The sequence below is a fragment of the Ammospiza nelsoni genome, chromosome Z (genome assembly GCF_027579445.1).
Source record: "Ammospiza nelsoni isolate bAmmNel1 chromosome Z, bAmmNel1.pri, whole genome shotgun sequence".
In the NCBI taxonomy this organism is placed as follows: domain Eukaryota; kingdom Metazoa; phylum Chordata; class Aves; order Passeriformes; family Passerellidae; genus Ammospiza; species Ammospiza nelsoni.
Genome location: NC_080669.1, coordinates 72,004,797 through 72,065,744, shown reverse-complemented (window position 1 = coordinate 72,065,744; position 60,948 = coordinate 72,004,797). Strand labels below are relative to the sequence as shown.

The following is a 60,948-nucleotide window of genomic DNA, read 5'->3' as shown; positions in this document are numbered from 1 at the left end:
AAGTGCCATGTGTTATAACAATCACATCAGTGAGCTTTTGAGAAGGAACTGCATTTCAGATTATTCATGTTCTGTTCTGAGCAGCGAGTTCCTGTTCTGTGTCAATTGCAAAATAGGAGCCACTCAAAAATTATAACCCTTGTCATAAACCAGCCCTTTGGAAAAAATAGGCCATCAGTTTCCTGTTTTCTCCTCAAATACTGTCATTTGATTTTAGGTAAGCAAAGGGGGGGAAAAAAAGACAGGAAAAAATACCTATCAAACTGTATTGTGTGCTGAAGGCAAGACAACGTTCTCAGTGCAAGCTTGCCATTCTTTTTACACATAAGGCTACTCAGGGAAGTTCTTTTCTGCTGACTCTTTAATTTTCCTTCAAGTTCTCTTGCTACCAATCTTATATTTCTCTCTTCCTTTTTGGTTCCACTCCCTTAGCCTATTTCCTTTTTTTTTTTTTGGCAGTAGGAGCATCTTTACTTAGCCAGGCAGTTGTACATGTGGGATTGATATCAACATTTTGTAGTTAAGTCTTACCTCTGCAAAATTCCATGTAGCAAGCTGCATGGAAAAGAGAGAACAGGAAAAAAATAAAGGAAAATACTACAGATAGAAACGTTCTTCATGATTGTACAACAAACTATGACAGGTGAAACTTCAAGCTGAGCACAGTGAAGGTACAATATCTCTCCAAGTAATTTTCTCCATTCTGAATTAGACAGCACAGACTTTTTAGCGATTAAAGGCTTAACTGAAGTCAGCTCCTGGGAAAAAAACAATGCCAGATTTGGGAGAGGGTGTCTACAAGAAAAAAAAATCACAACCAAGCCTCTAGAGACTCAAAGGTAATGACTGCACAGAAAAGGTCTTGCTGGCTTTATGTATGGTAGAGGCTGTCTAAAAGACTTATTTGGACAATATTCTTCATAAAGCCTGGTGTTTCCCACCATATGTTTACACTTTTTACAAGCATAAGGAATCGCCAGTGGTGCCAAGTTATGTGGTGATTAGACCTTTTCATGGGTTCAAACTAAAATTCATATGAGGCCAAAATAATGCAGCAGCTTTCATCAGCCCCTGCTGCAGGGGTGAGATTCATGCAGGCTTTGGACTGAACCTCCCCTTACATGGACCAGATTCATGCTGGACAGGCTGATCAGAGCAACAGCTGTATGAGACTGGGAAAATTTTTGTCCTCTCCTTGAAGCACTCAGCAGTTGGACATAAACTCTTAGATGTTTACATTCTGGCTAAGCAAAAAGACAAAGAGCGGGATACAGTAATTTCCCAAATTTATGGACATCTTAAGTCAAATGCCTTGCTATGCAGAAAGGGCTATTATATGGTTATGGATTGTTATTTTACTTCATTTGTTATGTAATTAACAATTTTTACATTACTGTTTTAAATCATACACCCTTCAGGAGATAAAAATCAAATCATAAATGTAAATTATTGCACTGGGAAGGAGTAAGGATACCTGAGAGAAAAAGACCTGCAGAGGGAGGGGCAGGAGGTGCTCCAGGTGCTGGAGCAGAGATTCCCCTGCAGCCCCTGGTGTACCCCATGGAGAGGCAGCTGTGCCCCTGCAGCCATGGAGATCCACAGGAGGGCAGAGATCCACCTGTAGCTTCACCTGTGGCTCCTGAAGCCCCAGTCTGGAACAGGGTGATGCCTGAAGGATGCTGTGATCTTGTGGGAAGCCTGCATTGGAACAGACTTCTGTCAGTCAAGGAGTGATAGAGTGGCTGGGTGGACACTGGTCATCCAGCCAAGGTCAAGCCACCAGAATTGGATATTAACTTAATCTTTGTGGTGTGTCATTTTAACAGAAAGACTTTAAAAGAGGCTTCTGTCTGTTTATTTTGCTTTTTTTGATAACAGCTTACCTTTGGTCAGCTTCATAAGTTTCTCACATGAAACCAGGGAAAGAAGACACTTTTTTGGAATCAGAGAAATGTGACAATAAATCATAAATTTCCTGAAGGCCAGAGTGTACAGAAATCACATTAATTTTTAAAACTTATTCCACTTTTCAAAGTGTTGACTTCATGTGCAGATAATGAATTAAAATCAGACATAAATAGACACAAAAATCTTTACATGCTGTTATTTAGGACCTCTTCTCATAGAATTTCTTTTGAATTTGAAGCAGTATTACCTGATCCATCTATCTTGGGTAGCAAGTACTCATGAATATGTTGCTATATACATATCTAAAGGATTATTCAGTAGTAATGACTCTACTTTTTATAAGTACATGGCTTTATTTGGTCTTCAGAGTTTAAACTTTGATTTACTATTTATCTCTCATATCCCCAAAACAGAATCCTATTTTATCTGATGTATTTATGATCCAGTGTCCTAGTTTCTTGCAAGATACTATAAAAATATATTCAAAGAATCTTAATATCTCTCTTGGAATGCCTGCAGCGGTACAATTAAGTTTCAAAATATGCATATCAACTTAATAACGGATTGCTGACTGGTATAACGAAAGACATGAGATGTGAATGGCTCCTGCATGTCTCATGGATGTTAATCCTGAAACTGAGTAACCACATTTTAAAGGGAAATATTAGTAAAAATTTTATTACTAATTGGAAAAAGAAATGTTAGTGTGGCTAATAACTCCTCACAACTATTGGTTAATGCTATATTCCAATTCAAACTTGGAGTGGAACACATACTTCATTGCTAACTGGAATTGCTTGCCAGTCAAATGGAATTTCTTCCTCCCTTTTAAGGAATTTAATTTTTATCCTGGCATACATGCTGTCCTTTTCACTAGCCATATTTTCAAATGTTCCCCCAAAGAGGACAGCAGACAGTTACAACCTTCTCTTTCTTTTTTTGTGAATAAAATGCTGACTTTTTCATATGCAGTTGACAACACCCGAAATTTGACAGGAGGCTTGTTCTTTTCTTTGGACTAGTCTTGAGCTAGAACTCAAGTTAGAGAAGTATTTAAGATCTGAATAGATCTGTTAGGTGAATGCAGCTTTCTTGGATAAGAGCATGGCTAGGGAATAAGATTGCACTGAAAAAGATGATTCCTAGACTTTCCACAGTAACTAGAAGAAACAGAACTTTTAGAACAAAGTCGTCTGTGGTTTAAGGATCTTCTCAACACTAGCAATGACAAAGCTTCATCTTACTATGGACTGGGTAAATCTAAAGAAGCAGACTGCTACATTTGATATCTGGCCGACACAAACATTTTTAATCTTTCTTTTTAATCTCCCCTGAAATACAAATGAGTTAAACTGAGATAGAAGCCAAAGCTGTGATCTCCCATGTTATATACACCAAGGTACCCACTGGTTACAACCTCATGCACCTGTCCTTGACATCCTCAAGACCCAGCCTGCAGAATCTCAAATTGGTTCTGCAAGGAGCAGCACCATAAATCAATGGGGAAACTCAAGCTTATCTGGTGTTGTCAGCTCTCATGACCCTTTCATTATCTTGAAGTTTAATAACATCTGCCTCATAGTCTCTATACCCTCTTATTCTCTTTAGAATGCTATGGTTACATCAGAAACTAAGCTTTCTTTTAAAAATGAAGTACTTTAGATTCTGTTTTGAAGTTGGAGCTTGGAAATATAACTTTTGTGTCCATTGACAGTTCAAAACACAGGAGGTCAATTAAAAAGACCAGTCTTGGGTTAGTTTGTATTATGGAAGAAGGATAAACTCAAGACTTTTTGTGTCCCAACATATGTTTTCAATATATTAATTAGTATATTAAAGAGTTTACTGTTTCTTCCTCTTTGAAAATACTCATAAAAATGCTCTGTAAAACAGATGTCATACAAAACTTTATAGAATGCATTCTATTTACAACTAAATCTAAAAACCAGCTCTGTAGGGCTCTTTTTCTTTCCAAAGTTTATCTGATTGATAATGATCTAGGTCACAATGCAGTAGAGTCTTCCTACTACTCTGCCAGTATTGTCTCACAAAGAGTACAGTCATTAAATACTACTTAAAGGATAGCAGAGGCCCAACAGGATACAGACCTTTTATGTTTGAGACAACTTCAACCAGCACTCCAGCAGATTAAACGAATGATGGATTTGTGTTTATGAAGTGAGTTGAAAACAAAGTACAGAGGAATTGCCTGATACCACCATGGGGAAGCATACTAAAGACAACCAATCTTCTCAGTCCAAGTCAATGCAAACCGTTGTCTGTTTTGTAACCATTACTGACTTTTCCAATATTCTCAGCAGAAAGGTCAGGCATAGGGAGATTAAACACCCCTTTTTGGGATCTCTCCATTCGGGTCCTTAAGCCATTGACATGACCAGTCGATAGCACTGATGGACTCTTACAAGGAAACAAATAAAGTCAGAAACCTTTGTAGTAAACTCCTCAAGTTTAGCCAGGGCCCCTTAGAGAATAGAATGCTGACACAGTGGCAAAGAAGTTTCCTGTCTCCAGAGACATCCGCCTTGTACCCTATCCCTATACCATGTAAAGCAATATTGTGTTCACCCTACTATTAGTCACTTATGGTCACTCTAACACCTTTACCATTAGTCAAGATTAGATCCTTGCCAAGGGTATAAAAGTAGCATATTGTACCCCTACTAACTCGGAAGAAGAAGAGCTGAGACGCTTCACAGACCCTCCAATAAAGCCATACACGTGGAACAGCCAGTGTCTTCTGCTTCTCCTCTCTCTACCCTCTGCTGGAGCCTTAAGCCAAGAGAAAAAGCTACCTAACAAAGAGCTTGAAATCATAAGAGCTGCCTAATCACTAAGAGCTGAATATTCCCTGCTTGCTAAAGCTGTCCTGCAGCCTTAATCTGAGAGTGAGCTGGCTTCTAGCACCCAGTCCCCTTGAAGACTGAGCTCTAGAACTGTAATAGCTTGCATAAAATAAGACCAAGCAAAGCTCATTTAAACCTCCCCCCCAATGCCAGAATCCAATTACATATTTGAAATACAAGTGTGAATTTGACTAAAGGGGTTAATATAATTTGCCAGGTTTTGTGCTGGCATAAGTTCCTACATTTCTAGAGCATTTAAACCCAGCCTTTTGACTGAACTGCAGACTGCATTAGATAATCTGCTGGCAACAAAGACTTATTAGGCTAGGATGTTAAACATAATGTTTGGTAATTCAAGTCTATGTCAGCATAGGGCACAAAGAAGGTCAGAAAGCATTTAAATATAAACTAGCCTGAAAATATCTATAAACGATTCATAGTTTTATCATAGTTTCGTTTCACTATTGGTATTTGCCTTTTGTTACTGCTTCAAATTGCTGCTTCTAGACATAAGTAAAAGAATTATACAAACATTAAGTATAAATGTTGTTAAACAAATATAAAGAAATATTCTTTAAATACAAGCCTATGCTTATATTTTTACAGCTCTTACCTTCCCAAAACCTTTGTTATATGAATTTCCACAGGAAAGCACATGAGAAAACAGCAAAGTGAAAGTTTTTTGGGGCTTACCCTTTGCAAGAAAGTCCAGTATAATTTATTATTGAAGTTTTGAATGTCACACTACTTTCAAATGTGTTCTGTCAGACACATTTGAAAACTAAGAGTCAACATATATAAATCAATTATGCTTGAATGAGTGGGTCTGATCTTATCTTGCAACTCAAAGCATGATTGCAGGTCTAATTCAAAGGATGTCCACAACTCAATTTGCTGATCCTACTTTGAGAAGAAACTTAGGAAAATATAAAAAACTAAATTGAATTCTTAATGTCTTTATCAAATAGCTGTAGGTCTACTTTGGCTGTAACTGGACTAGAATCTTCTAAAGTCATGGCCATTGCTTTCAGTAAGTTGTGCTTTTATTTTTGGAAACCATGATTTTTTTTCTTGTAGCTGGTAAATGTAAGAGAATACAACATAGAAAATTCGGGTACCATTAGGCTGAATGACTATTTTTGTCAATGATTTTGACTGGTCCTAACCAGCTATTTCTAAATCCATTTCTGTGCAGTACTGTAAAACACTTATGAAGAGCTGAGGCAGCTCAGCATCATGTGATAAGGAGGCCACCTCCTCATCTTCCTCACCAAGGCCATCAGAAATGTAAGCAATAGCTTGGAGAGAGCTCATCACAAGGCTTTAGACATTGCATTAGTGTCTAGTCTAGTGCTCTCGAAATTATGTGTGTGGCAGGGAAATGTACAACCCAGGATGTATGCCAGACAATACACTGCAGTGAAGAAATAATGGGTTCTAGCATTAAAAACTAAAAAAAAAAAATTTAAAAAAGCAAATCTTCAAAATACTGTTTGTTTTTTTCATCTTTATCTCACATTATCTTAGTTCCTATTTTGGTAAATGTTTTTAAATGTACATAATACATTAATGGAATAGATCATGTGTACAATTTATAAATAAATATATATGCCTTGATTATGGGTGCATGCTTAAAAAGGTCTTACTAATAGAGGTGCATGATCAAAAACTTTTGGAGGTCACTGGTCTGGCCCTAGCACAGTAACAGTATCAGTGCGTAAACACATAGGAGATGCCATTGTTAGACATAAATTCTTTTATCACAATAAACTAATTTCCCAAGGACATATGACAAAACAAAGGAATTGGAAAATAGAAGTAATGTAGGGTGTTCCCCCTCCCCTTTTCCACTTCCTTTCATTTTTACATTTCCCGTCTTCCTCTCTTTTTTTCATTGTATTTGGCATTTCTCCATCTACTAATTGCTCCACTCCCATTTGGATTAGTTACATTTTTCTTTCAAAAAGGTTTTATTTTGAAAAGACTAAAGCCTTAAGCTCCTTTTGCATTTTTCTTTTCATTTTTTCCTTTTCCTCATTTTGCCTAGTTCTGCCAAAATCTCTTGCTTCTCCCAGCATCTCCCTTTTTCTGTCTCATTCTGCTGGTTCTGCTTTCCACTACCTAACCACAAACTCCTTGCATCTGATCTGCAGATACTTCTTTAGGCCTTCACCAGGCCAAACATTTACCTTAACCCTTTTTCTTTTTCCCCAGTGGAACGTCCTATTTTCCACATCCTTCCTTTCCTGTTATTTTCTTTTCCCACAATAAGATGGAAGAGAAGTATTTAGGAGCAGATAAGTGGGTTTGTTTCCTCCGGCCCTCAGGCTACTTGGAAACCAAGGTCTTTATGAAAGCAGGAATAGCTGAACATTTGTTGCAGCAAGTCCCTTCCTGTCTGTGCTTCTCTGTGCCACTGAAATGCAGAATGGATTTGTAGAGTCCTTGGAGCCTCATCCGCTTCTGGCTGCTGCTTGGAAGCTTTCTGAGACGGGCTTGGGCCGCACTGAGATTAAGACAGGGGCAGCGAGACAAGAGGTGCAAGGGACAACAAAGAGCCTGCAGGAAGAAATGGAACTTTGTGTGAAGCTGAGGGACAATCTAAACTCAAGGGAAGACTGGCTACATCAGCAGGTGGCAGTTGCTGTGATTTGAGTATTGTCACAGCAGAAAATGTCACAATAAACAATCCCCGTGACTTAATGATCGAGAGCCTTTGAAGTCTGACATTATTAATTTAGCTGCTTCTCTGCTGCTGCACTTTTCAAAAAATCATTAACCTAAGTGTTTCAAGATGCACAATGGCATAAGAAATTATCAGTCACAGTGAAGTACAATCCAAAAAAAGCACTGTAGATACTTATGACAATTAATGGGTTTTTTCCTCTCTAGAAATTTACTAGAATTAAAATAAAGGATTAGTACAGGAATTATCAATGTATATGCACTGGTTTTTTGTCAAAAATATCACATCAAAGTATTATCGTACATATCAGAAAACTTTATTAACATGTTACAGATGCCACTTAAATTATTTCTCAAAGTATTTTCTAGTTCCTAGTTTCACTGCTTTAACTATGCTAAAAAAACTAAGCTTGGAGATATGGTTTCTTCTAATAATATATTTTTTAAAATATTCTATGACAGAAATAGTATCTGCACCTACATCCTATAGATAAGATATCCTATTCCATGCTAATGCTCTCAAAACATCAATAGAAATATCCATAGAAATACTGCTCCATAAAATACAGCAATGGCTAGATTATACACTGTATTTTTCTATAGATAATACATATTATATCTCTTTTTATAAGATTATTTGAAAGCATGAGCATATATTGTCAATAATACAGTTTCTTAGTGCACCCTAAGTGTGTATTATATTTCAAACAAGCACAACTAAATGACTAATGAGAAGAAGCACTTCCTTTACCTTCACAAGAAAAATTGTGATATCTACTAGAGAATAGTTGGGTAAGGTGGCAGCAGAACTGTTCACCAAACCCTGAAAAAACAAAAGGGAGGACATTCATTATGAGTGAAAATTTAATGAGATGGATTTGAAAACAGAGAAAAGGAAGTACATCTTTCAGAGTGATGAAATTGTTGGATTTGTAGCCATGAAATAACAGTATCAAGAAGTTCAAAAAGGCAATAAATACAATCTTACACTAAAGATTTTAAAGGGCATAGGTTTGGATATAGTCTTTTAACATTTCTAGTTCTCTAATTAAGGATGTCAGCAGAGCATGAGAAGATCTGACAACAGAAAATACACAGTCGAAAAGCTCTTTCTAAATCACACCTCTGACTAGCAATGTTGCTTACAGAGCAGTGGGACAGATGGACAACTTGACATATTACAGCACTTTTCAAGTGAATTTGCAACAAGAACAGCATTTTCTGTGCATTAGTTGCTAATCTGTTTGCAGGTTCTAAGCCATGTGAAAATGTGATACAATTAAAGGAAAGCATAAGTAATCATGCATTTATAGTGAGTCACATGGTTAGTGCAGAAAAATTGGCATATAAGAAATTCATAAGTTTACCTAAATAAAAACTTTATTGCAGACCCTATCCATGTTCCACATGCACTCTACACAGTGCAGAAATCTGCAACAGTGTAAAACTTAGATGTGGAAACAGATGTCCCCATGCTTCCTAAGCTCAATGCAGTGGATCAGCTCCCACCAACATTACCAAATTGGTTCTTTAATTCCTTTGTAACAGGAAAAAACTCATATGAACCATGAAGGGGAAGCATGGAAAAGCACTGCAGCCAGCTGAATGATTCACTAATAAAAAGAATCCAATTTTTGGCAATAATAAATGATCACATGATTGACTACAATGAAACTATACAATTATTCAATAGCTGTATGTGTATCAGTCATGAGACATGGAAATGTGAATATTTCAAAACATTATTTCTTAAACACACCTTAATGATTCCTTGTTACTTATAAAATCCAATTGTCTACTGAAGTCATACAGTACTAATTACAATTCAGAACAAGAGATAGAATAAATAAATAAAAAGACAAATTACCATTAAACTCACACATTCTTATGGCTATGTCCTCACATATCACAGAGACAATTTGACTCAGAACAGCTGCTGAACACTGACAAAGTAATAATCAGAAGTAATAATGTTTTGGTCACATATGAACGCTATTGTTCACATATGATTATTTTTGTAAAATAGTTACTCCCCAAAGAATTAACCAAATTGTTAAAGATGCAAAAGACTTTCAAGGTCAACAAGTCCAATCACTAATGCAACACCACTAGGTTTCCTGCTAACCCACGTCCCAAGTGCTGTGCGTCTACTTGTCTTTTAAATACCCACAGGAAGGTGACTCAACCACTTTCCTGAGCAGCCTCTTCCAATCCCTGTCACTCTCTTTGGTGACAATATTTTTGCTAATATCCAATCCATACCAACCCTGGTGCAATATGAGGCCATTTTCACTTTTCCTATCATCACTTGCAGCCTGGAAGGAGAGACTGAACCATGTAAAAAAACCTGTTGTGCCAACTTCTGTGGAGAGCAAGCATAAATGTCACAAATCAGACACATATGGGAAAACACAATGTGATTTTACAATGCATGAACAGTGCCTTGCATAAAATCCATTTCCTTACATTAGAAAGACAAAATATGGCAGGACAATAATGCATTGTATGAGTAGTCTGAAAAATTTAAATTTAATGTTTACCTTATCTCTATTAAAGTTAATGGTTACCTTATCTGCATTATTCTGGAGTTGCCTCCAGGACTGCATATTCAGATTTGCCAGTCCTTGTGGTTTTATCATGCCTTGTGATGTAATATGCCTCTGAAGAACTCTAGTTACTGATGAGTGAATCTCTCCTTGAAACAGAACCCTCAAGATTTTGTGACTACCAAGAAACACATACAATACAACCTACATCCTAACTTCTAGATTACTCAAGTTGTCATCTGTAACGCAAAATGTTGTCGTATTCCAGACCTATTTGTTCCTGTCTCTTTCTGACCTGCAGCCGGGAAGCTGCGGTGTGAGGTGCTATCGGGCGCTTTTTAAGTCGGCTGTCACAAGCAGCTCATCCCCTCTTGCCCGTGTGAGTTTTGGCTCGCTGACTTCCTGGTCTTTGCCCAGGCAGAGCCGTTTCCTTTTGGGATTTGTGTTCGGTTTTTTTTCTCTCGTGTTGGAGAATTTGCAGTTGGCTCCATGGAAGAGAATTCCACACATGTCGCCTGTACTGCCGCATCGAGTAGGGTGGCTGCTCTCCAGCAATCTGGTCCAGCTCCATCGGTCCCTGCTCCAGGAGAGAAGACTACGGAGTCACCCCAGCGTGGACACCTTGCCTTTACTGCTCCTGCCGAGAGAAAGGGGAACTCCTCCCGCAAGTTTCCAGCCCTTGATCCGTGGAGCACCAGCCGGAGCTCCAGATGGAGATGAGCAGAGCACAGGGGGATGGTGGGGGAAGACTGGCACCACCTCTCCCTTTGTCCCTCGAACCGCGCACTCGGCTGTGGAGCGTCATCCTGGGGGCTGTCCCCGGCATTTGGGTCTCTCTGTTTTGTGGAGTCTGCAAGGTTAAGCAGTTTTCTATCTGATGGGTATTTGCTGTTATTTCCTGACTGTTGCTGCACCCGTTGCTGCACCCTTTTCACTTCTACTTGTATTCATCACTTATTGGTGGAAAGGGATTGGTTGAACCTATAAAGGGAGGCAGCTCATTCCAGAGTATGTTCCTTCAAGTTGTTTTAAACCAAGACACAAATTCTTTTTGTTTGTTTTGAGACCCTAAGTAACATAATGACAGGTTATCTATTACACACCTGCTATGATGGGCAAACTGAGACAGTGCTGGGCTCTACAAATACAGCAGAACAGGAACTCATACATTTTTTCAAGTCAGAATTTTTTGTCTGTCTTCCTGTTCTGGCTCCAAGCATGGGGTTTGTGTTCCAGCACATCAGAGGACACAAAATCTCTGACAGGAAGAAACTTACATAAAATCTTGTTGCCAACTAGAAATGATACTACAACACAAAAAGAATTCTGATAGATACAACACAAACAGAATTCTGATAAGTAAGGCATACATCCCTTTGCTTTTCTCTATGCAGCGCACTATGATACACTTGGCCAAATACATGAAAACGAAGTAAAGTATATATTTAACTAGTAACTTCTTGAGAAGCAGAGATGTCTGAAAACTGAAATGCCTCATCAGCACTTAGATTTTACCACCCAAATCTTTTGTGAACATTTTTCTAATGGATTAAAGTGTTGCCATGAACGTAACAAAACATCCTGGGAGGTTGTTTTAAACCAGAGATCAGATATTTCTGTTCCTGTTTTGAAAAGTGTGCAGCATCTACCAAATGGACCTAGCAAACTTTTTTTAGGAAATATCTGGGGCAAAATCAGAATGCATCATATGTGTCTCCAAATCAGTAATGCTCTTGCAAAGCTGCTGCTGATTTTTATACACACATTCCTTGCTCTCCTTAGAATGACTTACATAAATATACATTCATGTTGAAAGTGTATTATACTTATACCTTTAAAAACATGAGTTGGCCAATCAAGCACCTTTGCAATACTTCAGGTGCTGGATAAAGAGTTGCAGTGCCATTATGTGCCCTTGAGCTACTAGATGAGTTACTGATTAAATGATTTAAAATGCTGTTCTAGTTTACAATTTATTCAGATCTTTGGTACAGTTCAGTTTTAGAATTTTAGCCAGCACAGTTCAGTTTTAGAATTTTAGTCAATCTACCATTTACCTGACTCCAGAAAAACACATCTGGCAAAAAATTTTGTGGCTTTGGAAAATTAAAAATGTCCCAGTATGACAGCCTGATTACATCCATATTACATTCACCCAAAGCTCTAGGAGACAAGGCACAGTTACCTACTTGAGGTGCACACAGCTTCTAGCCTAATATGAAGCTATATGGACTGTCTCATCAATGTCACTCCCATGTCTTCTCTGCAGTGCTCAATGAAAGTTAGAAAGCTATTTGCCCACTTTAAGCCAAAAAATTTGAAAATTAAACATTAAAATGACAAACATTTGTATGATGGCCTCCTTGACCAACCACAAAACCTCTTCTAAGCAACAAGACCATTTCAAGGTTTCCTCATAATTTAGAAAGATGTTATTAGACTAAGACAACCTACTAATGCCCCTGGGAAAAAGTTAATGCTGACATAATTTTTTATGGCTGGCCCTTCCCCACTGGAAGAGTAATCTGTTGTTAAGATCATGCGTTTTACAAAGTTGTCTTTCTTGAAACATTTTCCTTGGCATTCTACCAGAAGTCTGCAAAGATTTTACTCCCTTTCACAGAAAGAAGACCCCTTAATAGAGAAATAAATAAAAAAGGGAAGCAGATACAGTACAGAAATTATCATACAATAGAATTTATTGGCAAATCATTGTTTCTTTTTATGGCTATTTTACAATAATTATGAAGTTCAATATGTCAAGAGCTCTAAGGTAATGTCATGATGACATTTCAATCTGGTGGTACTCAAGCTGAATGGGTTTTCACACTAACTTGTAACAATCAGAGTTATCTGTACTGTATCAGTGATGGTGAGCAAGTCTGACAGTTACTAGCTCATGACAAGCTTGCCCACAAACAATTTTTCATTTCATTAATCAGGTGAAGTAAAACCAACTTTATTACCCAATTTTATCGAAACAACTGAAAACAACTGTATCTCATAACTTAATAGTAGCTGTGAATGCAACATTTCCATCTTTGACAATGTTTAATATATCTTTCAAGCACTTTTTTCAGGATAGCATACTTATACTTCTAGCTTTTCAACCATTTGTAGTACACTGTAGCAATCTGTGATCTTTGATGACACTGTCTATGGTATAAAAGTTGGCTTTAGTCTGACTCAGCAGCAGTGTGTCAAACAATGATGGTCTCAGGACCAAGAGAAAAAGGGCTTTCTCCTGCTTTAAAATAAAGCATCAAAAGTAGGGAACACCAAATGAAGACAATTCTTTTAAATAAACACTCTCCACTTCTGAGCTGGTGTACACACAATGACAGATGCTGAAAGGAACCACTTGGGAACATCTACTTGTGTGCTCAGAGCAGGCTCAGCTACAGCAGGTTACCTAAAGCTGTGTTCAGCTGAATTCTGACTATGTGAAAAGATAAGAACTACACAGTCAGTCCCAGTGTTTGATCTGCCTGACAAAAAAAAAAACTAAAAAAACAAAAAAAACAAACCCAACAAAAAACCCCACAAACAAGCAAACAAAAAAACCAACCAAACCAAACCAAACAAACAAAAAAACACCTCAAAAAACCCTGTTCGCTTTCTAATTTCAGATTACAGTTTCTGCTTTTTAGTGTGTCATCATAGGCTCTTGCCCTCTCAGAGGGCAGTACAGGGAAATGTTCAGCTCTCTTCACTCCCTCCCTCAGATATTCACACATAATAGTTAATATCCTGCCAAACTTCAAAGTTTTTCTTCCCCAGGATGAACAGCCCCAGCTCTCTCAGCATCTCTTCCTATGCTGGATGCTCCAGTCATTCAGTTGTAGATGTGCCCCTCCACTGGACTTCCTTCTGTACATCCCTACCTTCCTCATGCAAAAGCCCAGAGTTAGATTCAGCATTTCACACACATCTGCACTCAGAGCAGAGAGGAGAGGTAGGATCACTTCCCATCATCTGCTGGCAAACCTCTACCTATCAGGCCTGGAATGGTCTCGTTTGCCTTTGGCGTAAGGGTACAATGCTGGTTCATGTGCAGCCTGTTGCAGCAGGGTCCCCAACTCCTTTTCTGCAAAGTTTTCAACCAATCAGCCTCCTACTTACATACTATTTTCCTTATTTGTGACTTTAAGATATTAACAATGCCTACAGAGTAGTGAGAAAAATTAGGACCTGTAGGACCTGGCATATTCCAAATGAGCAGTACCTTGTTGTCCAATGCCATCCAGTTAAAGGAGCCCAAAAATAAACATGCAATATTTTTCCCCAGTAAAAAAAACACTTGAAAAGGAAAGTAAGTTTAGAATCAATCAATAAGAGTACCTAACTGAACATACACTAGAATTCTTTGGTGCCAGAAGTGGACAGTTAAGAGAGGGGGGTTATGGAGTTGTGAATGTAAAAGCAAAACATGTCCTAAATAGACCCCACCTTTAGAAGGTAATCACATATTTTACATATACGAAGTTGTTTTGAAAGCTGATTTGCCAAGGTTTGCAGAACTGAAAACGACAGCTTACTGTCAAATACATCTCTTTAAAAAAAACCAAACCAGGAATGACACCATGAAGCTTACAAAACGCTCTTTTCTTTTTCCCTAAAATACAGGCATTGTCTTTTCAATGAATGCTGAATCAACTTTGTTTATCAGGAGACAATTGCATCTGTAACATTAAACAACAGCTCATTGTCAATTTGACCAAAATGATGGTATAAGGATAAGACAATCAGGATGTCAAATGTTTTCCTCATCGTTGCAATAGCTCAGAGTTGCTTTCTGTCACTAACAAGTTTGCTGCCATAACACGATCTGCACCACAGGCTAAGCTATTTAAATTCTTTCACATATACAACTCCTCTGAAAAAATATTAGTATAAAACATAAATCAGCACAAAATGGCAATAATTAACCATGCATAAACGATGCAAGAGACCAGAATCTCTACTCACCAGCGCAATCCAGCACAGCTGCACATACTGAAGTCAAAACACTATTAGTCAGGTCTTTTGTTCTGCTTCAACAAAATACAGAAACAAAAGCAGCAAAACTACTATGACACCTTTTCTGCCTTTTTCAATTACAGGGTGCCACAATATCCCCTGGCACAATCAGATAGTTCTTGTGGTGACAGTTGATCATTTGACTGCAAGGGGCAGGCAACCAAACTGCAGCCAATATATATCACTTAATATTGCACTTCTACACTCTTTATTTCTGAATTCCTGAAGGTGAATCTCAAAACAAGCTCCATTCATTACAAAGAAAGCACTTAAAATTTAATGGCACAGACTTCCTTTGGAGACAGTGGCTAGTGGCTACCTCCTTACTAAGGTAGTAAGAAAAGGAAATCAAACTATGTATTAAATATGATGTTAATAAAGCTGAGTAACGCACCTGTATCCAAAAGCCTTGAACTAGGATGAACATCCTTAAGTCTAATGCTGCTGTTTCTGAATATACTCTGAATTTCAGAACTCACTGAAACATCCTTGATCAAAAAAATCACACAGAAATCTAGTTCCTTGTGAACAAATTTCTTTCTACTCAATTAACTCAAAGTGCACAAGACAATAATTCATTTTAATTTCAAAGAAGGAGATACTAGAATTTGTTACAGAAAAAAAAGTTTACAAGCAGCTTTGCAGCAGAAAGCCTATGTCCTGAATGGCAAATTGTAGTAAGGTGAGGCATGAGGATAGAAGGGTGATCCAGAACAGTAGCTGCTGATAAAGAAATGTGCTGGCAGTTCCAAACAATAAGTTATTGCTTTTGATGTCAGATTTCCTTGAATAAATGAGGAGCTGCTAAGTATTTTGATACTGCAAGCAACTGCTGCTATTACTTTGAATAAAAAGAAAAAACTGCAAGTTTGTGGAATATTGTTTACTGTTAATCAACACATCTTAACCAAAGTGTTCACAATACTCAAAACTACATTTAAGTACACAATAGACTCAATCACAAAAAACAAGCACAACAATTAAATTACGTAAGGCCTGAAAAGCACAGTGTGTATTGTAGGAATATTATTTTGTTCACAATTAGGCCACATATAATTAAGTTTATTTTTCATAGTTTTATTCATGTAAAATGCATTCAAGGGAAAGGCAACTTAAGTTTATTTTATAATGAGTTAATAGAAAAATGTCAATACTCTCTTCTTGTCACTCCTCCCACCCCACAGAGGCCCAATTAGTAAAATTTCCATACAATACTCAAAAACAATAAGCTTTTACACTAAACATCCAAAATTAGCCTGATCAGAAAACTGCTATGTTGCAAACTCTTTATTACAATGTTGGATAAACTTCAAGGTTCTTCTTAATGCCACGTTGTGGCTCTAGAAAATCAGTGTTTAAAACTACATGGTTCAAGAAGTCTTCTAGGTTTTAAGTCTGGTTTCAAAGAGGTATTTTGTGGCCTCAGTAGCAATCATGTGAATGATACCTGCATTACAACAATGATAATTTGTAGAATTACTCTGGCAAGATTAGGACTCCTGAGAACATGAGTGGATACATTTTATTATCCTGAAAGCTAATAGACAATACGAGTACAAAATAACTAAAGGAAAACAAAGCACAAAAGAAATAAAAAATATGGGAAAAGATATCTATTTTTCCCCTCTCTCCCTGTAACAGGGCATGAGTAATTTCCAGTGACTGTTTATTCTCATTACATACATTAGTATTTGCTCAAATTTCATGGCTATTACATTTTTACAGAACAACAGTTTAGAAGTCAGTTTTTTAATTACACCTGTGCAACAGAGTAAGTCACAGTACACTTTGAGATGTTTAAAAAATATTTATAAACTTGGTTTTGATATGCTAAAGCACTTGGCAACACTTTTACAGCATTTGGTTTTATATAATTAAATTTTCTTACAGTACTCCTTGTGATTTTTTTCTTTACATCTAAGAAGAAAAAACCTCACACAAAGAAATACAAACTGCCAGTCTGACTGCATGATCATGTTATTCCAGTTTATAATGCTGACATTAAAACCTTCATTAATTATGTTGACAAATCATTACCTGTAGATTTAATGAAGGCAACCAAGATGATTTGAAAACACAACATTCAGGTTTTAAGTTATATATTTATCAAAGTGTGCAGTTCTGCAGTGAAATGAAAAAAAACATGTAAATACACAATGTAAGTTACAAGTTCACCAGCTCCTGTGACACAAAATGTTTTAATCTTTCAAGGTACTGTCCATAGAGTTCCACATCATTATGGCCTGCTCCTTCTACCCACAGTGGTTCTACAGGTCTCTGGCAACGCTCAAATAATGCCAGGCCATGTGAAAAGTCAATTACTTCATCTTCAGTTCCATGGATTATTAAGACAGGAGATGTTATTTTAGAAATTTTGTCAATGCTGTAAAGAAAAAGATTATATCTATGAAAACAACGGCATAGTTCTGAAATACAACAAAAATTTTCTTCAGTTAAGATTTACTTAGTTTTTTAGTCTTATAGAAACATATTGCAAATGACTTTGCTCACAGTTACCCAGACTAACAATTTACTGGACGGAACTACTTGTTAAAACTAGGGATTTACATGTTATATACAGGAAAATGAATTACTTTACAGATATCCACTAAAATGACTAGAGATGCAAAGCGCCTAGAAGGTTTACAAAGTTTTGAAAACTTCTTCAAATCAAATGCTCCTCTTCAATGTTATTCACTGATTTTTCTCCAATTCTTTTACTAAACTTTTGAAAAGAATTTCAGATAATATGCCAGACTACTTGTTTCTCTAGTTGAGAACTTCTGTTATAGAGAAAATACATGCTGAAAAAAAAATATCCTACAACTTACTTTGGGAATGCATCAAAGCAGTAAGTCTTCTTTGTATCAGGAAAAGCTACTCGCATTCCTGAGGTCAGTGGAGAATGAAGAATTACAGCAGCACTTTCATATCTAGCAGCAAGATCCACAGATGGTACCGTTCCTATACTCTGGCCATATATAATCACATTTTCAGGGCGAATTCCATACCTAGAAAATTAGAAATGTTTAAAAAGTGGCATATGAAGTGAAACAGACGCAACCTACAGAGCAAGGCAACAAAAGCATTTCTGAAGATGAAAATTTTCACAATGCTATCAACTATGAAACAGGAGCTGCTAGAAGAACAAGCAACTTTGTTTATGACATTCCTGACTAAAACACACAATTATTTATTTACTCTCTATTTGCAGTAATTTTTTTCCCTATGCTTGAATGGTATTGGAATAATGATTTAAATTTTTAAATACAGATTTGTGAATGCAGTGTGGCTTGTTAAAGTCTTTACTTTTAACTCCAGTGGACTTACAACAGAAAACTGATTAGAGCCTTAATAGATCTTCGGTTATCATCACATAAAGCATAATCCAGCCTGCAAAAATTTGGTCAGCTTTACTCTTCTGCTATCTGATAAAACCTGCAAGCTGGTACATTGCTTATAAATTTAGAGAGACTTAAAGCTTGCCCATACTGACAATGAGCAGTATAATGATATTGATCATTCCACATAATAGCCAAGAAGCTTGTTCTTATCAAACTAATCCACAAGCAAGACAGCCCAGCAGGGAATACAGAATTGAAATCAAAGCCTTCCTCCTAGTAAGATGCAATTAACAGGGGCAAACAAAAGAAACATCTAGTTAACACTCATACAAATAATTTTAATATATTTTTCAGCATTAGTGTGAACGCAAAAAGCAATTGCTGCCCAAGTTACACGGGAAAAGTCTCTGAAGAGAACGATAATGTGGCCAAGAACAGTGCCTGCAAAAAAAGTAAGCTGATCCACTGCCCTGTACCCCTAACCAGGGACTCTTAGCACAGGTCAGACTGCAGCAGTCTGGGAAAGGAAGTACCTTGAATAGGAAGGGATACCACATTGCACTCAAGAAAACGCCATACACAAAAAACCCCAAAACCAACAACTACCCTTCCCAAAACCCCACAAAATACACCAAAAAATCAAACTCCTCCCAATCATCTCTAAAAAAAGTCCAAAGCCCCCAAATTAAACCAAAAAACCCAAACCCAAATCATTGTTCTCATGCATTATTAAAAACTTGTTCAACTTTTTAAGTAAGAGCAGCCTAGCCTAACGTCACTGTGGAACAGCAGGAGGTAGGTTTGACACTTGCCACTTTAAAAGGAATGAAAATCAAGTATAGGAAATAGCACCTGCTACCTTGTCTACAATAAAGGCATGCATATTTTCTGTCAACATTATATAACAACACACATAGCCACAAAGAAGTTATCAAATTTCTATATTTTGCATATCTCCAGTAAAATCAGGGGAGCAGAAGATTGGAAGAAATTCACAAGTATCTTATAAACACGGGTAAATAACTGTATGGGTAACCAAACACTAAAATCAGTAAAGTCTAAGAGACTAAAGATCAGAAACATTAGGAAAAAAAGTGTTTCATGTGTATCAAGACATTCAAATTACCAACCAACAAAACAGTTCCCTCCAAATCCACAAGTACTTCTTAATATGCCATAAAAAATGTTTTCTAAGTTGCATTCATATATAATAAACAATTAATAAAAAAATGCATTCATATATAATAAACAATTAATAAAAAAATGCATCTAGGGAGATTTCAAGATTGTAGTATTACCTACATGTTATCAGCAGCAGAACTCATTAGGCATGCCATTAACTTGCTAAATTTGGTATAAAACCCACTATTCACATCTAAAATTATCAATTTAATATTTGTCTGTTTATTTAATTTGAGTTCTGATAAAGTGAAATGTAAAAGGTTTCCAAGTATTAGCACAGAGGCAGACTCCGCCTGACAGAGGAATCTTGCTACATCATGACTACTAAATCACTATCAGTGTTTCCTAGAAAGAGTTTTTAGTCATAATCAGATCATGATCAAATTAACACTTCTAAAACTCTAAGTCTTCATCATCAGCCTGGAACTATTAACAGCCCCTTCACAACAGTTCTCAAAGAAAAAGCAATTTCAAGCGTTAACAGGATTTTCTGAAAATTCCAACACACATAAATAAAATAAATTAAAGCTTTGAAACAAAAGACAAATCTAAGGTCATCATTATTTCTGCATCTCTTCTGAAACACCCGAGAACATAGGTGCTATCCTTTTACAATTCATCTCTCAATTCACATCACATTTGTCCCTTATGAAAGTACAGGACAGCCTTCCCTCCTTCCAACATAATCTGAACAAAACTTGCATTAATATGTTGCATCACCAGTATGGCATGTAGTTTGCACAGCACATTATGATAAAACAGTATTCAAATAATAAACCTTGCCAATTACCACACTTGGGTTTCCTTGAATGTTGAGTTTTACAAGATACAGGCCATTACACAGGAATTCAAAGCACAACTTAAAAACTCTATTTCAGAACATATATTCTCCTCTTTCTCATTATTCTTTCCCCTATTTTTTGATCAAATTCCTTCAGCCTCAAGATAGATAAATGACAGCTACAACAAATAAGCCAAGAACAGCATTTACACTATCTGGATTAAAGTAATCCTTACTCCATCACAGTCAAATAGTTTGCGTCACAGTGCCCACCAGAAAATACATGCTTTGCAATCAGTAAACTAAAGAAGTCAGTAACCCAAAGTGGTAGTTCAAAGTACACTTCTGAGTATTATGGCTTGAGTAGGATGGAAACCTAAATAATCAAACCCTCCCTCTCAAATAAAAAACTCCAAGCAGCTTGGAAAACAGATTACATCTGCTCATTCCAGTCTTCCCTTTCCTCTTGAAAAGGTTTAGCGGGCTGATCCTGGCTAGGTGCCAGGCACCCACCAAAGCAGCTCTTTCTCTCATTCCGCTTCACAGCTGGACAGGGAGAGAAAATTTAATGACGAGATCATGGGCTGAGGTAAGGACTGGGAGAGATGGTTCATCAAATGTCATCTCTAGATGTAGAGATATTAATTGAACTTATTACTAACAAAATCATAGCAGGATAATGAGAAGTAAAACAGACTTTAAAAATACCTTCCCCTCATGCCTCCCTCCTTCCCAGCTCTCCCTCTCCCCCAGCAGCACAGGGACACAGGGAATGGGAGTTAGGCTCAGTTCATCCCATGTTGTTTCTCTCACTGTTCAGGGTGAGGAGTCCTTCCCCAGTTCACCACAGCATCCCCCTCATAGGTTCTCCACAAACTTCTCTGTTGTCTGATGTCTGTCCCACAGGCAACAGTCCCCCTCAAACTGCTGCAGGGTGGGTCCCTCTTCCATGGGGTCACAACCTCCCTTCACCCATGCACCCCTGGGGTGCAGTCCCTCAGGGACAGGCTGCTCCAGCGTGTGCTCCTCTCTCCACACGTCTCCCATGGGGTCACAGCCTCCCTTCAGGTATCCCCTGCTCTGGTGTGGGGCTCCTCTGGTGCCTGGAGCACCTCCTGCCCGTCCTTCCCACTGACCCTGGTGTCTGCAGTGCTGTTCCCATCACATGTTCTCCTTTCGCTCTTCTCTGGCTGTGATTACAACTGTGCAAGGATTTCTTTTTCCCCTCTTCTTCTTAAATATGCTATCCCAGAGGCACTACCATAACTTCTAATCGGCCCAGCCTTGGCCAGCGGCACAGCCATCTTTGGAGCCAACAGAGCTTGGCTCTGCCGGAAATGGAGGAAGCCTCTGGCAGCTTCTCAGAGAAGGCATCCCTGTAGGCCCCTGCTACCAAAGCTTGACCATGCAAACCCAATGTAATAGGCTTCTGAAATATTTAGAAAAAACAAAGAGATGAACTGTCCCTCTGTTGCTATTTCTCAAAAGTATCACTTTACAATCTACAACAGAAAAAATATTGAAAAGGTAAATGTTTCTAAGTTTCCTACTCATAAAATTTACTTTTGACAGACTCATAGTCTGTTAAACTCCAAGAAGTTTTGTGTCAAATAATCAGATGACCATACCTGGTCTCCCAAAAGAGGAGTGTCAGATCAAGAGAAAAAGTCGCAGTAACACTGTTCTCTTAATCAGTGCCTTGTAAGTACAGGCCATCCTGAGGAAGGTGAACATGACATTTACAGAGCCATATGCTTCAACTGGTTCCTCTGGTTACAAGAGGTCAAAGACATGCTGTAAAGACTGTTGCTGTCTTTGAAAGCTCATTATGTTGATAATAGGACTAATGTAAACACTGTTGTTGACTCAAGTAATCTTAGATAACCTGTGTCAGCATAGACAGACCTTCAGTGTGGGGGTGAAGGTAATGAAGGGTGTTTTTAGGCTTTTTTAAAGCCATAATCACCAAAAAGGACCTTGGAAGAAAACCTTAAAAGTAGCTATGCACAGATGTACCAGCATGCTGGTTTTGCCAAGAAAGCACTATTCTTCATGGACAAGGCATTCTGGGCAGAACCTGGTACAAAACTTGATATTTTCTGCAGTTTATAGGCTAACTGCAACATCTTTCTCTTTCCCAGAGCAGCTGAAATTTCAATTCCTTTCAACATCCAATTCATCCTTTATGCTCACACAGTTAAAGGTTACCTGCCTGGAAAGCAGATGGAATCTAAAGAGCGGTTTTGACACAGAACCTGTGTTCATGTAAGCTTCCTGACATCCTCACAGTGTCTGAGCATTTACGAATTTCGGCCTCGTCACCACACTGAAGGCACAGATTAATGTCACTACAAAGCTAAACTATAGCTGAACAGAACGAACCACTTTCCTATTTGCAGCTTCAGCAATGCATTCCCCCTCATTAGGCTTTAACAGTTAATAAAAGGAACTAAATAAACCTTGTCTGGGAGTAGTAGAGCAATAGCTTTAGTGCTCCTTTGTGCTGCCTGTGTTCAGGGACAGGCAGGAAACAGCATGCCACTGCTGGGTGAGGAAGGTGCAAGCCAATAAGGAGTTGTAACTGTGCCAGACTGTTCCAGTGCCTGGAACCAGGGCCCAAGATAACACTAATGAAGCCAGTATTCTTTTCTGTGGCCCTATATATGCTGACCAGATGTAGATGGTCTCTGTAAAAGAGGCAATCCTGAACACTTTTGGCCTGATCTTTTCAGCTTCTGGTAGGAAAAGAACTGCTAAACAATAATGAAATATTCTTTTTTCCCCTTGGTGATGAACTTCATGGGATTTAGCAGAAACTCTTTTCACCATTTCTTTGATATTTCTGTATTTGTAGCAAGACCTTTCCTGCACTTTACTAAACACTTATCTTACTGGTGGTCCACCTTTTCTCTGCCCCTCCATTCTCTTTTTCTCTTCATGGAATCACAGAGCAGTTTAGGTTGGAATGTAGTATAGTCCACACCCTTGCCATACGGAGGTAATATTAATATTTCACTGAATCAAGTTGCTCAAAGTTCTGTCCAACCCCTAAACACTTCAATTGGATGTACATCAATAACATTGGATATTAACCTTATTTTATATTTTCACTGGATATTTACCATATTATCATGATGCAATAAGAAAACTACAAAATGCATGTCTAGCTGTGACAATGTAGGTAGAATTTTTTTGTTTCTTTGGGTTTTATCCTTTGTTTTTGGATTTTAATTTCAGTTACCTTTAAGAAACAAATACTAGCAGAAATTACCATGCTGCAGTGTCAGGCTCTTAAAAATACCTGCCATTTTGTTCCAGATATACATAAGGGAGACAAAGTAATTTATATTTACTTCTGAACTACTGCTCTTAATCTAGAAGACTTGATTGCTTTACAATAATGAAATAAGTATTGATAAGATCAAGCTTAGAAGAGTACATTTTCCATAGTACCTCTTTAGGCTTACACTAGATGCTCTACAGAAGCTACAGTTTGCAAAGCTATTGCAACACATACATTTAGAAACCTGACACAGCACTTGGGGCACATGGAACAAGGGGGAACATACTGAGGGAATTTTCAATGTACATTCAGAATCTTCTGTCATCATGGACATAACACATGAAATTACAGCTGCAAGTTGCAGAACACGAAGGGCATGAACCTCATCCACACCTGTAACTCTCAACATTTTAGGCCACATATAAAATTCAGGAGCACACAGCGCTTCCTCAAATGATGCAGGCATCCCCTTCCTTGCGCATACAGTATTTTACAAAGGAAGAAGAAAAAAGGAACTAAGTTTTATGAGAGGCAAACCCATTGTCCACATTATATCAACAAACTGCACCTTCTTTGCCTCTCTCACAGTTTGGCCTTTCTAAACTTTAAAATGCTACCAATACATCAAGATTTGTCAAGATTTCTCTTCCACAATAATTGAGCTATTTTTCCCTATCAATTTAAAGATACCCTCAATTTCCCTCCAAATGTATAAAACTAGAGTACCTCAACTTCTAGCTGAACTCCCCCCCTTCTACTTCTGAATGAAAAAAAACAAAAAAAGTAGTTTATGAATTGTGAAATGAACAATTTTGGTCAACATCTGAAGAGACAGTATTATTCCTATATCTGGCTGTTCAATTTATGGACATTCTGTCCACTTTGACACATTGTCTGATGGTGAGATTTACCCTTTAATTTTTCAATTATTATGCAGTCCATGATAAGCAACAATGAAAGGGCTGTTTTGCTTCTTACAGGTAAATCTGGTCATGAGGCAACCTGGCACATCTTCAGAGGTTTCTGAATGAGTGCCACTTGCCCTGCATTTGCCTGGGGCTGGTTAAACCTTTCCACCCTTGCTAGGGTGTCATCAAAGGCCTTCAGAGACCAGAACAGCAGAAAATAGGCGTATCACAAAGTGACTCTTGGCATTTCAACACTTGGTAGTTATGACAGCTGGAAAAAGAATCTCCTTACTTGCAGCTTTTATACAGTCCCATGCACATGAATATGCAACAATGTACAACTTTTCCAAAATTGATGAAGGCAGTGAATCACACCACCTTCTCTCATGGCCATCATCCACATAGGTAGTGACTGCTTCCTATTAACATCTTCAAAGGAGGTAAAGAATAGGGACACAACTCAGCATCTACATCTGCTGTTTACCTGTTCTGATAGGCTGCCAAACTAGTTTTGTGTATTCACTTCCACGAATATTAATATTCACAGCAAAATCTCATCATCACCCTCAGCATGAGTTCCAGACTATTTCACCCCAGGTGTCCAGTCCCCACTGGACAGCTGTGCTGATTTACAGGTGAGTATGTGGATTGCCTTCCCAAGACACAAGATTTGTATCTTAAGTTTTCTCACTAGTATCTTAAATAAAGACTAGCAAGTCTTTACCACAAGTGGTTTTGTTGACTGTAGAATTAAGTCTGCATCAGAATTTCAATTACCCCAGAAACACCTTTTTGTGTTGGGTTCTATGATTTCATTTCTCAGAACAGGGAATGCAGGGAGCTATGGCTGTGATCAATCTCTGAAGGTAACTTCTCCATTCTTTTCTTCATCACATCACAAACTGGGAGACAGAGTTTAAAACTTTCTGATCCTTTCTTATCTCATTTCATCAACAAGAATTTCCAAGGAGTCACAGCTATACTCACATTTATCCTGCAAACAAACCATTGAATTACTTTGTTTTTGCAGAATTAGTTATAAACGTTAAAGACTGTACCAATGTGAAACTGACAGAAGAAGCTACGCTATGAAAGTAGCTTCAGATATACATTGAGTATTTTAACACAGCTGAGCACTGTCTCAGGGCTCAAGAGAACACCATAGCTAGATAACCAAACTGTGAGCTAGTATATCCAGAGTCAAGTGCTGAACTTCCCCCTGATACATCCAGCATTCAGATACAAGGATGAGACCACGTCAGCCAATTGGAAAACTATTTTAAGTACTACAGGTGTAACTGGTAATACCAACCTCTTTTTCAGCAGTAGACCAAATTCAGTTCATGTGTGTGAAATTCACACACATGAAGTTGAGTAAACCAACTGAAACTTCATACACTCTACAGAATTACCTAATTGCTACAGGACGTGAAACAATAATAAAAAAAAGGCAGACCAAAAAAAAGGGACCAAGGTGAGGTCATTCTTAAACATAAGAATATCTTATAAAAGATATATTTAGAGGTCTCCCCAACAATGTCTGCTGACAAATGAGCATACTTATATAAAACATTACAATCACAGAATAGTTGGGGTAAGGGACCTTTAAACACCCTTTAATTCCACTTTCCCTGCCATGGGCAGGGATACTTTCCACTAGATCAATCTGCTGAAAGTTCCATTCAACCACGACTTGAACACTTCCTGGGATGGGGAAGTTGACCACAATTTCTCTGGACAACTGGTTCTTCTTGTGATAACTTCTCTGGCAATTTGTTCCCGTGCTTTATCACCCTCACAGAAAAGAATTTATTTCTTATATCTAATCTCAATCTACCTTCTTTCACTTTAAAGCCATTAGCCTGTGTCCTATCAATTATGAACAATCTTATTTGTTTAGAGAAAATACACTTCATTGCTTAAGAATAGTGGCGAGAATTCAAATTGTAATCACATTTCTTTGCAGATTTTATATTCAGACATTCATTATGAGGAAGAAGAAACAATAATTACAAATTAGTTTATAAAACAGAGCCTGTAAACTGACATAAAGTATTATGTTTCACCATCTAGTTCTCTTCCATTTTCTCTCACATTTAAATAGTTCAGACTGTCTTCCAAATTGCTCACAAACCACATTATGTTTTTGGTAAATGTTACAGCTAATCACCTACCAGCTACAAACCATGGTCAACAGTGCACCTGTTGCAGCTTTTGGCTTATGGAACAGCCATATCTCAACTTTCCATTGCAATAAAAATAAACACCAAAAGGTAATCCAACAACCTAGTATGCATGTTTTTGAATAGAAGAAGCTGAAAACCTGTCTCCTGCAGTTGAATGAGGTTTATGATAATAAGCTTTTTCCCTATTTAATACATGGATAACATATGCTTCTTTGAAATCATACTATTGTTGTAACGTAAAATGAGTGCAAGACTAAATGTGTATTTAAAGCACTGAAGAGGGGTAATCTGCTCATTAATACTACATTGATGAAGTTCTAAACTCACTGTGACAATAACCAGGATCCAGGATTTAAAGACCACATGCCCTTACACTAAGTCAAATCCCTGATACTATAATTATTAAACAGGATGCTCAAGGTGCAATGACTGAGCTGCAACAACACATTTCAGGTTTTTATACCTTTTTGATATGAAATACACAGTGTACTGGGATTTTCTGGTGGGCAGTTATTCTTATGATAGAATACTATTTTAAAAGTAGTATTTATTTGTAAATTTGTACCCATTTGTATGGGTATTTGTAACCATGAGAAGACTATTGAGCTAAATGGAAAAAATTATAGTGAAAACTGCTCTCAAATTAGAGAAGCTGCACATATTTGGTGCAGGATTCTGTAGGATTCTCACTTATATCAGTGAATACATTCACAGTCTTTCATTTTGCTATTTTATGTCCCACAAAACCAGAGGCTTAGAACACAGAAATCACTGAAATAACATCTTTCCATTTGTATTTTTTTCTTGTCCATTTTTATTCTGCTTGAGTTAACATCACTGCTCAAAATTCCTCTTTTTTTGTTCCCACCATAAGGTATTTACACAGGTCTGTTACAAACTCTCTCACACATTATGTTTTGTGAAGCTAGCTTTCTATATGAAGCAAAAAGATGTTTTGTCTCTTTGGAAATGCTGTAGCTGCTAGTCAGAACGCTGAAACAAAGGTGATATCAACACCACACAGAAATAAGAGTCTCACCAAGTTCTCTTGTACCAGCTTTTACTCTGCCCCTCCCTACAGAAAAAGTAGGTGATGGAAATTATCTGAAGAAACAACCTGCATTTTTTCTCACAATAGTGGGTTAATCACTGGGGTATCAATTATTATAGGCTTTTCTCAATTTTTTAAATTTTGCAGCTGAGAAGATTCCAAACTATGACAAAAAGGAAGATACTCTACTTGTTCAAGACTAGACCACAGCTTATTAAATTTAATTCCATTTCAATTTTTCCAGTAGGTAAGTAATATATACTGATCCTGCTTAATACTGACAATGCCTTCAACATCAGGCACCACCAGTCAGCCTGGATATGAATCCACTAATTCTAAATCACACCACTGCTGTTTCAACTACCAATGCATGTGAAATAAAACCATTTGACAAGAATGCTGTAAAAGAAAAATGGCAACTAATGTCTTACCTTGTTCTAAGAGCCACCCAAGCAGCATCAATGTCAGCATAGAGATTCTTCTCCGTAGGCTTCCCAGAACTTGCGCCATATCCAGAATAATCATAGGAGAATATGTTGCAATTAATCCGTGAACCCAGTCCTATATAAAAGCTGCTCATCTGACCCAGGTCAACAGCATTTCCATGTGAGAAGAGCAAAGTGTACTTGGCATTAGGTGAGCAACGCACGAACATACAGGCAATCCTGTTGCCTTTACATGTTCTAGTCATGAAGCACTCAATGGCATCTTTTTCCCTGGAAGAATATTGCCAGTCTGCTCGCTCTGAGAGATGCAAAGTCCAGCGACTGCCACTCTCATCACACATCAGTGTGTATGTGGGATCAGGAGGTAAGAATGCCAGCTTAGAGGCAATTTTCCCTGGGCATGGTGGACAACAGAACAGGCAACACAGTTCACTAAAGGAAAGATTATTCATCTTCTAGTCTGAAATGGGAAGAGAGAATAGTATCAGTTTCCAGGTACAATCTGACATTAAAAAAACCCAACTTACAAAAAAAAAAGTGAACACAATATCTCTAGGAAATAATGCATAACTTCTGAACATTTAACACAACAAAGACTTAAATCCATATATGTATATTTCTGTATAATATTCAATTTTATATTATTAGTTATTTCACAATGGGTATATTAGTAAAGGGGAGTGATAACTCTAAAGCACTGCCAGATATCAAAAGTAAAACATCATTACCCAGAGAAGGAACAAGCATTTGTTTTCGACTTTCTTTGGCGGAAATGAAGTTCCTCATCTTAAGACATTAAGAAAAACGTTCTTCCCATTGACAAATACATACGTGATAAAAGAATAATTAAAGTATGTTGCAGAGTTGCAGCATACTAAGGTTATGCAGATTTCTGCAGCTAAAAGTCACTACAGCATCTCCTAAATACAAAGAAAATATATTGCAATCACTGGCTATGGGCTCCTGCAAGCACTATCAGAAATATGAAGGGTGCATGAAGGTCAAAACGTAGAAGACAAAACAAGATGATGCTTCTGGGTTAGCAAACACTCTAGAGCTTTGGTACACAAAAAAGTAGCCATAAACTTATCTTCCCTCCTCATACTTGCCGACATAAATATTTTGAAAACCTTCAAAGAAGTTCTTAGCTGTATTGCCCATAGGAATTGGGATTGTATAAATGACACAATTGGTGGGGTTTTTTTGTCATGCTTCAAGAAACATCTCCCTAACTAAATCCTCTATCACAAATATTTGTTAAACCAGCATAATCTATAGCACCAATTCAAAGCATTAGTTTTAATAGTGGTGAGGGGGAGGGGAAAAGAAGAAAAACACACCTATACCTAAAGCAAGATAGGTAAAGATAGAGTTGCCCTTAAAACAGACCTTGTGTCTCTCTTAATTTATACCAGTGTTAAGGGAGTGGGGGGAAATCTTCTGTTGCAGCAATACTTTTTCTCAGAGATAAGAAGAGCAATGAAATTTGACAAGTACTGCGCTGGAAACCAGCACACCAAAGATAACCATTTACTCTACTTTCCTTGAGTTAAGGCATCTGACATTTTATCTTAACTTAAACAACTTTTTCATACCAAATCTACCTACATGTCCCAAGTTCATGTCCTGACAGTTCCCTGTGAACATGAACACTTACAATTTCACATATTGACTTTGACTCAAGCTACAAAACAAGCAGATTTCAGTTGTCTACAGTACCATGCTGATCCAGAAGTATTTGGGTCATCCAACACTAAAATCTTACTGCTAACTGTGACACCTAACAATATTTAGCTATTTCAAATTTAGTCCTTAAATTTGTACAGAAGTATAGTTTTCATGTATAAATTTCTTTTTAAAGAAACTTCAAGGACAGTGCTGCAAAAACACTTTAACATGTGTCACAGAACAACTATCTGTATTTTTGGATGCGTGAATGGTCTCTTCCTGGTGGTACAGTATGAAAGCATACTGCAAACAATGTTACATGGAGCATACTTTTAGAGCAGCAAAACCAGGCACAGTGAGACAGTCTGACAAACACACAAGCATTCATGGAATATCACAAAAAAAAGAGGCTGCCGCAGCTAAGGTTTTTCACCCAGGTCTCTAGATTTCACAGCTAAAGTTTTTCACCCAGGTCTCTAGTTTTCTTCAAAACAGAGGGAAACCACAGAGGTTTAGACATGGGAGATCAACACTTCCAATTTAGAGGACATGGCAGGAAGTACTGATCAGCTCCCTTAAGAAGGCAGATAGGCTCTTAAAGAAGATCCTGGATAAAGGATCATATTCCTGATAGCTGAAGTAACAATAATATTGTGTTTCAGAACAATTAGTCACTCAAATATGGAATAACTCACCTCTGTCAGATGAGATAATGTGAACATTAAGTTTCAGTTATACCCACAAGTCAGGATAAGTGGAAGGAGTCTATGGAGGAAGTCAAACTATTAGCAAAATGTTTAGATTGTCTTATGCAAAGTAAAAATCCTACTGTTTTGTGGGGTGGTGGTGGTGTCTATTTGTTCCTTCCTCACTTCTTTTGTAATTATGAGCACCAAAGAAGCAACTTCTTTCACCTCGACTTAAGGAGTTCATCTTCACAGTCCAGTCTCAACATGCTTTTTTTCCAAGTACTTATAACACAATACTCAAAATCACTTCTATTTCTATCAGAAACTATTAAATGGATCTATTCTGAGTGAGTTTTCCCACCTGTACAGAAACGTTGAAGGTGAAGTTAGATATTATATTTTATTCTAAGGGGATGACTATTATTTTTTGGGAAAAATTTAAAAGAATTTGTACCTCCAAAAGTGAGATACAAATAGTTTGTTTTGCCCAGGAACAGCAGACTGCACTCTTACCGGCATGTAATGAGAACTACAGAATTTCTTATTTCTTCCAAATCCCCTTGTCAGAAAGAATTAGAACAGGAGTTTACATTATTTGAAAGTATAAACAGCCCAGAAACACTACAAATGTGATCTCACTCATAAAATATTTGCTATTTACCCAAGTAATTTCAGAAGACTGGAAACTGGCCTGCAGGATTCACACACAGGGCAGTACAGCAGTAAACCACAGTGAATTAGCTGATGTGGTGGTAATGTCCCCAACATAGTGTAAATGTGCAGAAAATGGGTTGTCACCAGATATGGCAAATGACATGCTGAAGACAGCAGATGAAGCATTATTCCTCCCCTGTGCTAGACTAATGCAGGCTTTATGTATTGATCTTTTAATCCAATGGAAAATATGCCAACTGAAACAAAAGATTCTGATTCATTCTCCAACTAAATCATGGCTAATAACAACTCTCTTCTTTAAAACAAACACATGCTACTTTCTTCATTCAGAAGACCCAAGACAACCAGCAGGTCACTAACTGAACCAATTTGATACAAAACACCTACTGAACTTCCACAGGAGAATAGCTCCAACTAAATACAAACAATGTTTCTATTATACTGGAACTGGTTTGTCTTTCACTGTGATGGATTGTATTCACATGAGAGTGTGAATAAGCTGGATGTGTGCTTTATCTAGATTCTTAGTGAAGCTGAGGCAAAACCAACTCTGACTAGATTAATTTAAGCATATGGTTCCACAAGTACAGATGAGTAACTTTAATGGGACTCATTTGACTAAGATATGCTGTGAATACCTAAGGTATAGTCTAACACCTTCTGAGCATGTATGATGTAAATCTCTGTGCTCATTACAGCATAATCAGATGCTGAGAGCAACACACCCCAACAACACAACTATCTCACCTTCTACTTGACATTTCAGTAGTAATAAAAATGCCAGGGCTGTTCTGCAAACACAGTTCCTACAGCTGGTAAAATATACTAACAACAAAAAGAATCAATAAAGAAATATACACCCCCTTTAAAATTATACTCCATTTTTAGTAAGTAAGTATGAAAATTCTATAGAAGAAACTGCAAAAAGCTTTTCTATTGCAGCAATAGAGGCTAAGAAATAAAACAGACCCAAACTATACTACTTATCCCTTCTGGGATAGCTTTTAAAAAGAAAGCAAGAGCATTTTATCAATTTTATCTCTTTAACTCTCTTATGAATAAAGATTTAACATATAAAATTGCAAATGTAAAATTGCCCACAGGCAGTGATTTCAATTCATTCTGTGGCAATTAGCCTTTTCATAAAGGCTGACAGAAGTGGGAAAATGTCTATTTAATCTTAAAGAACACCTCAAGTATTTATCTTGTGCTTCCTAGGATAACACAAATGTAATTTTTTCACATGAGAATTTATTCCTGTCCTCCTATCTCTTTGTACATAATAACAAGACAGTGGAACCTATTATTCACATCTTTGAATACTTCGCTATGTATTAGTCTCAAAACCAGTCCAACCTTGCAAACACTTATCTAGAAATCTTATATTTACATTAAATAGAAATTATTCTAACTGTTTATTTAAATTAAATTGCCGACTTCATGGGAACTATTCACAAGAACAAAGTCAAACTCATAAATATAGCTGCTGGTTTGGAACTTTAAGTGTCGTTCAAACCATAACGGGCAAGATATTCAAATTGTTGGGGGCTTTTTTTATTTGTCTGTTTTTTTTGTTTGGTGGTTTGTTTTGGTTTGGTTGTTTGTTTTTTTTTTGTATATGTGTGTATTTTGGTTGAGGGTTTGTTGTTTGATTAGGGGTTTTTTTCATCTTTATTGTTCATTATCTACTGCTGAAACAAGAAATTCTAAAGCATTTTTCCTCACACTTCCATCGAGCACAATGCAATAAGAACTTGAGTTCAAGCTACTACTGAAGTACCGACATTTATTTCAACACCTGTGTAATATTAGAAATGGAACAGAACGATATGAACATCCTTTAACTAGTCCAACAGTTAAAGCAACAAAATGTTCAGAGAAAAAGAAATCATTAGTGTCTGATTCAGTACCACATAAAAGGATTAAGAGAATATTAAGAAAGAATATGCAGTAAGTCCAGAAAACAACACAAAGTATGTTCAATTATGAAAAAGCTATATTAAGAAATACTGTGAAGTAAGTGTTTAAGATAATTTTCAAAGGACAAAGTAGGCTACATGAAAACAGAGAAGCCTGATCAAACCGAAAGTTTACTTTGGTTAATTTGATTCTAAACAAATAAACACTCCTTCTAGTCTTACAAATTCTATCTATTTTAACACATATCATTTATTTATCCTCTGCTGGTTACTTTGTGTATATCAAAACCTAAGGCCTCAGCTGAAAAAAGAAAGGGAATCCAGGAAACATTAACTGAAAAATCCAGACATTCTTCATCAACCGAAGAACAAACGAAACCTCTAAAGGCTCCAGATAGACAACTGCGGGATTAAGCCGATTACATAATGCCTTGCATGCTCTAAGCAAGCCTCTGCCCCCGGAGCTGCCCTGCTGAAGGCACCCGCCGGCGGCTGGCGCTGAAGACCCGCGGTGTCCCGGCCCGGTGTCCCGGCTCAGGCCGGCCGGCCACCAGCACCGAGCTCCGCCCTCACCGCCGCTCTGCGCCCAGGTACTTCTACTCTGATTTCCGCAACCATGAACTTTCCTAGTTAATTGCTGACCAAATACTTTAAATTTTTATATTAATAATACCTGAGAGCAATGTTGAGGCCAGCGTCACTTCCACCCTCTACAGCAGAAGCTGAAGGAATAAATTTAACCAGGCTGGCGGGAACTAAATTAACTCCTCAGGTGTCCGAATCTGAAAAGGGCTCCGCCGAAGTCCTCAGCAGTGACTCAAAGCAGTGACTCAAAGTTCAGAGCCCGAAAAGCCAGACTTCAACACGCGCGTCACAAGTCAGGGCGCCCGTTTCCAACAACGGAGTCCAGGGCAAGACCACGGAGACGGGAGCACCGGACAGCACCCGGGCACCCCGAGGCAGGCGACACCCCCAGAGACCCCCGAGCCCAGCGACACAGGGACGCGGGCAGGAGGCACGCGGGGTCGGCAGCACTCCGCCCGGTTCGTGCCGCAGATCGAAGCCGCGCCGCCCGCCTCTCCGAGGAAACGCCGGTGGCGGCCGCGGGCCCTTCCGCTCGCCCCAGGGGCCGCCACACGCCTGCGCCAGGCGGCGCGGACGGGCCGCGGGTCCGAGCCGGGCAAGAGACACGGACGGAGCCGCGAGGGGGAAACAACTCGCCCTCACGCCGCGGCAGCGGGTCACCCGCACACCGTCCATCCCCCCCAACGCCGGGGGAGGACAGTCCCTACCTGCACCTGGCGCTCCGCTCGGCGGCCCCGCTCTCTCCCGACTGCCGGGTCGGCGGGCCGTGGGGACACCGACTGTGCTGAGTAACGGCGCGGCGGGAGGCGGCCGTCAGCGCCCCGGCCCCGGCCGGAGAACGCGCGGCCCTGGCAGCGCTGAGCCCGCCCCGCGGAGCCTCCGGAGCGGCGCCGGCCTCGCCTCGCCCGCACACTGCACCGGCGCGGGGGCGGCCGGGGCGGGGCCTCGCGGGCCGCAGCGCCAATGGGGGCGCAGCCGCGGCGACGCCGCCCAGTGCGGGCGGGCCGGGGAGCGGTTCCGGGGCACGCGGCGCCGGCCCGCGATGAGCTCGGAGCGGGGGAACGTGTCCCGCACGCGGCCCCAGCGCCACCAGAACGCGCGCGCCTTCAAGAACGACAAGTACGACACCAGCGCCCGGTGCAAGGTAGGCGGGGGCGGGCCTGGTGCAAGGCAGGCGGGGACGGGGCCGGGCCGGGGCCAGGCCGGGACACACGGGCCCGTCCCGGCTCCAGAAGCCGCCCCTCTGCAGGCGATGCAGCCCTTGAGGCCGGAGCGCTGGGAAGGGCGTCTTGCCGAAAGCGTGGGCAGGTCCCCGCACGGCCTCTGAAGCCATGCCCTGTCCCTGTGAGGTCTGGTGCCAGGTCCTGATGGGCTTCGGGATCGCAGAGGAAGTCACGAGGCGCTGGATGCCGAGGGACCGTTTCAGGGATGGAGATACCTCTGGCCCGGCTCCGCCCGCACCAGGCACAGTGCTGCTAGGAGAGAATCGTAACAAGACGTTTCAGACAGTTGTCACTGTAGGCAAATGGGTAGTGTGAGACTTGAATCATACTTATGACATGAAAGGACCTTCTTAAGCCAAAGAATTATAAGAGGAAGACTGAAATAAAGCGCATAGATTTGTGCAGTGAGTGCAGCAATTAAATGTTCAATGGCGTGTTATCCATATGACTTCTTGAAAGGCGTTTTCCATATGACTTCTTTTTTTTTTGTTTTCTCAAAGTGTGTGACTATGTGGTCATAACTCAGAAATCTTAATGTTTTGAGAGCTGCGTTTGGACAACTTTCCCCCATCCCACATAAATACTCAGCTTCGGTTTGAGATAACTTTCATGTGTGCTTTAATTTCTTTGTTTAAAAGAAGTTAGATAGAAAGGTGTGTTCAGCTTGTCTTGTCAGCACTTTTGCTACAAAAGTATCATCTTCACGCTGTTGTTCCAGAAGACTGTTTTGTCTTTTTTTGGTACTAAGCAGGGAAAGGGAAACGGTCTACAATATATTCTTGAAATGCACTCTGTGCTTTTAGTTTTGGTAACATAATATGTGGAAGGGGCTGAAGAACATGGAGGATGAACAATCTAGGAGAGTTTATCTGGTGCTATTGCTGTCATATCAATATCCCTTTAACTGACCCTGCCTGGGTTGTTAAAAAGAGCTAGGAGGAGGGAAACAAAGCAGTAAGTTAAAGCCCTGATGCCAAAGAGGGAGATTTGGGTTTTTTGTGAGTTTGTTTTGGTTGGTTTTTGAGATAGTTTTTTTTAGGACCAGTTCTGCAAGTTGAACTTGCAGGCTGCTTTCCTGGGATTCTAAGCAGTGACAGTATTATTTATTGTATGAGTCAGTGCATGACCTCTGATAGGAGAGTATTTTCTGTCTGGTACAAACACACACACACACAGAAATGTTGTAGAGAGCCGGTCTATCAAAAAAGTTTTCCAAGAGAAACTGAATTCTGGTATCTGTTTTGTAACTGAAGTAATCACTTTAATACACACATGACTGTTTTTTTTCCCTTTGAAAATAATTGATATCCTATAGAACTGGCTACACAATGTCATGCACTCAAGAAAATATTTTTTTTTTTAATGTGGCCAAGGTTAGATGTGGACATCTACTTGTCTTTTTTTTTTTCTTTCCATTTAAAGCAAATTATTTATTTTCTCTCTGTTCGTGCTGGTTCATGGAGAGGGCTGAGTGTGTGGAAGTAGCATCCTGAAGAATGTGCATCATGTTCTGGGGTTAGGTAATGTTTGGTAAGGGGAAAGGATACGTTTATTTTTCTTAGGGCATCCTGTCATGTGCAAATTCAAGTCCTAAGGTACTGCTGTGTTTTAGGAATTATATTCCCCAGTTTAGTGTTGTAACTGAAACACTCTAAACCATGCACCACCCACTCACCTCTCCCCCTACCTATCTCCCTGCATAGCCCTGGAGAAGAGAATTGGAGGCACAAAAGGCAGGGATCACAGGTTCAGATAAGGACAATTTACTGGAAACAGCAAATGAAATAAGAAAACAGTCACAAGACATTTCAGACAGTTGTCACTGTAGGCAAGTGTAGAAGAGATGATTCACACACAGGCATTCACTATGTGGGACCCCTTGCAGTACCAGACCACACCATGCTATGTGCCCCCTGCAAAATAATGTGAGGTGCTATGGAATAACCTTAGTGTCCTAGAAAAATTAACCCTGACTTGGCCAGAACCAGGACAGGGATACACAGGGGTCAGTATAATCATGCTAGCCCCATTTTGCTGTTTTAAAGAAGTTAGACTAGCAAAGATTAAGTGGTGATTAATGTCATAGTTTAGATATGGACTATGCTGAATGATGACGGTTTTGCATCTCTGTCTTTTGCAGTCCAGGATGATCAGATATGTCATGGATATTCAAGGTGTGATGAGGAAAAAGGAAGAAATCATAGAAAGTCTGTCATAGGGACTGATAAAGGAGTGGAGCATACTTCTTTCTATTCAGTCGATCAAAAGAATGCTTAAAGCTTCTCAAAGAAAATGGATCTCCTGAAAATCACTGTTAAACATAATGTGGGGGGGGGGGGGGTTGTGCTTAGCCTGTCTTCTGTTGTACAGGCTTCTTCTGTCTTCTGTCCAATGCAATGCTATCTTGAAAGGCTGCAAAATGCTTATCAGCTTAAAATTTGGATCCTGCTGCAATTGTACACTGCATTAGCAATGTTGAATATTTACTAGAATACCTTCAGGTTGTACAGTGGGTGGAGTTGTAGTTAATTATGGTGTTATTGCTATTTCTTTCAGTGAAGCAGGATCTGTAGAGGAAATTGATCTAATAGGATTTTGACTTTTCTCTGCTGGCAGTCATTATCCAGTTGTTTTGTTTTGGTGTTTTGAAATGTTTTGTGCTTTTTGTCCGACACTGACTGTGTCATCCATTTTCTAATCTTAGAGGCCACAGACCTGATTACTTGAGAACATGCTAGAAGATCCACCTGTCTTTCCTCTAATGATCAGTCTTTACTGCAGCATTACTACAGAATTGCTCTTGAGGCTTGTTGAGGTGAAACATCCTTGCAACAAAGTGCACTGCCTCTCTACTGTATTTGGGAAACAGCTACAACAGTGCTGGAAAAGTGTGCATCTTAGGATGACCTGAAGAAGGAATAGCCAGGACAGGGTAAGACACTGTCTTGTTAGTTACTGGATCTTGGAATTTGTTTATTGGCGTTTGCATTACATGGTATATTCCAGAATAGCTCTTTGCAGCACCAAGCTGAGGAATATACATTATGTTATATGAATATACGTTTTATGTAAAGTATATTACAAAAGTCATAATGAAAACTGCAGTAGTTCTAGAAATGAAAGCAAATATCATTTAATGAGAACATTTAGAATTCCATTGTAGTAAGATGGTAAACCACAAAGTGATTCCTATTTACACTCAAACGACTGATTTGTTTCTCCATTTCATTCTTTTAATTAAGATGATAATTCATATTTCCCTAAATTTCAGGGTTTATTACCTTTGAACCTCAGCTTTACCACAGTATTAATGTCAGTTACTTTTTCAGCCAGGTGCATGGATAAATCACTTGTTTTAGTTGAAACACTGGTTTAGACTGTGGGAAAGGACTAGGTAGAGAACAGCTGAATGTAGAGCTTAAATGCTGAGTCAGTAATCTTATTTTGAAACACAGAAGGGAGATAGAGATAAACCAGTGGCTGACTGGAGTTGTTAGATAACCATATTGCAGTTTTTTAGATAATGTTCTTGCTGCAGCATAGAGTAGCTTGGCATGCTGAAGTCTACTGTCTGGCCACTCCTTTTACTCTGGGTTCAGAAGTACATTCCGTCTTGGGTTGTAGCCTTTCATGTAGGGAGAATAGGAGCAAATATAATATCTGTTTTGGACTCTAACCCAACTCTGGAGGTGGGGCTGAGAGTGAGAGACAGAATGTGTGGGTAGGTGCTGGAGGTGTGTCTGGTGTGTATGTATGTGTCTTTGTGTATTTTCCATTCTTTCTGGGGGAGATGATGAGAGTCCTTCCAGTGCTCTCTTAAATGCTATATGCGTATGTTCCTTAAGTTTTGAAATACTTGATGAGAAAACATCTGTAGAAAAAGGATTTTCAAGTAATGCTGATACAATATGGGAGCAACTGAAGCTCTGTGGGGGACAATTTTAGCCTGTGTAATGTGTACTGGAACCGTGAAAACTGGCATCTGGTGGCTCAGTTTCACATTTGTCTGTCTGCAGTGACCTACTTTAACTGCTTAGTAGTCATGCGCTGGAGGTCCTGTGGAGTTTTGTTGTGTTTTTTTTTTTTTTTTTATAAGTTCATTTGTTCAGAAATCCTGCATTCACCCTTGTGCTGCATTCAGCCTTGCTGGTTGAAGCAGTGCCACCTGTCTTTCTTACAAAGAAGTTTATGGGTGGCATTAACATTACACTCAGTTACAGCAGAATGGACCACTGATATGTGCTCAGTAGAAGGAATCTGCTTTCAGTAGAGGAAATCAAAATACCCATAGGTTCACACATAATTAGAAGCTTACAAACAGATGGTGAAGCTTCTTTGAAGCCCTGTCATTACATCCTACCTGGGAGCGCTTTAATGCTAGTTTTAGCTAGGGATTATTTTGTGTTAGTAGGTGTAGGTGCATTCGTTTACTTTAATACGTTCTGAACTGCTTTTGGCAGGTTGTTAGGTGATTTAATGTTAGGTTATGTGATCGGAGGATGTTGATTCGTTAATATACAACTGAATGTGCTTATAGTGTGCACATGGAGCATTTTGTGGCATCATACCTTAAGGCTGCTCAGGTATGTCTGTATTGCATGACTGTAATTTCCCTGGGGAATGCATAGATGTACCACAAGCACTGGATGAGTTGCACTTTTCCTTGGAGCAAACTGTGCTAAAGAAAAGAGAGAGCTATTGACTAAAACAAGGAAATAAGCATAAAGAAAACCCCAGAGAAACTGCTGCAACATAAACATAATCTAACATGTTGGAGTAGTTTTCACACCAATAAATTAATTTTACACCAAGAAATTAATTTCAAGTGCTACCTCCTATTTGTGTGTGAGGCCTGACTACCTGCATAAAAGCTGGGTAGAAAAGTTTGAAAAGAATAATGAAGTTTACTAGCTTTTTTCAGGGTTTTGTGTGGTCTGTTGGGTTTTTTAATACCCTCAAGGAAAAGCAAGCTATTAAATGGGCAAAAGGAAAAAAATGTGTGTTTGTGAAAGTTGAAACAATATACAAAATATATTTTAAAAGTAAATATTAATAGGAAAAGTAAGCACCAGAGGAGTTTATTTGACTTCCCCATTCTGACCGGGAACTGAGAAACAAGAAAATTTGTCTTCAGGTTTATTATGAGAACTTCTCTCACATGCTTTTTTAACATTTTCAAAAATCTGAAAAAACAGACTATTCAAATTTTTAATTAGGGACATCTTTCTTTACTTCTTCAAGTCAGCATTGCTTTTGAAAGTGGTGTGTTATGGGTTGTTTTGGTCAGGGGAGATGCTGAATGAAGTGTAAAAAACCACAGTAAATTAACAATTTATTTTAGTAATGGTTGCACATAAATACCAGGCCTTTTTTTCTGAGCAAAATAAATCTAAAAGACAAACACAAGTTAAACTCTCTAACTGCTTTCTTTACATCAATCCATCATTCTCTATTGACTTTCTAAACCAACTGCCTGGTGGAGTTGTAAAGTCTTAGTGGCTCTTGTATTCAGATATACTGAGCCAATGATTAATTACAACGCCTCATACTTGAGGCATCAAAATTGAGTAAAAAATACAGGAAATTGCTGAAGAAGGGGAAGATGCTCTATGTGTGCCCCTCAGAAGGAGGAAGTTAGAACTTAAAGCTGTTGTCTTTCTTCCAATTGGTGACCTTCTGAGCAGATGCAACTTGAATAGCTGCGTAAAATTTGTGCTATTACCACGCTGAAGCTTCCAGGCATCTTTATGCCTGGATCAGGATAGTTAAAGTGATTTTTGATGCACATAAATGTGATGACAGAATCATGTAATGTTTTGGGTTGAAAGGGGCCTTAAAGATCATCTAGTTGCAAACCCCCTCTAGTCCTTCTGCTAGCAAGGGTGGTCTACTTAGTGGCCCTCCTTTGAACTTGCTCTGATAAGTCCATGTCTTTCTTATGTTATCTCATCATCCAGATCTGAATGCTTCTGTGGTGTCTCACAAGAGCAGTGTGAAGGGGCAGAATCCCCTCCCTTGCACTACTGGCCAGATTTATGGGCTTCAAGCTGCCAACTCATGTTGAGCTTCTCATCCACCAACACTCACAAAGCCCTTTTCCTCAGAGTACTCCTGTCCATTCTCCACCCACCTTGTATTTGTGCTTGAGATTGCCACAGTCCATGTGCAGGACCTTGCACTTGGCCTTGTTGAACATCATGAGATTTGTACAGGTTCACCTCTCAGACCTGTCTAGGTCCCTCTGTATGGCATCTCTTCCCTCCAGTGTGCTGATCACATCATACAGGTTGGTGTCATTGGCAAACTTGCTGAGGGTACACTCAGTTCGACTGTGCTAATGCCTTCTACATGTCCGGGGAAAACAGGTTTTCTGCCTCCTGTATCCCTCCTGAGAGGACCCACATTTTCCCAAGTCTATCTTTGATTACTGACATACTTAAAGAACCTTTTTTTTCTTATCCTTGACATCCTTTACTAGATTTATTTCTGCCTGTACTTTAGCTTTCCTAACCATCTCCTTGGCTCCTTGGCTCGATTTGTGTGTATTCCTCCCAGCCTACTTTCCCTTGCTTGCACCCTCTGTGAGCTAGCTGTTTAAGTTTCTCTAGGAGCTCTTTGTCCACCCATGCAGGCATCTCAGTTTTCTGTCTTGATTTGCTCTTTGTCGGGATGCATTGCAATTGAACCTGAAGGAGACAACTGTTCAGTATCATCTAGCTCTTTTGAGCCACTCTTCCCTCCACAGTTCTATCCCATGGCATTCTACTAAGGAGATCCTTGAAGATGCCAAAGTCTGTTCTCTTGTGGTACAGGGTAGTGATCTTCTTCCTGAGCAACTCGCTGCCCCAAGGTCCTTAAAATCCACTGCTTCATGGTCGCTGCAGCCCAGGTTGCCCTCCAGCTTCACATTCACCAGCTCCTCCTCGTTGGTGAGAACAGGGTCCAGCACAGCACCTCTGCTTGTTGGCTCCTCTCTCACTTGGAGAAGGCAGTTGTCATCAGTGTACGTGAGGAACCTCTTGGATTGCCTGTGCCCTGTTGTAGTGTCCCTTCATCTTTGGCATCTTCAGCTTTTGGGATGGTCTGTGTTTCAGTTTGATTGGAAAAAGAAGAAAAAAGAAACTCATCCCTATGTGGTTGTTGTGTATTCTGGAGCCAGATGATGAGAGTGTTGGGGTGGGGAAGAGCTTTATAAAGCTCCATGAACAATGACTGTGTATTTCCTTGTTCCATAGCAGATATTAAGCAGAGTTTTTAATAGGCTGCCTGTTTGATGAACTTTGGATTTGCTTCAGATGAGAGGTTTCTGAAGTAGTTTCTGATCATTCTTCAGGGTGTGCAGTCCTGAACACAGGCTCTTGCGTTCCAGGAGCTTTAGGCTTTGCTGAGCCTGCCCCTGGATCACTCCATGGCACAGCTCCCAACCCCAGCCCCAGCTGTGATATCAGGATGTGTTAAGGGAATATACATCATTTTCATCCAGGAAGCTAACTGCTTCTTTGGAAGAACAGCCATCTCCCTTCAGCTTAAGCTTCTGCAGTCTTTTGACTTTCACTGGATTCTGCCTTAGCAAAACTAAAACCAGCTGGTAACAATAAATGTATCCCTACCTGGAAAAACAAATTACAGTGTATCTTACTGGCCTCCTGCAGTCAATGCAAGTCCGGGGAGTGAGGGGGAGCACTGGGAAGTTCATGCTAGTTTGCACCTTGTGGGCCATGGTGCCTGGAGCCTTGCTTCATGCTGGTCAAGTGCTGAAAACAAGGCTTGTCTTTGAACTGCATGAATTTTGAAAGACTGAACACAGGCACTGCTCACAGCAGTTTGAATTGCAAGATACTAAATTGTGAGATATTAAATTGCCTTTAACAATTATCTACTGGGAACTTAATGATGATTTTCTTCTCTCAGAAATTTTGCACATTAAGTGTTTGTTGGTATTTTTTGGAAAGTATATCCATAATGCAGCAGAACCACAACTTTCTGTATTCAAAATTCAAGCAGTATGCAAAACCTTGTTTGATTATTTTCTTAATATGCCAAGTCTGTATTTGATCATTTAGAAAATAATTTTCTTTTAACTGAAGCAGCCAGAAAGCACCACACATTCAGTTAACCACACCACAGGAAAACTCATATCGAATGAGCAAGTTTAATGAAAAAGGAGACAATGGAACATAAGTCGCAGAGTATAGTTTCACTTGAAAGTAGCGTCTCCTCTGCCATATAAATTTTTTTTAATAGAATAAGATACTGAGTTTTTAAAGCTTGCCTTGTTTTTTTGGTCTTATGTATTGAAGTAGAGCTTTGTGGAGTAGTAAGAAACTCTTGTGAGTCATAAAAGCAGGAAGTTACTTCAGAAGATGCTGTATTCATAGAATATTTTTTTTTCAGTTTATTTGTGAAAGAGTAACATCAATTGAAGTCCAGATTAATGCAGAATTGCTCCTTTTAGGTACGCTAAGAAGTAGATGTGGTTTAAACAATTTTAATAATGCAATGTTGATGTGGTAGCCATTTTTAAACTATCTTAAAAAATACAATTTTTATTATATGAGATTTTTAACCCTGAAATTTCTAGTTTTAAATTTCTCATAAATCTTGAACACCCATATGATAGACAACATTAGTGCTGGCATTCTTAAATAGAGAAGAAATAAAATTGGATTGAGCTTACAACGACATAGCTTGTTATTTAAGGTAAAAGTGTGATTTGGTACCATTTCCCATCTCAGAATAACTTCTCTTGTGCAAATACTACTAACCAGTTGACATTTTATATTTCTGAGAAAGCTAAACACAAAATGTTGTAGGAGATATTAAGGTAAATTTTTCATTGTCTTGAAAATATACCATGGTTTAAGTTACCATTTAAAAAAACATTATCTTAGATGCAGAAAGCAAAAATATTTTTCATAAAGGAAGGCTAGGATTAGAGAGAGATTGAATAATTTGACTGCAAGTAGTGTGTGGATTCCACTTTGTTGTTATCTGAGGAAAAATCCTGAGACTATTTAAACTATGTAGTATATTGATAGCTTGAGCTATAAGTTAAATGCTACATCTTGTAAGTTGTCTTCTTTGGACAAAAGCTGTGTATTTCAGGGCTTATTTCTTCTTTTATCCATTTTGTAAAATTTCTAGAGATGAAAAGAATTAAATACCTACAGTAATCAATTCTCAGCACTACAATAACAGAAAGAAGTACGAGTATTAAGATAATTAAAATAATCATCATCATCTATTCTTTAATTTCAAGGTATCCTTTCCGTTGAAGAAAATCTGTAGACAAATGTATATGAAAAGCTTAATGTTAATACCAAGCAAACATGTTTATAGTACTGTATCAATTATAAGATGGGTAAAATGCTTTCTAAGCAAGATTTTACTCTTTACAGCAGGAAGTCATCAATGTATTTTTTTTTACTTATTCAGAAAATAAATGCTAAGCTTCATGATGGAGTGTGTCAGCATTGCAAAGGTATCTTGGAGTGGCGAGTAAAATTCAGAAAGTACAAGCTACTGACAAAACCTAAAAAATGGTGAGTAAATATATTTTTTTGTTAATCGTTGGTCCTGTAGTTTGTGAGCTTTTGGAAAATATTCTGGCTTTGGAAACTCAGAAGAAGAAGCTGGTATTATACAATGTTAATTTTCTAATTCTTAAGTCTTTTGTTGCAAACTTCTGAAAAGGAGACACAGAGGAAGAGCAACTGCTTCCCTCTTTGCTGTTAAAACTGGTTGAACTGTGGACCTGTAGGTTTCCAAGACTGTCAGTGTCTTCCTGAACAAAAAGTCTTACTGACCATGTTGTAACACAATTTTCTAAGGTCTTGTTTCACATCTGTATTAGAGGGATCTGCACATCTCTTGACTTCTGTACTTTGCTAATGTTTGCAATACATGCATTTCATTACCTCTTAGCATGTTTTCTCCTTTTCTGTAAGAAACTATAATCCTAAGTAGCAAATGTTGGCATTGTTTGCATAGAGTTCTGTATTGCTTGTTTTTGTGTAACTCCATGGCAAAGATGATAAATACTTTAACCTATCACAAACACATAATTATTTTAGTTTTCTGAAGGAGATGCTCTCTGCTTCCTTCTTATTTGCTCTGTTGCAGAAGTCCTTACCTCCTGCAGTAGCAGACACAGCCAGTGTTTCAGCAATGAAACACAGAACTCAGAGAAACCACAGCTGGGCTGTGCACACAGTACAGCCAGGTTTGTCACAGTAGCTTGTATTTTGGTATTACTAACCAGTTTCACCCTTTCATGTAAAGAATAAATGATTAGGTAGAAGGCTTGCTGAATAAAAAGTAAGAATTCTATGTTCTGTGCACCACAGATGAAGTTGGGTTTTCCACTTTTTTCTCAAATAACTATGTTATTTGTGCATCCTGTTTTGGTTTTTTTTTCCCAAAGGGAAGAGAGGAGGCAAAAACCCCCTGTAAATTAGGGAAGCATTGAACAGCTTCTTAATTGTTCTAAACAACTGTTTAAAGAACTGTTTAAACAACTGTTTTGAAGAACTGTTCTAAATGTTCTGAAGTGACATTTTAGAACAGCAGCTTATAAAAGAATATGTGATGTTCTCTCTCATATTTTTGAATGAAGAAGTTGTTTCTCAGAGCATTCTGATTTTACAGGTCATGATTTCTATGCCAGCAGTACAATGGCTGGGTGAGCCATTGTTCTGAAAGGACAAGACTAGGAAACTTTTCAACATATGAAGCTTCTGGGTGAAGTGAAAGCATAATAGACATTAAAAATGTGACAATTAAAAAAAAAAAGAATCTTTATATTGCAAAAGATGGGGACGGAGGACTTCCCTGTACCTCAATTAATACCTCAATTATTTTTAGTTTTGTAACATCTTTAAAATTATGAGTCTTAGTATAAGCACGAGTATTCCCTACTTTACTTCTGAGTGTTTAATTATTAGAAGTCAAACTATTTTCAAAAAAATATATAGATCTGCCTTGCATTGGTATTGCCTCTGTTTAGTAAGACATGTCTGGGAAGCTTTTTATTTGTAAAGTCCATGTACTTTTTATGCCATATGCTGCTTTTATCCTTAAACTGGAAGTTCTGCAATTTTAAAGTAAAAACTGCCTACTGAAATGAATGGAAATGTTTATTCTGTCAACTTAAATATAAAATTCTTTATTTAATGTTTCTTTCTCAATACTTGTTTTATTAATTCTTCCTGAGGAAAGTAAGGGAGAGGGGTGAATGGCAATGATTTTGATTATGCTATTTGATAAAACATTGAGTGTTTAATTTGAATTCAGCCGAAGATGTGTTGTTCCTCTTTTGTGAGTGTTTGTTCCTCTTTTGTATATTGTATTTGAACACAGAATGTTTAGTAAATGTCCAAACTATTTTTTTAATCATATTTCCTTTCTCTTCACAGTGTGAAATGCCTCCAGAAGACTGTAAAAGATCCTTATCATATTATTTGTCGACCATGTGCTGGTAAACTAGAAATTTGTGCTAAGTGTGGGAAACAAGAAGAAATAGTGATTCCGTAAGTAGCTCATAGAGTACATAGTTTCAGTCCTGTTCTGATAATTCCCCTTGTAATAAGCCTAGTTTGGAAACTGCCAAGAAGCTGTCGTAATTTATGCCATATTCTCAATTATCCCAACATGAATCAGTAGGAGTCATTTTACTCACTTTCTTCAGATGCAACTGCAGGTAAAATGCTTATTGATGTTAGTGAGGCTGAGACAACAAAAGTCCTAGTTGGATAAGACATTTTAGCACCAATGGGTAAATTGTATTTCTTCTTAACAAAGCACTTCAAAATGGGTTTTGGTGTAGAGCATCATAAAATATGCACAAGCCGCTTTACTGTTTGCATTTTGTCTGCCACTTGATGATTCAGTTACTAGTGAACAGAAGAACTAAACAAGGACTGATATTAAGCACAGTTACCACAGTACATTTAGCAGTCTTTCAGCTTTTTTTACTGGTGCTCTCTATTGAGCATGACACATGAAACATTAATTTAGTAGTTTGTGACAACAATCCAGCAGTTGCTTGCTTGGTCAAGCTGTTCAAATATTTACTTTTCTTTCTTTGCAGTCTCCTCTGTACTAAATACTATTTTATGCATACTTTACTGTGTTTTATATCCGTCCTATTTAGTGTGAAGTAACTTTAGGGACTTTTGTTGCCCCTCCTCCTTCTTCCCATCTCCTGCCATCTTCCATCCTACATTGGGATGGAATGCCAGGAAGATATTCTGTCCTCCATCCCATTCTTGTTGAAATTCCAGAAGTGGGTGCTGATAATATCCCTCTTGCTTTCTACAGGATTGATAAAGGACAAGACAGAACTGACAGTGAGACTTCAAAAGATGGCCAAGAGAGCACTAAATTGAAGGATGAGCTGGATTTTGGTACAAATTTCAGTAGTGCAGACAGTGATGATTCTGATGCGCTTGAAGAACAATTTAAAAGTATGAATTTTGAAAAAACAGAGAGCTAAAAGGCTGTGTTTATGCAAGAGTTTATATGCCATCAAATGTGGTAAATCAGTGCTTGCCCTTAAACTGCTCCAAACCCTGATTAGACATCTAAGGTCCTTGTATGTTAATTTTGGCATTGTGTATGATGATGATGCATGTGGGGATTTGTATTAATACACATTTTTATGTATTAGGAACAGAATTTCTTTGAAAATATTCAGAAAATATTCCATTTTCTATCTGTAAGCATAGTTATTTATTTCATACATATAACAACTTCCTGTTTTTATGGAATAAAGTCTCTTTGTAATTGTTTGAAATTCAGTATTATGTGACCATCAGAAGTGTTATTGCCACCTGGAAACCTGCCTGAAAGTCTAGAGTAAACACAGATAGGAAGACCTAAAGCAGCTGTAGTGGTTTTCTGAAGGCAGAACTTGCAGCATGCTGTCAATGAGTTTCCAAATGGGGTCTTACCCTAGGCCAAAAATTTTGTTCATTTTTTTTTTTCCCCACAAAAAAGAAACAAGTTTATAAATGCCATCACCAGTACAGTGCCTGAACAGTTAAAGCTTATTTACCATGTGTAAGTGTGCATTACAGATTTCTGACCTTTTTGCTACCAATATTTTGTAAAGAAGAAACCTGAAGGCTTTAGAATTTCTCATCACACTTTCATTTCATTTTCAGAATTCAGAGATTCATCTGGATCTGATGTTGTTTTCTCTGATATGAAAAGACTTGCATAGTGGAGTGATGCATATAAAGTTACTCCCTTCCCAGTTTCTATTCCAGTGTTGATTAAGCTGTACAAAGAACTTAACTGAAGTTGCAGTAACTGTCTTTACAGGATTTAGGATGGCTTGATTTCTTTTGTCTTCCTACTCTTTACATTTAACTAACAGTATATATACACATTAACCTAAGACAATATGCTATGCCACATTGCTTTGCTGCTTTGCCTGATTTGCTGTAGTGAGCATGGAAAAATTTGATTCTCAAACTACATTTTTCAAATGCTCTGTGAGGAAGTTCAGCTCTGAGGTTGTTGCCCATCCCTGCCTTGGAATGAAGGAAATACTGAAACTTGATTCTTTGGGTGCAGATAAGCACCCGATGTCTTTCCTGTCAAGCTGGAAAACACCAAGTGTTCAGTGGCAGAAAAGGAGTTGTCAGGTGTGTTCAGAAGTGTTGGATCTAAAGGTTATCTAGAGGTTTCACTGACAGATAAGTCCTCCCAGCAGCACAGCAATGACATCTGACTTAGTGTCACATCTGTTGTCCTGCCCATTGACGTCAACAATGGCAGAGTAAACAAGGAATATCCCATGCACACACTGCAGATGACCAGATAGGAGGGTGCATGGAAGGAAGTTAATAAGTAATCTGGATTTAGCTTCAGAAAGGGTCTCTCTGAAGGGAGAACCAAAAGTGAATTTGGCTTTAGAAAGTGCCATACATGTGGGAAATGTTCATCCAGTTGGAAAAATTCATAATGGTCGTGTTCTTTGTTAAAGGTGAGAGGAAATCCTGGAATGATAGGAAAGCATGTGATGGAACTGGCAGAAGCTGTATAATGAGAAAATAAGGGGAAGAATTCTCTTCTCATAGTGGTGACAAAACCTGTCAGTACCAGGAGTGAGCAGAGTGACAGAGATAAACAATGTGTTGCAACACAGTGCAAAAATGTTTGTACAATGGGAAAGTCCTGTGAAGTCTTCATGTCACATTCCTGATGCTCTGTTCAGAGCTGGTACTATAGCTGATGAAACTGTGCTGTGGGTGAGCACAGCTGCAGTGTTGGCTGGCTGGTCTTAGTCCAGCCTGTCTGCAGACAGTTTTGGTTCTGGCAAGCCTTCTGTCTTTGGTTGTAGCTGTGGCTGAAGGATATACTGCTGGAAATAATTTCTGCACACCATTTAACATGGTGGTTGTCATGGTGGTGAGTCAGCTTGTAAAATGGCAGCTTTGCAAGGGAAAAGGAGTTTGCATTTTACTGAAGATTAGGATATATTTGGAACTGCATTAAACTATTATAACTCATGCTATAAGAGTTCTGGGTATCAGGAGTTTGGTTTTGTCTCTTTTTGAGGAACTTATTGAACAGAGGATAATGTGGGAGTGGGCCCCTTTAAATACTGATCTTCAGTATAATCATATAGGAATGAGAATATTTTTTAAAAGGTGATCAAAAGTCATCAAAGATTTTTTATATCTTTGGGGTAGTCATCTAGATGGAATGATTTTTAGTTTTTAAATGAGATTTTGAAACCTTTCTGCCTATTCTTTCACAAATAATAATGAATTTGTTTCTATAAACATGAGAGGAAATGAAAAATACCTCAGTGCCTGCAGGATACTGAGATGCAGTTTAAACAGTGTGACTGATCAGAGGCTCCAGGATTTGTGTGGACCTTGCAGTGCCTCACCAAGTACATTACTGAAGAAGAAAATGATAGATGTTAATTAGTCATCTGAAGAATACTTGATGCATCACTAGTGATGCAGTGATGTCGCTGACAGCCGAGTTCCTGTTACCAGGTTGCCCTTAGGAGTGTCATTTGCCATGACTCAACACTGAAGTAATTAATGAGGTTGTGGACTGCCGGTATGTGTGAGGCAGGCAAGCCAGATGATTCTTACTCCACAAGGGGAAATGCTCATCATAGCTGGAGCTGCCAGAATTCAACATGCTTGACTTGCACACATTTCTGGGAACCAAATTCCTATGTATAAGGACTTCTTGAGACAACCTGAATTTATTGCAGAATGCTGAGAATCTGATGTGGACACAATGCTACATTCTAGAATAATTCCTTAACAATCTTCTTTGTCAAAGTTCACAGGCATCTCTGAGACATCCTATCATCAAATGTTTTGCAGGATCAGGTAATGCAAAAAACATTGCCCCATGATTTTACTTCCAGTTTTGCATGGGCTGAGCTCTTCTATTCTTGTCTTGGCTACTTGTTAATCTGTATTCCTCCAAAATACTGTAATAATACCAGCCTCTGAAGGTTTATGGAACTACCGGTTAATTAAGAAAAGTACAGCTTGCTTTCTCCCTGTAATGGGCATGTACTTGGATGTGGAGATGTAAATCACAGCATTAGCAAGGAAAATAGAAGAAAATATTGCAGGTCATCAAATGTGAGCAACCTTGTAAACCTCTAGCCCTATAATTATGTATGTTTTCTTTGTTTAGGAGTTCTCATAAGTAAATGTATGCTGGTAGAAAATGCAAAACTAAGTGATTATTGGAAGCATCAGCCTGACTTACAGAGTTAATGAGGAAAGCTTTGTAAGTGGCAGGGAGAGATGTTTTTTTTTATCAGATGTTTAGGGAGCTGCTCACGCAAACTGCCGCATTAATTTCCTGCCTACATTTCATCTGAAAACTAATACAATTCAAAACTCTTGGTGAAAAACAATCCATGAACTCTGTATACATACCCATAACATACAGTGAGTTTGTAAAGTAGATTCCTAAAATTTGAAACTGTTGAAGTGAGATCTTTCTGTGGCTTGATAACACATTTGCAGACAAATTATCCGTAACAGACTAAAAATAAAATATTTGGCTTATTTCAAATAGCAAACTTTCCTGCTGGAGCCCCTAAAAATAGTTAAGATGAAGTCACATTAAAATTATCTCTTTTTTTCTGAAGCCAATAAGAAAACATCTATTTGTAATAATGGGGGTAATACTCATAATTCAGTCATCAATAATAATTTGAGGACATGAAAACAAGAGCCAAAGGCTCCTGCAAGGAGAGATTTTATCTGAAGAATCTCTTCTTACATTTGCCTCTGTCATAACTTCAGAAACTTAAATTGAAGGGATCAGACATATTCTTATAAGTGCTTTGAAAACAGCACTTAATAGTTTAATAATTGCTTTTAAACTGCAACAGAGAATACCATGTCTTTATACAAAAAAACAATAAAAGGTTTATGCCTGTTACTGAATGACAGCACTCACTTGAAGTCTCTCTTTTAAGGACATTTTGCATTTTTGGGCCTCAAGATAGTAATATCTCTTCTTCCTCTTGCACTTGACTTGCAGTTTCCCTGATCTTATGTGAGCAAATGTGACACAGTGTGTCAAAACTATCTATGAAAAGTATCCATGGGGTAATTATTACTAAATGTATCAGCAGTGAAACTTGTAACATTTGTTGAATAATATGTAGTTTTAAAGCTACATGTGTAACAGCTAGATGTTTTTTTCCTCCTGACTATTATGTTCCTTTTAGGGTTATTTAGTATACTTTTTCCAGAGCCGCTGCACTGTGGAAGTTTCTAGCTGCATCAGAGCTGTACAGCCTCTGACTGTCAGCAACAATGTATTACTCCAGGTTATTCCCAGTAAGTAGAAGGAACAGGATTGATGCCACAACTGTAAAACAAACTGGTCTACCTTATGGGTCCACCTTGGAGATGGACTGTGTGGGCTTCATCAGACACAAGGGAAGATGGTAGATCAGCTTCTCAGAAAGACCAACCCTGTTGCACCCACACTACCCAAACCATGTCATGCAAACCCAATAAAAAATACGCTTATGAGGTGAATGTGAAGTGAAATAAAGCCATGGGTCTTGGGGGGAAAAGATTAAAAAGTGCTACAATATTTTTATAGTATTAGAGAAATGCAGAATAATCCCAAAGCTTCCGTATCCAAGGAAAAATAAGACCCATAAAGAAGACAACTTCTATTCTTTTAAGCAACAGCAGATTTACTATTACCTACATGACAAAGATTTTAAAAGTCTCTCTGGAAATGGCTAATATCTCATTCTCCACAGAAAATAACTCTTCAGTAGCAGCTTACTCTTTCTAACATTAAGTTAGTGATGGAACCTTCCAGAATGAAGCAAGGTTGTACCTGCATTACTCAGAGAAAAGTCATAATGCAATTGTTATGTTATAAAACTGATCTTATGCTTTTAAAAGATCACAAGGAATTTGCCTAGAAAATAGCTAGAAAGACTGAAGCTGTATTGCTATAATCTTTCCATTTTAGGAAATTTAAGCCATCCCAAGGTTTAAGCCATCCCAAAACTATGCAGGGACCAGAACCTCAGAGCTATGGTTTCCACTGTGGTTCAGCAGGACGTTTTTATTTCCTGTGCTTGAGGTGCATTTGGGTATTAGTAATTCTGGCATTATGAACTCTCCCTTCAAGAAAGAATTGCATTTTGGATCACCACACCTAACTAGTTGCTTCTTTCTCATCCTCATCTCATGACTGCACCTAAGGTCTACGGAGACCAAGTACAGGTACTGGCTGGCCATGTTACTTCAAAAAATTGCATTAGCAGCTTGTGAACACCCCTACACCCCCCTCACAAAAGAACCAAAACAAAGCAAAAAAAAAAAAACACCAAAGAGTCCTCCCCCAAGTGAAATGAAACTCAAAAATAAAACAAAAAAATCAAAACAAAAATGAACAAAACAATAACAACAATATCACCTGTTCCATGCTGGAGCACTTACCCAGGACACTCAGAATGAGTCCTGTTGGGCATTCTTGTCCCTTGCCACTAAAGTGTGCCATTAATGAGAACAGAGTATGTGGTTCTAAAGGAAGGGTAATGCACATGCTTTAGTCTTTAAATGGAGAGAAGGGCCTCTGTCAAATATCTGACAGTGCCAAGCAGGGTTGTTCAGCCAAGTTTGTCCAAAATGCCATTTAGAGGCAGAGAGTGGAGGGAAGGTAGGAAGAAGGGGAAGAAGGTGTGCCAGGAAGCAACTTGTGAGTATGGAAGTACAGAAGTTCACACAGCCTGTACTTGCCTTTAAAAGACTGATTTGGATTAAGAATCCCACTCATAGAACTGAACACTAGACCTTCACAGTGACAAAACACAGCTATCACTACTTTACCTTTGTAATTTGATACACTTTTTAGTGAGCTTTTGTTTGGGTTTTATGTTTGGGTTTTTTTGAGGAGTTCAGGTGCTTTCACCATTAGTGACTCTGTTGAGTATAGATCTTTTCTTCACAGTGCTACTGCTTTAGTAGCTCTGAGTTTTGTTAGTCTGCACCTGGGGAATGTGTTGTGGCTCAACCCGAGCCAGCAGTCAAGCCCCAGCTAGTGCTTACTCACTGCCCCACCTGCAGGACAGGGGAGAGAATCAAAGGGGGAAAGGCTAGAGAACTCTTTCGTGGGCTGAGATACAGGCAGTTTGATGGGAAAGCAAAACTCACACATACAAGCAAAGCCAAGTAAGGAATTAATTGATTGCTTTGCACAGGCAGGCAGGCGTTCAGCCATCTCCAGAGAGCAGGGCCCCATGACACATGATGGTGACTTGGGAAGAAGAACACCATCACTCCAAATGTCCCCCCTTTCTCCTTCTTCCCTCCACTTTATATACTGAGGATGATGATCTGGAATGTCCCTTTTGTCAGTTTGGGTCACCTGTTCTGGCTCTGTTTCGTCCAATTCTCCCTTGCACTCCTACCCTACCATTGTGGCAGCACAAAGAGCAGAAAAGGCCTTGGCTGTGTGTAACCTGTGCTCAGAAATAACAACCATCTCTGTACAATGAACCCTCTGTTCAGCACAGGCCCAAAACAGCCCCATGACAGCCAGAGTAAAGAAAATTAACTCTACCCCAGGTAGAGGGTAACTCTACCTGGTTACCCCATCCTGCCTAACTAGGACAGAATGTTGTGCTCCTTCTCGAAGGTAAATTATGTTAGAAGGGAGCTTGATTTACTGACCTTGAGTAAACTATACTGGTAGTTAAGTAGGCCTTCCTAATTGCTTTGACATCAAGATAGCCCTGTGGGCTTCATGTTTGACATACTTCAATGAAGAATTGGGTTCGAGTTTATATTTATATTTATATTTATATTTATATTTATATTTATATTTATATTTATATTTATATTTATATTTATATTTATATTTATATTTATATTACTACTTTGCTGTCTCGTTGTTCCCAAAGAGAAGGTTCCCAAAACTGTGTGACAGTTGTTGCTCCAGAGTATAATGCATACATAAATCATCTAAAGTAGATGCATGAAGTCACAGTGACTCCTTTTTTTATTGTTTTCCCCACTTAGTAAATGCGGAAGGAAGAAAGCGGAGCTGAAAAAACCCTGTGTTTGCAAATTGGAACATTTGTTTGTCAGTGCCAAAATACAAGCTTTGTGTTGCTGCTTTTACCGACGTCCTCACGCTTCTCCCTCGAATAAGCTACCTTGCAACACCAGGTGTCACTGTAACAAAGTGAAAAAGTTTGCTCGCAAGTTAGCTTGGCACTGCTCGGTGGTGCGCCAGGCTGGGCATCTCGGGGAGCCTTGTTTCCATTCCTCTTATCTGTTATCTCACAGGGATGTTATCTCACAGGGATGCGGCCCGCCTCGGTCTGCGCGCTGAGCTGCGACCCAGACCATCCACACTTCCAGCAAGCTTTGAGGGGAGGAGCTCGGGACCAAGGGCAGACACCTGAGCCGGAAATCCTGCTTTTAATGTGGCGTTTGTTTGTAGGGAAAGCTTAAAAGGGTATACTTCCCAGCCTGGCAGCCTGGTTAACCCACATGCAACTGCAGTAGCACAAGTAGGCAAGTGCTGAGTTTCCAAAAGTCAGAGCTGGCGACCTCATACTGTATGTTGGCCTCTTATAATGTGAATATTTAATTAATTAGAACATACACATGCAAATAAAAATAAAATCCACACCAACCAACCAAACAAGTGAACACTGCATAAACACAATAAATTACACAAATCAAAGGATTACACATAGTAAGATTAAGCTCAGCTCATTAATTTCCCCAGAAATCTTGGAGAACCTGGTGTAGAGTTGTTGAGAGAGAAAGAAACCTAAAAATGAAAACGTACTGCCAGCACATCACATTTAACCAAAAACTCTCATTTTCCACAGCAGCTTCTCAGGAGCAACCCTGAGTTGCTCATTGAGAGGACATGAAGGTGTGCGTCAGAACCAACACAATTTTTCATTTTCTCTTTAGTTAGGGGGAAAAAAAAAGTGTAGGTAGAAAAGGAAAAGAGTTAGTCTGCCTTCCTGTTATGAATTCCTTCTCAAAAATCACCTGCTCATTCACCATGGTGGGCTAGCCATAACTGAGACCCAAATGCTCACACTGTTGCTTCTTAGCTTTGTTCTCTGCAGCATGGGAAAAGGTAGAAGAAATCTAAGGAGAGTTGTGAGATAATTACAACTTGAGACCCAACCCTAATCCTGATCATAATCCTGAAAGTAAAATATAAAGTAAACAATGGGTGTTGGGGCACTGCAAATCAAAAAGAGAAATATACTTTCCACTTCTAGGAGCTGTTGAGTTGCTACCAGAAGAGCAGGGCTTTCCCATGAGTAACATTTGTGGGCTGCTGTAGAAAGTCAGCTCCATGTCAGCCAGACCCAATACATTTGTGCACTGCATGTGCTTTCTGAATTGTTTCAGTGTCACAGCAAACTCAGCTGTGAGCACTAAAACCATAAATTATTGTAAAACATTCAGTGCTGACCTTTGCTGACACACACTGAACAAATTTGTAAGAAGCTAGATCAGCATACACCTGGGGATCCATACATACCAATATAATAAAATGTTTGCCTCTCACTAAAATAAGTTACAATGTTCACTATGGAGTATAATGCATGATAAGCAGTTCTTTCCTTGAAAGAAAGATCTGAATCTGTACTTTAAAAAGAATTAATGTCTTCTTCATCAGTCAGCAACTGAAGACTGTCAACAAAGTATACAAAAAAGTGCTAAATATTTAGGATACGGTTATTTGGAATCACTTGAGTTTGAGAGCAGCAGCAGCATTTGAATTTGTGGTTTGTCTTTTTCTCTTTTGGAGGTTCCTCAATCCCTTCACTTCTTGAGTGTGTGTGTATGTGTGTGTGTGTGTGTGTCCTGGAGAAGAGTGGTCATGAGAGGGACAAAGTACAATCATAAGTGCTTGGGAATAGAGACCTGAAAACTATTTATGGGCCACTCCTCCTCAGAGGTTTTCAGAGCTCCTTCTTATTTCTTCCACAATTAATTTCAGACTTTGACTGGTGATCTCTAGCAGACAATTATGTGCATGAGACCATTCAAATCCATGCCAACATGTTGCTTTATTTAGTATTAAGGTCTACATTACAATAGAGCAGCTTTACAGAACAGTACTGCACCAGGTATTTTTCTGAAGTACTGGAGGACTTTCTGAGTCATAGCAAGTTGTTAATTTATCTCAGGTGTCCTGGTTTTTTGGCTGGATTGATGTCAGTTTTCTTCCTAGTAGTTGGTACAGTGCAGTAGTATGGATTTACATTTTTGTAAGAAAGAAGAAGAGTTTAAAGGGTTTAACACCAGTAACTAAGCTCCAAACAACCACTGGCTCATTCTGCTCTTCCCACTTCTCCTCTTTCCTCCTCACTTTCTGGTGGGATAAGGGAGAAAATCAGAGTAAAAAAGAAAGAGTGTGGGTAGAGATAAAGACAGTGTAAAACATACAGCAAAAAGGTGAAGAGAAAGGTAAAGCAAAAGACAAGAAAACCAAGGAATTAGTTTACTGCTTCCCATGGGCAGGCAGGTGTTTATTCCTCTCCAGCAGACCCCATTACAGTTGATGGTGACTTGGAAGACAAGTGCCACCACTCCAAAGGTCCCTCACTTCCTCTTTCTGCCTCCCCTTCATATACCTAGCATGCTGTCTGGTGGTGTGGAATGTCCTTTGGTCAGTGGGGCTCAGCCCTCCTGCCAGTGTCCTTTCCCCAGCCCCTCTCTGGCTGTGTGGGCTGAGAAGCAGAAAAGAGCCTGGTCCTGTGTAAGCACTGCATCAAATCCAGACTGTACAGAAGTCAGTGGGAATCTCAGTACTAAACCTAATGATGTCTGGATCAGGCATTTTCCAATCTCTACTGTGCTAAAGGTGACTTTGAATATGAAGCCTTCTGCATTGCAGGCACGCAGATCAGATCTTGCTCCTGCTGAGAAGACCTTGCGGTTCACATGGAGTCTCACTATAATGAGATGATTCACAAGCATATCCACAGATGCTTGTTTATCCAAATTGGTCACACAGAAGCTGTTTTGAAAAGCTGTTATAGCAGTGTTTATTTCTGATGTGAATTTCTCTTGCTGGAAAGGCCATTGTACCTAAGGAGGTCTTAAGTCTCAGATAAGGTAGATTTGGGGGTAAAATTTTTTTCAGCCCAACAAATAGGTGTAATTTCTGTTTATCCCAAAAGTGAATTTTCTGACCCAAATCTTGGGAGCTGAAGGATTCATCTTCCAATGGTCTAAGACAAGTGGACACAGAGGAGTTGGATAAGACAGCTACCATGAGTTCTTCTGTTTTTCTAGATTTTTCTCAGGTAGAGCTAAAGATTTCAAACATCCCTTCTCTGCTAACTTGACTGTGTTTTTGACTCTCGGGGTATTTTGTGCATTAAAAACAAAATAGATGAAATTTAACAGCATCTGTTGAATCTTCCCTAAATTTCCCCATAATTTTTGTTGCAAACTTAAATGATTTCTATGGTAACAGCAGAAGAGTGTTTCTAAATTTATAGCATCACATTGTGGGTGGGCATCAGTGCTCTTCTCTGCTGAAAGATATTTGCAATTGAACCATTATAGGCAAAGTCTAAGATTTGCTTAAAACAAATTAGGTATTTTTATTGTTTTACTTTTTAGGCAAAAAGTTCATTTTTGTTCACAATTCAGCTATGAATCACTTGCCTTGGCTGAAATAAATGTGGTGACTGGATTAGCTGCACCAGCAGTATTCCGGGTCAAGAACTCTTCCTTTACATAATCTTAATCATAAAAGTGTCAAAATCAAATGTCTGGTCACAGACATATGTCTGGTCATAACTGATGGCTTAACCATGGTTTACAGTGTGAGCATTTATAATTAAAGACCAAATCAACAGCATGAAATGAAAACACAGTTGAAAGCTATCGCTTTCACAATACTGTTCTCATTTAGTAACAGTACTAATATTGAATTAAATTAGGTAAAATTAGTATTTGTTATCACAGAAAAAGTCTAGAGGTTCTTGACACCTAATCTAAGTAGGCATATCCCTAGTGCTTTTTGAAATGGATAAGGTAGTGACTAGGTCTCTATTAAAAGCTGAAAGTAGCTTTGTTCTGAGGAATATCTCAATTTGATCTACAGTGTTTCCTGAATTGCAAAAGGCTCTGCAGTAAAAGGCACAGGCCATCATGTAAGTAAATCATACATGGAACAAAGTGAAGAGCATGGATATGCAACAAAATATGTTTTGTAAAGAGAAGTAATATAATGTTTTAGGAGTTGGAGGTTACATTGGAAAAAATCTTTATGAAAGCTCTTTCTGTTGTACATGAAGTAACATCAAAACCTTAAATTATTTGGGTTGGAAAGACCTTAAAATCATCTAGTTGCAACCCCTCTAGCATGGGCAGGGACACCTTCCTCTCCCAGAACTACCAGCTCTTTTCCCTCCTAATTAGGAGTGAGTGGATGAGAGTTTAACCAAATGGACAAGAAAAGAGAAATCTTGTCCTTTTTTAGCCAGTAGATAGAAATTAATAAACAGAAATACTGTTTTCAACAACATTTTCCTAATCATATTTTTCAGACACTGCCTTCCTTACTAGCAATTTATTTCCTGATGCAAAAACAGCTACAAGATCAAAAACATCAATGCAGAAGGTCTAGAAAATATTCCATGTACGGTAAAACACTTGCTTTAAGAGCTTAAATAGTCCTTGTGGCCTTGTGCTGGCAAACAACTGGAGTCTTAATTCACCTTCTGAAAAATATCAAATCTATTTTTGTGCAATCTTGAAAAAAGACCCAACAAACCCACTTTGACTCTGACTTGGTCAGTTAATTTTTTACAACTGCTATTTGCAGAGTGCAGTAATTAATCACTCTGACTAATGTCCATGGTATTTCACATCAAATGCAGGCCTGTTTCTTTGAACAGTTTTTACTGAAGTGGGTCCAACTCAGAACACAATGTAGTTTCAATAAGGCAGGTCAGTTTAAAGATATAAATTATATATTCCCTCCCTGTTTCTGGCTTAGAAGCAAGTAACCATGGTGACTGGAAAAGCTTAACTTCTGCACATATTCTGAGATTGTCACCTTTCACAGCTTTATTCCCTTCTTAAACCCCCAAAAAGAATTACCTTGCCAAAATAACTTCATTACTTCATAAAGTGATGCCAATAGAAAAGCTTCTTGCCATTCAGCCTAACTCCAAACTGCTGTTCTTGTACCACACAGCAGGTAATCTCTAATCTCATATGTGCATGCAGGTCTGATTACAAAGTGGAAAAAAAAAAAAGCTGACCAAACAAGTCCAAAGGACACTCTCCATATGAAAGATAAGACTCAAAAACACCTCTGTGCCCAGGGAGCCCGGTCTGTGCTGACTCCTTGACACAGGAAATTTACTGTTGTGCCCTGTGCCGCTCACACGGGTGGCGCAGGGTCAGGTTTGTACCCCGCCTGAGAAGCCTCTCCAGGATCACCACTGTGCTGGGAAGTCCAGCTTGGAAAGCCCAGGAGTGTTACCAGGCTACCTCAGGGGTGAAGAGATAGACGAGAATCTTGACTCCATGATCAGAAGGCTGGATTTATTAATTTATGATATATAATCCATTATGACTATGCTAATAGGAATAGAGAGAAAGGTTCAGAAGCTGCTAAGCTAAGAATAGAAAAAAGGAATGAATCAACAAAGGAGCTCTCTCTGATTCTCTCAGAGAGAGCTTGGTCTTTGATTGGCCCTTAATTGTAAACATGGAACATGGACCAATCACAGGTGCACCTGTTGCATTCCACAGCAGCAGATAACCATTGTTTACATTCTTCTTCTGAGGCCTCAGCTTCCCAGAAGGGGGAAAAATCCTAAAGAAAGGATTTTCCACAAAAGATGTCTGTGACACAGGAGGGAGTCAGTGCCCAGGGGGAGACAGAATGGGGGCTGCTGGTGGTGAAGGGAGTCCCTTGTCTTGCCCTATCCAGCCTTAACACTGCCGCCACCAAGCACCCGAGCAGGCCCTGCCCAGCAAGGGGCACCACCTCCCTTCATCTGGGGCTGCACGGCGGTTCCTGACCAGTGAGCCATCATCCTCACACTAACAACTACTCCCCCAAAAGCTGTTCTTCTGTAGGAACAGCAGAACACATGTGCAGCAGCCACACATATCAAAAGACAGACTGATGTCAGAAGCTGCAGATTTTGTAAGGTTTGTTAGGTACTGTTGTATAAAAACAGTACAACTAAGACAGTGATATCCAGTGTGCAACTGTTAGAAGGAATCAGACAGCAGTCACCTAACAGGTAACATCCTTCTAGAAAATCACTAACACAAGTCTGGAAGGACCACAATAGACTGGTTTTGATCTACAAAAGGAGGAAATAATATTTTGGGCCAAACCTACCAATTTTTTTTCTCTTTTCTTTTATCACAGCGGTCCTGAGCCTGGCCATCCTGACCTCAGAGACCTAAAGCCAGTCAGCCCTGTGAACCAAGA

General features: G+C 38.9%; 2 protein-coding genes across 5 annotated transcripts; one reads left to right on the top strand and one right to left on the bottom strand.

Moving 5' to 3' along the window:
* Window positions 1-15,890: 15,890 nt before the first annotated feature.
* Window positions 15,891-34,650, bottom strand: ABHD17B (abhydrolase domain containing 17B, depalmitoylase). Of its 3 annotated transcripts, none has more exons than XM_059492961.1 (4): window positions 34,447-34,650; window positions 28,189-28,663; window positions 17,854-18,033; window positions 15,891-17,405 (listed from the first exon to the last, which is right to left on the bottom strand). In XM_059492961.1, the coding sequence occupies exons 2-4, from the start codon at window positions 28,653-28,655 to the stop codon at window positions 17,186-17,188; spliced, it is 867 nt and encodes a 288-aa protein (XP_059348944.1). In that variant the 5' UTR covers window positions 28,656-28,663; window positions 34,447-34,650; the 3' UTR covers window positions 15,891-17,185. The 3 variants fall into 3 exon arrangements, with proteins under 3 accessions (XP_059348944.1, XP_059348945.1, XP_059348946.1); XM_059492962.1 differs by lacking the exon at window positions 34,447-34,650 and adding an exon at window positions 33,828-34,071; XM_059492963.1 differs by lacking the exon at window positions 34,447-34,650 and adding an exon at window positions 30,567-30,587.
* Window positions 34,651-34,751: 101 nt separating this feature from the next.
* On the top strand, window positions 34,752-47,755 carry CZH9orf85 (chromosome Z C9orf85 homolog). 2 transcript variants are annotated; one of them, XM_059492796.1, is made up of 4 exons: window positions 34,752-34,883; window positions 44,398-44,504; window positions 46,377-46,490; window positions 47,281-47,755. In XM_059492796.1, the coding sequence occupies exons 1-4, from the start codon at window positions 34,782-34,784 to the stop codon at window positions 47,453-47,455; spliced, it is 498 nt and encodes a 165-aa protein (XP_059348779.1). In that variant the 5' UTR covers window positions 34,752-34,781; the 3' UTR covers window positions 47,456-47,755. The 2 variants fall into 2 exon arrangements, with proteins under 2 accessions (XP_059348779.1, XP_059348781.1); XM_059492798.1 differs by lacking the exon at window positions 34,752-34,883 and adding an exon at window positions 38,661-38,683 and having other exon boundaries at window positions 44,361-44,504.
* Window positions 47,756-60,948: the final 13,193 nt, after the last annotated feature.

Coding starts and splice junctions, on each gene's coding strand:
- ABHD17B (XM_059492961.1), bottom strand. CDS start 28,655: ATGAATAATCTTTCCTTTAGTGAACTGTGTTGCCTGTTCTGTTGTCCA. Junction 18,034..28,188: donor TGGGTGGCTCTTAGAACAAG/GTAAGACATTAG, acceptor CTAATTTTCTAG/GTATGGAATTCGCCCTGAAA. Junction 17,406..17,853: donor TGCTTTGATGCATTCCCAAA/GTAAGTTGTAGG, acceptor TTTTCTTTACAG/CATTGACAAAATTTCTAAAA.
- CZH9orf85 (XM_059492796.1), top strand. CDS start 34,782: ATGAGCTCGGAGCGGGGGAACGTGTCCCGCACGCGGCCCCAGCGCCAC. Junction 34,884..44,397: donor ACACCAGCGCCCGGTGCAAG/GTAGGCGGGGGC, acceptor TTACTTATTCAG/AAAATAAATGCTAAGCTTCA. Junction 44,505..46,376: donor CTGACAAAACCTAAAAAATG/GTGAGTAAATAT, acceptor TTCTCTTCACAG/TGTGAAATGCCTCCAGAAGA.